The 55439-nt window shown below is 32.6% G+C and overlaps 2 protein-coding genes and 4 long non-coding RNA genes across 6 annotated transcripts; all 6 read right to left on the reverse strand.

Moving 5' to 3' along the window:
• Positions 1-1289: 1289 nt before the first annotated feature.
• On the reverse strand, positions 1290-3954 carry LOC123910185. Its single transcript, XM_045961264.1, has one exon. It carries the CDS (start codon positions 2869-2871, stop codon positions 1678-1680), a length of 1194 nt encoding a protein of 397 aa, XP_045817220.1. The 5' UTR covers positions 2872-3954; the 3' UTR covers positions 1290-1677.
• Positions 3955-7362: 3408 nt separating this feature from the next.
• LOC123907149 lies at positions 7363-8691 on the reverse strand. The gene is made up of 2 exons (XR_006809168.1): positions 8547-8691; positions 7363-7596 (listed from the first exon to the last, which is right to left on the reverse strand). It is a non-coding gene; the product is annotated as an uncharacterized LOC123907149 (long non-coding RNA).
• A 7549-nt stretch (positions 8692-16240) lies between these two features.
• LOC123907147 lies at positions 16241-17420 on the reverse strand. The gene is made up of 2 exons (XR_006809166.1): positions 17234-17420; positions 16241-16482 (listed from the first exon to the last, which is right to left on the reverse strand). It is a non-coding gene; the product is annotated as an uncharacterized LOC123907147 (long non-coding RNA).
• Positions 17421-21471: 4051 nt separating this feature from the next.
• LOC123907148 lies at positions 21472-22751 on the reverse strand. The gene is made up of 2 exons (XR_006809167.1): positions 22441-22751; positions 21472-21694 (listed from the first exon to the last, which is right to left on the reverse strand). It is a non-coding gene; the product is annotated as an uncharacterized LOC123907148 (long non-coding RNA).
• Positions 22752-37063: 14312 nt separating this feature from the next.
• LOC123907146 lies at positions 37064-38464 on the reverse strand. Its single transcript, XR_006809165.1, has 2 exons — positions 38278-38464; positions 37064-37305 (listed from the first exon to the last, which is right to left on the reverse strand). It is a non-coding gene; the product is annotated as an uncharacterized LOC123907146 (long non-coding RNA).
• Positions 38465-51097: 12633 nt separating this feature from the next.
• On the reverse strand, positions 51098-52104 carry LOC123908979. The gene is made up of 5 exons (XM_045959738.1): positions 52058-52104; positions 51866-51970; positions 51430-51499; positions 51235-51330; positions 51098-51163 (listed from the first exon to the last, which is right to left on the reverse strand). Exons 1-5 carry the CDS (start codon positions 52102-52104, stop codon positions 51098-51100), a joined length of 384 nt encoding a protein of 127 aa, XP_045815694.1.
• Positions 52105-55439: the final 3335 nt, after the last annotated feature.

Here is a 55439-nt window from a genome sequence, read left to right on the forward strand (position 1 = left end):
TGTTTTCATTGGCTATAATTAGCATTATTCTTCAATTAATTTTAAATACAGAAAAGTGTAACAAAACTACAATTAAGCTAAATACTAAATTCTATTAAACCTATAACCGAGCCTAAAGAGTAAAGAATTGAAGAACCTCTATTAAAAAAGAATTAAATCAAGCGGTTGATTTTTTTTTTCTTTCACCACTAGTTTAATCTGATTCGGGGTTTGACATCGAGTGAGTTTAACTTCCTACCGATCGCAGCTACGAATATCGAACTGTGATCCTCTCTATCAAATTTAATGTCAATCACCATTATTGACAAATAAGTTTGAACGTCAAAGAATAAGCAACACAATGACAAAGAAATTTGCAATTAAAATTCAAAGGGTTGAAGATTGAAAGGAAAAAAATATTGAATTGTAAAAGTGTAATAAACTTGAGTTCAAACCTCAAGACCGCAAACAAAATCTCTAACTAGTGGATTGATCAAGAGCTTTACCCTTGCATAGAGGATTAGAGCACAAAGAAGTAAAAATATGACAAAAGGTCATCCCAAAGGCTCTAAAAATATGTATTTATATTAACCTAACATAGGCTAGAAGTACCAGACTGAAATCTGAACTAAAATGGGCTTAAATAATGTCTAACAGCCCAATATTAACTAATGACATGATTAAATTAACTAAAATCCAGAGTCAACTCAGTAGCTTCCGTAATCAGCAAATTTGACCAACATAACATCTGAACTGGGCTTCGGGACTAAAATGAAAGTTGTAGTTCTTCTGCCTAGCTTTCCAAGGATTACTCACACGACTCAATCCGATAAACACAACCCAAATTATGGCTTGCAGAATGAACAAAAGTTAATATGCAAATAATTCCAAAAATTAATTAATAAAATATATTAGAGCTCAATTATGACCTCAAGTTTAAAAACACGTTAAAATGCTAATATTAAGCTAGAAAAACTTTCAATATGCCAAAGTATAAAACCCAAAAATATGTGCTGATATGCACTGGGGTTCTTATCGAGAGTTACAATCAATAGTCGTTATCCATATATTCCTAATATCTTTCATAAATTAACATGCAGTAGATCTTAGTTTTATATACATGCTCATATGATTATTTGATTTTCAAACTAAAACATGATTATAATTTTGATCTTCCTATTGAACATATCTTACATCTGATCAAATTTAAATTAATTTCAACATTTATTTAGTTTATAAAATTAAGATCAAAGATGATACTTGTTATTTCGATATATAAAAACTATAGTTACATTACATCGATTCAAATATTCAAAGATAAATTGACTATTTGCGACATTTATTTAGTAAGTCTATTATTTATGATGTATTTACATATTACTACCATCCTAAGATATTTTCTTACTCATAGTACACATATGTACAATTTGGCACGCCGGCCTAACACTAATAAAGACCTAAAAACATCATATAAATACGGACATGGATGTTATGCAGTCAAAGAATGCAGCAATCATACACATTAATCAATCTCAAACATTGATTTGAGATCGATTCGCTCATATTACATCTTCACTAAAATATTACGAAATGATCTCCGCTTTTAAATTAAAATCAGATGGCCACAATCAACTACTACGACACACAGTTACAACGTGTAATCCAAATCCGTAAACTACCTCCAATAAGAGTGTTGGATCATTGCAAAGTAAGTCCAGATGAGAAACTTATTCCAGCCAAATTCCAACCCTTCATTTTAGAATCAGGAAGTGGCATCCAATTCCAACGTTTCCATTTAGTATCAAAAGAAAGCCATAACATATCCCAAAAACCATCACAATTAGACACTAAGGCAGCCCTAATAATCCCATTTTTCTCCTCTAAACAACCCATCATTACTCCATAAGGCTTCTCAATTACACCAATCACTTCATTAGGAACACTAGACACAAATTCCCATTTTCTTCCATCTAAACTCAACCCCCACAATTCAACTCCTTTTAACACCCTCACACTTCTCCCATTCTCACCATTCGATTTCACAATCATCATATACCCATCACCGTACACGTGTAACCTATCAATCAAGTTACCCCAGTTAAATCCAACGGTTAAATTCAATCCCTCAACAGAATCAAATCTTGGCCGTAGAACAATAGGTGTGTTAGTGTCACAATCAGGCGTTGAAACAGCAACTAAAACACTCTCTCTTGGTCCATGAACAACACTGAGAAACACGTGTAAACCTCCACGTGGCAAAACACTTTCTTGAGCTTCCCTTGACTTCCACGTGTCAGTCACTGAATCATAAACAAACAAAACGGGTCGGTTTCCGACAAACTCCGCAAACATGAAACGAAAATGACCCGACCCGGATGATGAGTTATCGTCAGTTTCAGTTACAAGTTTCATTCCTGATCTCCTCCACGAGGAAGTGCCACGTGGACCTAACGGAGAAGGAGGAATCTTTTTAACGGTAACGGAGACTAAATTAACGGCGACAACTTCACGAACGTTGTTGGAAGCAAAAAGAAACACGTTGGCTGACGCGGCGAGGAAGTAAAGATCTTCGCCGTGAAAGTCAACGGGTTTAAGAAGATCCGCTATGGGGATCTTGAACCACCGATCGGAGCTCCGATCGGTGAAAGCATGAAGAACAGCGTCACGGAGCCAACGTTTTTTGTAGACAAAGAGCCATGTGGTGGAATTTGAAAGTGAGTTACACTGACGAATGAAACTATGGTCGGAAATTAAGGTTGAGAAAGATTTGTTGAGAATTTTCAAACGAACGATTTCGGGTAAAACAAGGGAAAGGAAAATGTTTTGGATTAGTTCTTGTGGGAGGAGACAAAGACCAATAGCGTTTGAGGTTGTATTTCTGTGATCACCCATGTAAGAATGAGAAAGAAAAAACAAAGTTATTTTTGTTCTTAGTGAAGTGTTTGTGTTTGTGAGTTGTGAGTGAGAAAGTTATAGGATTTGAGTTTGAGTTTCAGGTAGGAGTAGTGGGATTAATTTGTTGGTAAAATTTGTTTATTTATATTAAAAAGTCATTGTCTAGTTGTGGTTGGCTTTTGACTCATGAGTTTTGTTTTTTATTCGGATATGTTCGGCAAGCAATTGAAAATGCCTTGAAAACTAATTTAAAAGTGTGATGAATTTTTTGCAACAGTTTTAACCCTATTGCATGTTTAACAAATTGAATTCAGAAATTTAGTTGGTTTAGTGGTAATTCACGATAAGTTTGATAGGAAAAATCACAGTTCGATCCCCATAACTGCAATCGGGAAGGACTGAAATTACTTATTGTAATTACTGACTTTCAAATTAAATTAAGCGATTCATTGGATAGAATTTTGGTGGTGAAAAAAACAAAAACTTAATTAAGTTAAGAGAAATTTGTGTTATTTTTTTCCAAGTAATTTAGTGGCTAAAAATTTCATCTTTAACATCTCTAACCATATATTTATAATGCAATATTCGATCAAATGAAGTAAGCTCCCGAGACAAAATTTGTGTTATTTTATCTATAACTCTTATCGAAATGGGTACTATTAATTTTTTATTGATTTGAAAGTGACCTTAAGATTTGATTTAATAGAGAATACGTTATTGGTGGATATAGAGGACAAATGACCCACAAGGATTCTTAAACAACAGACAAGATCGGCGTCACGGGGCGGTGTTATTGGTGGCCATTGGATTTAATTAAAAAGGGTGAAATCTTATGTTTAGTTCAAAAGTTGATGATGGCTCATGGATGTGGTTGATATGCGTGAGCTTAAAATTGTTTGAAAGGGTATTAACCAATTATGAATAAGAAAAAAGGTTTCTTATATCAATTTCAGTCATTCAGTGGGTTGATTCACATAGAGTTTTGCTTTGATTTTAAACGCGATCTATACATAAGTGGATTGTTAGAGTGAATTTTTCTTAATCGAACTTTCAGTCAGATATCGAGTTAAAAAAAAAAGGAAAAAGGGTAAGAAAACTAGTATGTACACATAGCGATATTTTAATTTTCTTTTTTCATAAAAGAGGTGCGAAGTCCTAATTAAAGAATTATATAGTTATATCATAGATATCCCCATCAAATCAGTAAAATTTAAAGAAGTAAGTCGACGTGAATAAAGCTCATAAATAACCCTTATACGGTTATTGATAAGTGGTGCACCACTTGATCAACTTGTACATAATAGAAGCAACCCACTATATATTAGCAAAAATATGTCCACGAATTAGTTTCACGGTAAACATGACAAACTTTCACCTCCCAAGCTATGATTAGTAAATTTTGAATCTCCCGAACAAGTATAATTTTAGAATTTTTTTATTTGATTTTTTAATGTGTTTTGAATCAGTGTTTGATCTACTAAAATATCCCAGACTGAATATGACAATATTATGTTATGTGATGAATAATTTGCAAGTAGGCATGGCAACAGAACCCGTACCTGCGGGTACCCGCCCGAACCCACCCCGAGTTTGACGGGGAAAAATCGATTTGACTGGGTTTGGGTTCGGGTTTGAGTTTTCCCTGATTTCAAAATATGGGGATGGGGCGGGTAACGGAGATATTGGTACCCACCCCGAACCCGTCCCCGAACCCGCCCGTTTATATAAAATTATTATAATATTACCCCTATTTATTTATTTATAATGTGACAGATCATATAATTTATCTACTTGAGTTAGGATTTTTAAAGAACAATGGTTCTTAGTTATTTGTTTTTTTAGCAATTTCAGTGAACAATGATGTAGAACATTCTTGGTTATGTGGTTGTTTTGACGGTATTTTGGAATATTGGTTTGTACCGGTACTATTTTATGGTTTTGATAATTTTGGTTTGATATTTTGGAATATCATTTCATTTGTATGTTTAATGCATTGAAATTTTGGTTTGTACTTTATTATTTGAATTTTTTTGTATTGTATGTATGTTAGTGTTCGGGAAAATTTTGGGTTCGGGTAAGGTTCAGCAGGGCAGGGCAAGGTTCGGGGATACCCGAACCCATTTGGGTATACCCGAACCCATTTGGGACGGGGATTGGGTTCAATTTTTCATCCCCGTCGGGTAATGGGCGGGGAACGGGTATTTATCAATGATTCGGGTATGGGGAACGGGGAAGGTAAAAACCGTACCCGCGGGTACCCATTGCCATGCCTATTTGCAAGTATACAAATAGCCGTAAAGTAGTATAAAAATCGTCCTTTCCACAGGGATTGTTATAATTCAAAAACTAATTGAATTCATATTTAAACATATAAATTTCAATGTAAAAATGGGGGGAAATTTGTTGATTCAAATTTCGATCACAAGAATTGGAAATAACTTAAGATTAAAATCAATAGGAGAACATCGATTGATCCTTTTGATTCATCTAATTACTACTTCTCTTGGTAATTTCATGTATAATAACGAATTTATACTCAATTTAGTTTCACGATTAGATTAAATCAAAAATAATTATGCCCAATGTCTTGGTAACATAATCCTCTCCCTTGATCATCGATCCCTAATGTCTTAGGTAATCTATGATCAATTGAGGTTTACAACCTTTAATAAAGGAATCTCAATTAACGATCCAAAATGTCTTAAGTGAAAGTTAATTGATCAATCGTTTCTAGATCGATCATTCATTCTTATCGTCATAGTAAAACAAATAATTGAAAACATTACACAATTGATTGATTCTGTGGAAAACTAATTCGATTGCGGTCATTTTGGTACCAGTTTGGTGAACTAAGGATCTAAATGGAATTATGTGCGAAGTTTTGAAGTTGTGACTCGAAAGCAGATTTTGTGTAGAATTTTGGGGGCATACCTTCACTAAAACGGTAATTAATCTCTCCTTGTAACTCCAAATTTAGTGGGGTTTGATTCTGTGGAAAGATAACTCGATTACGATAATTTCGGTATACGTTTGGTGAATTATTGATCCAAATTGACTTGTGTGAGAAGCTTTTAAGTTGTGACTCGAAAGCAGAATTTTAGGGGGGCAAAATCCAAAAAATTATAAAACAGGGGGGTAAAACTCCGTGCAGTGTTTTAAAAACCGAACCGGTCGTCGAACCGGCGAGGACACTGGGTCACTGGTTCTTTGGTCGAACCACTAAGTCACTGGTCGAACCGCATGATAAACCGGATTAAATCGGATTAAACCAGTGGAATAAACCGGTCTCTATATAGTTATTGAACCGGTATATATATATATATATAGACTATAGTTATATTATATGCTAAAAATAAATATACAAGAAAAGATGCTTTAGAAAATGTTTCTTGTCTAAAAAACGTATTATTAAAGTTATTAAATACACAAAAAAACATAGAAAAAAAAACACACACACAAATAGCAATTGGGCCACATGATAAGAGTTGGAAAAGCACACAAATAGCAACTGGGCCACATGAAAAAGCCCAAAATAAACTAAATAAGAGTTGGAAAACCTAAATACAATCCAACAATTGTTCTTTCTTTCTGCCGCCGCTGCCGTATCTTATTGCGCTTCCTTCCTTTTTCCTTCTGTTTTCTTTCTTTCTTTTTTTTTGCCTGCATCTTCTCACCAACCTTACTTTTCTCTACTTTCTTTGTCATGTGTTTTCTTCTTCTCTTTGGTGAGTGCAAAGGTAAAGTTTCAGGGGATTCAAAGTGTAAAATATACAAAATATATGCATAATTCAACTTTCTAATTTTTGCTTCTTCTGTGTTATGAACTATGCTTATGCATGCTGTATGTGTGTTTTTTTTTTTAATATTAATAATAACAAAACGATTTGATGACAAAAAAAAATTAACAAAATGACGTCCTTTTGGGCTAAAAAACAAAAAAAGAAAACGCGTGCAATCCAACCGGCGGTTTGAGTAAACCGCCGGTTCACCGGTTTTTCCGGTTTTTTCCGGTTCTTGCCGGTCCAACAACATGGACGATCCAACGTATGAACCAGACCGGACAGGCTCCGGTTCCCGGTTCGACCGGTTCAACCGGCCGGTCCGGTCCGGTTTTTAAAACACTGACTCCGTGTTTTAAAATAGGGGGGTAAAATTCCGATTTAATCAAAACAGGAGGGGTAAAACTACATTTAAGCAAAAAAAAAAGAATATTAATTTCTTAAATGATGGGTTGAAATTATTTTAACATAAAATAGAGATTTAAAGTTAATTTTTATCACAAAAATATTTAATTTTACTAAAATGGACCAAAGTATATATTTTAACCCAAGAGAGGAGAAAAATGTTATTCAAACTTCTTTGAAAAGACGGGAATATATAATTTACTAAAATAAATATAAGTGAGACAAATCATAAAAGCAAAAACATAATCTTTTGGTAAATTACGGGTATCATCCGTGGGCAACTGCGGAAACTAATCCATCGAGATAGCAGCAACATAATTTTATTTTTATTTTAATTAAATTTTACTGCTTTATACATAAGTATACATTCACAAGCCACTAATTTTGTGCAATGTACCTGGGACCTTCTCATAACATTCACAAACTCCAAATCCCTCAGATCCGGTCACATGAAATGGAAACCCACAGGCTCGAATTTCACCATCATCAAAACACTGAATATATCGACAATCCTCGTTAGTTCGGCACATGAGGAACACTATTAAGAATTAAGGAACTTTATCAAAATGAGGGTTAAACAATTTGAATAAGAAAATTTAAAGGTAAAAATTATTAGCAATCGTTATACATATATCAAAGTTAGACAACAATCATTTAAAATTTCAATTTATATAAATAAAGATTACAGTTAAACAAGTTTTTAAACCGTATAAATATTCTTAAAATTTATTTTTTGTCTATATAAACAATTTCAGCAAGTTGATTTTGTCTCCTAAATATTTTATTTCATAACTTTTAATTCTTATTTTTAAGTCAACTCATGTATACTTTCATATTTTTTAATGAGTTTTAATTTATATTTATGTTTATAATAATATAAAAAATATCTCCCACAATAATTTAGAATTTATTAAATTTGATGAATTAAATATGATTTTTTTAAGAGCCAAAAAGTTAAAAATTCATATTTAATTCATCCATTGTGTTGTAAAAAACTAAATTTTGAAGAGAGAGATTTTTATATTATTATAAATATAAATATAAAAACTAATTAAAACTTATGAAATATTGATCGGGAAATTAAAGTTTTGTCAAAGAGGTTTATACAATGTACTAAACATGAATGCCGAAAATAATAAAAATTTCAAGTAATATAGATGAGTTGACAATCCACTAAGTTAGGTAATATGCATGAGGTCATAAGTTCGATTATTGCTTACTCCATTGTAAACCCAAAACTATATATAGATGAGTTGACTTAAAAGTAGAGATGAAAAATGGTACGGAAGATATTTGAGAACTAAAACTTGCTGAAATTTTTTATTGGAACTAAAAACAAAATTTGACATATTTGTAGGAACAAAAAATTTATTTAACCCTATAAATTAATATAAAAATATCATATGATATTAAATTTTGTATAAAAATACCGGTATATCAAACTAATTTTTCAAAGCGAATTTAAAAACGATAATAAAAATTACTTACCGCTATTTTCTATAGAAATTAATATGGAAAAAAAGATAACCGCATAAATAAACATATAAACTTTAACCATATTTTTACTTTTATGAATCTAGAAATAAGAATCATTTGGTAGCTTTATAGTGTGAAAAAATTTCATGCTTGTTAATTTGAAACTATTCTTAAAATCATAATTATTATTAAATTAATGTTTCTTAGATGTATGCATAAAATATGTTTGTCTCTTTAGCTCATTCAATTAATTACTTGACCTTACATTATATTTTTTTATATCTATTTTTATCCCTTCATAATAGAGAAGGGAAAATCTAAAAATCATGACAACAATATGACTTTTTTTTAGTATACATCCTAATGTAAGGATTTTACATATTTAAAAATAATATAGTGTCGGGCTTTGTTAGATTTTTCTTCTACATAAGATTCTAGGATTTGAAAATATAGTGTTTTAATATTCTATTTGTTCAAAAGCGTTATTACTTTGAGTCTATCTAAACTAGCAACAACAAATGACAAAAACACGAAACCAGATTGAAAGAACTCTTTTGCAGAAGTCTTTCTTTCCACCGATAACTATAAAAGATTGATTTAGAGAGGGTACATTTCCATCACAATATAATATAATTGAGTTACAAACCTATTAGTGGAAAACTTAACAGAAACGAGCCTCACAAACATTTGTCAGAGAATTTTACATTTGACACTAACTGTGAGGGCATAAATTCCGCCACAAAACTTTTTATATTGTTTGTGAATTTGTGATAAGATTTATTACACTTTACAAGTTACTTGATACATTAGCTATCCTTCCTAGTGCTTGTGTATCTTTACTTAGTGTACATCCTATATAGAGTAGTCTAGCTTATAGTTTGTTAGAAGTTTGTTAGCAGTTTGTTAGAACTACCTTCACGTATATAAAAGTGCTTGTAACTACTTTGCTTAATCAATCGATGAAAATTGCTTTCGAATCTTTCAATATGCTTCTTCTTCTTCAATCTTTCTCTGCGTTTTCGGTTATCTTAAACAACTTCATGATGGTATCAGAGCTCTTCTGAGCTCTGCTGCGCTTCGCTTTGCTTCTTATGGCTCGTGGTGGTCATAACAACACTGCCGGTGGTTCAACCACCGTTCTCGTCCAAGATCCATCGAACAATCCCGACGATGTTTACTACGTTCATCCTTCCGATGGTCCTACTTCCGTCGTGGTGAAACCTGTTCTCACTCACTCCAATTATCAAGCTTGGGCACGATCCAAGAAACGTGCTCTTGGAGGTAAGAATAAGCTTGATTTTGTTGATGGAACAATTGAAGTTCCTAGTGGATTTGATCCTAATTTCAAAGCATGGAATAGATGCAATATGTTGATTTATTCATGGATCATGAATTCTGTTGATGAATCAATTGCGCAAAGTATCGTTTTCCTTAATAATGCTATTGATGTTTGGAACGAGCTTAAGGAACGTTTTTCGCAAGGTGATTACATTCGAATTTCTGAATTACAATGTGAAATCTATAGCATGAAGTAAGATTCACGTTCTATTTCAGAATTTTTCACTGCTTTAAAGTCTCTTTGGGAAGAACTCGAATCATACTTTTCTACTCCTATATGCTCGTGTCCAATGCTTTGTATCTGTAACACTGGTATACGCAATGCTAAGCGTCAGAATGAAGTTACTCGATCTATTCGTTTTTTGACTGGTTTAAATGATAACTTTGATTCAGTGCGCGCTCAAATCTTGTTGATGAATCCTTTACCTGCCATTAATCGTATTTTTTCGATGATTATCCAACAAGAAAGGCACTATAATTCCAATCACTATGATGACTCGAAAGTGCTTGTGAATGCTAGTGACAGTCGAAAGCCACAAGGCCGTGGACGTGGCTATTCATCTGGTTCGAGCTCATCTTGCTCAGGCAATATGACGAGTATTAGTATCAAGTACGTATCAGAGAAATATTCAACAAGTATATTGATTATATCTTATTTTAAAAAATAATATTAATTGTCGATACTTCTCCGATACGATACTTCTCCGATACGTGTATCGAAAAGTATCGAACGAGTATCAGTATCAAGTACGTATCAGACACAATACTTTGCAATTTTTGGAATATCAGGGCTTCACAGCATACCATTAAATGGTCCCAAGAAACCGGTCTTGCACAATTCAGTGGGTGAGAGTGAGTCATAATTTACAACAACTCACGAGTCATGCTGCCACGTCAACAAAATGGATTGGTCATGTAATATTGTCTCTATACATATAAGCGGATATGACTCGTGATAACTTGCTTAAAATTCTTTCCGGTCTCAGAGTGATGAGGTGATAAATTCAAATCAATCAAAGTGAAAGATGGGGTAGGTGCAATTTTTGGTTTGTTGGATTTTGTGGTGAAATGTGACATGAAAGCTCTAGAACAATAGATTTTCATGAAAGCATTGTGCCATCTTTTGTTGTATGTGCTATTTTTGTTTGGTGCATTGAGAAGTGTCTCAATGTTGTTCATGTTTGTCAAGAAGGTCATTGACATGGTTTTCAAGAGCAAAAGTATAATTAACAACAATTTTGAAAAGGTGGTAAGGCCGAAGGGAATATATATAGTCACACAACACAAAATGCATATATGGAGAAGGTAGAGAATGAATTGAAGGATTGAAACTATTGACACAATAGGAACAATGCAATTTTGTATGTTAAACTAATCAATGTAAATAAGTGATGAATATATTGAATGATAAAAACTTTAGATTTTGCATATTGATGTTATATGATGCCAACATATTTATATATGAATCATGATGTAACGCGTTTGCTTAAAAAATGTTGAAGATGTATATATTCCTTAGCATTGAAGTAAATATATATGTGACTCATTTTCGTGATCAATTGAAAAGCTACCACTTCATAATATAGTTCATACTGTTTTCCGCATATATGATTAATTTAGCGTGTGTCGACGTCCATATTACAATATTGTTGTTTAAGGAATTGAGGAAGTTACTGGGAAATGGTGGGGGGATGCTTTAATTAATTTGGTGGGTTTGGCATTTGACAACACAGTCAGCAAGTAGGGATGGCAATAAAATCCATACTTGTGGGTACCCGCCTAAACCCAATCCGCTTTGATGGGAAAAACTCGAGTTGACTGAGTTTGGGTTCGGGTTTGGGTTTTCCCCGATTTCAAAAGATGGGTTTGGGGCGGGTATTGGGTACATTGATACCCACCCCAAACCCGTCCCCGAACTCGCCCCGCATATACTAAAATTATATTTTACCTATTTTACATTAGAAACCCTTCAACAATCTCTTAAATTATATTCATGTGTTTAAATTTATTTTTAATTTGAGTATTAAACAAACCATTTTCTCTATTTTTTCTTTATTTAAAAAAATATTGTTGAAACAAAATAATTTTGAACATTTAACTTTTTTTTTGATAAAAAAAATACTAAAATACAATTCAAATTCACGTGGAAAGATGCGTAACGGGGATATCCGAACTCCGACAGGGATACCCGATCCCCGTTGGTATGAGTTAGAGTTAAAACTCAGTCAAGATATTTAACCTAACAATTTTGACATTTTTTATTTTGGTTGAACAATTTCGACATTTTTATCAGTTGAACTAAGCCTTATGGACTTTTAATACTCAATTTTATCATATAATTTTAAATATAAATCAAATACATCTATACTTTATGACAATATATATATATATATATATATATATATATATATATATATATATATATATATATATATATATATATATATATATATATATATATATATATATATATATATATATATATATATATATATATATATATATAATATGCAGTGATCGAAGTTCAAATTCTAATACTCTCATTTATTTGATTTAAAAGATGAAATTTTAAATATATATATATATATATATATATATATATATAATATGCAGTGATCGAAGTTCAAATTCTAACACTACAAAAAAAAGTATCACTCGCGACGGATAACAGGCGGCAGTTCCTGCAAACCGTCGCCGCTATTTCCATTTGTGAGGATTACGGCCGTTTCTTCTAAACCGTCGTGGCTTATCTCATGGCGCGGAACAATCACTCTCATTCCCTTTTTTTTCCTTTCGGAACCCGCTTCTTTTTTTTCTCACTCACAAGTTCAGCCATCTTGTTCCATCTCATCGTTTTCACCCATTTCGTTTATCATACAATCACACTCAGATTCAAACTCGCGAGTTCAATCTTCTTCTTACCCTAATATATTCAATCTTCTTCTTACCCTAAGATATTCAATCTTCGTTCTTCATTCAGATTCAAACTCGCTTGTTCAACGAAAGCATCAGATTCTCCTCAAATTCTTCAATTAACGTTCAAAATCACTTTCAGGTTCAGTTTCTCACTCGTTATTGTTGAATAATTATTCCAATTTTTTCATCATATGGTAGATTAATAAATTGGGAATTAGGTATGTGTTTTGATCATTCCAATTAGGTATTCCAATTATTTATTCATGTGAGTATTTTGGTAGATTTATATGTTTTGATTGAGTATGAAGAATTAGGTTTTCAAACTTCTTATATGAACAGAGCTAATATGAACTCAAAACTTCTTACATGTTTTGATTTTACTATGATGAAATGATCAATATTAGATGTAATAGAAGAATACTATTTCCGTTTGATTATGTAGTTTTTCCAATTTTGTGTTTGATATGTTGTGTGTATAGGAAACAAGGATCGAAAATTTTGTGTTTGATATGTTGTGTGTATAGGAAACAAGGATCAATTTGCGGCAGTTTAAAACCGCCGCTAATCACTTCCAAAACCGTCGCTAATTAACAATTTTCTTGTAGTATAATACTCTCATTTATTTGATTTAAAAGATGAAATTTTAAACAATTAATTATTTAAAAGAAAAAAGTATATTATTAACTTTACTTAGTTAGTATTTGGGCTAAAACTACTATATACCTCCTTTCCAATGGTAGAAAAAAAAAATTGCAAAAGTTCTTTTCTGCACAAAACCAATATAACTAGCGAGTAGAACAGATAACTTAATTCTCTCTATATTTTTATTTGTTTTCTTTTTTTAATTATTTATTTACTTTTATAAGTTACCAAATCATCATCAATTCACTTCTCAAACAACAACAAACTTCAAACAAAACTAATTTCTTTCTATTAGTTTATTTTTAATTATTTCTTTTAAAAGATAAAAGACCCTATTACCACTTCACAACACAATCCTTACGTAGTATGAATGTATGGGGAAAGAGCCCTTACCTTAGACGCTTTTCTTCCAAGCACAATACTATAGCCTAAAATTGCAGCAACACGCACGATATCACTCGCTCCAAAATTCGTTTCGGCGATCTAACGGTTAAAATAAAGAGTCACATGCATGAACCCAGTGTCCAAACTCGAACGCCATCTGCCAGTGAGCCAAGGTGTTGTCGCAGTTACCAATTTATCTATAAATTGACGTGTGTGTGATGCTAGAAACAAGGAGACTATATTTTGGCAAGGCATGGCATGGCTTAAAGTGTTTATGACATATTTCTTAGGAAATAGGTAGGCCATCAAAATGAATATGTAGTTTACCTGATATCATTCAGGATCTTAATTTTGGCAACACATTTTGAAATGATTTTGGTGTAAAGGAGAAAATGAATAAAGGTTAATACACTCCCCATAACTCAGACTAAAAACGGTGGATTATAAAGAATGGCATATGCATATATGGCTCATAAATAGCAATTAATTGATTCCCCACCATGAATTTCTTAGTATTTGCACAATTATTAGGTTTCTATAACATGGTTCACGTTCACTATTAATCAGGAAGTTGAGGTGGCCGGGTAGTTTGCTAAACTGATGATAATGGCTAATTAATTTTCCTTTAAGTGAATAAGAATGAAATAAAAGTTATGGAGGGAGTGAGCTGGACGTGTTGATTAATAGAGGGGAGGTTTCAACTTTGTGTTCAATGCTCTCATCAATTCTTCAATCAACATTCAATAATAGGATTCTCTTTTTTTTTCTTAATGCAATTTATCACTCAAAATTCACAATATTACTAAATTAACTAGCTAAATTAGTTATGAAATAAATAATCAAAATAAGACAAAAATATGATTGTACGGATAAGTTGTTCAATACAAATAAATAATTTAAGAAAATTGCTAAAAGAATTTATTCCAAAATTTTGGGGCGTTACAGAGTCGATTTTAAAAGAAAAGCCTTGCAGCACAGTCGAAATCGAACAATAGAATTTGTTTGAGTTTTGCAATTGAGAAGAGAAGTTTTTGTGCAATTGAGAAGAGAGAAGTTTTGCAAATTGGGTGTTCTGTTTTTTTTTTTTTAAGTGACATCTTCCTCTATTTTTTTTTCCTAATTATAAGATAACAAAAAAAGCTGATGTGGCAGCTGAGTCACTCACGTGACTTGCCACATCAGCGTTGACTTGGTCAAAATTTACATTTTGCAAAAGGAAGTAAACATAGGGGGTCAGAACTGCTATTTTGAAACATAGTGGTCTAAAATTGCCTTTTTCTGAATTTTTTTTTTTTGAAAACTTGGTATCCGGCCTTAGGACCGACTAATCCAAGAGGACCAAAATTGCAATTTTCTGAAACTTAGGAGGCCAAAAGTGCAATTTAGCCTAAAATCAATGAGAATCTGGGGTATTACAATTAAAGGCAAAGAAAAATGCACTTATTTTGATTTAAATATTTGATGGTTTCATCAATCTACTTGTGATCAGAATCCTCTCCTATACGATCTTTCTACTTCCATATGTGCAACAATATTTTCTACTTCCCCCCATCTCTCTCTCTCTCTCTCTCTCTCTCTCTCTCTCTCTCTCTCTCTCTCTCTCTCTCTCTCTCTCTCTCTCTCTCTCTCTCTCTCTCTCTCTCTCTCTCTCTCTCTCTCTCTCTCTTGTAGATTATACTACATTAATTTATAACTTAATTACATATTTGGTCCCTTATGTTTTTCATTGGTTCCCGATCATTGGATTTGGCACATGATAAATAACAGGAGGCATAGGTATGCGCCGGAGATGATCCAATACGGTTCTGGTGCTTTTTGGTGGGGTTGGCCCCTCTTGAAATTATGGCTACTCTCTGTAGGCACTTCCTAAAATTATTTTTTGGTTTTTTTAAAATTTGATTGGTTGTTCTGCGAAATTTTTTTTGATTTGCTGCTATTCAAAATCTTCCTCAACATGTAACCAAAAAAATTATAGGAGGAGATCAGGAATGAAACTTGAAGCTGAAACTGATGATAACTCATTATCCGGAATAAAGTTACAATATTTTCCCTTCTCTCTTATACAAAATATATTGAATAAAGTTACAATATTTCGCTTCTTTGATAAGAGCTTGAATTTCATTTTTCCCCTTATATTAAAATCTACATTGTCCTGTGAGCTTAACTCAGTTGGTAGGACATTGCATTATATATGCACGGGGCCAGAGTTAAAAAAAAAAGAATATTAATTTCTTAAATGATGGCTTGAAATTATTTTAACATAAAATAGTGATTTAAAGTTAACTGTTTTCACAAAAATATTTAATTTTACTAAAATGAACCAAAGTGTATATTTTACCACAAGAGAAGAGAAAAATGTTATTCAAAATTCTTTCAAGAGAGGGAAGTATAATGTACTAAAATAAATATAAGTGTGAAACAAATCATAAGAGCATGCAACAACATAATTTCCTTTTTATTTTAATTAACTTTTGTTTCTTCATTATACATAAATATACATTCACAAGCCACTAATTTTGTCCAATACTTGTGATCTTCCCAATACATCCACAAACCCCAGATTCGGGCTTTATAAATGTGGGTGCCGGAATCCAAAACGCGCAGACTGGTTTAGTGTCAGCTTCAATACACACATGATCTCGACAATCCTCATGATTTTGGCACCCAACTAATAAGAATTAAGGAACGTTATCATAATGGGGGTGAAACAATTTGAATAAGAAAATTTAAAGGTAAAAATTATTAGGAATCTTTATACAAATATCAAATTTAGACAAACATTATTTAAAATTTTAATTTATTTTGATAAAAATTAGGGTTAAACAAGTTTTTGAACCGTATAAATATTCTCAAATTTTATTTTTAGTCTATATAAAAAATTTCAACAAGTTAATTTGGTCTCCCAAATATTTTATTTGATAACTTTTGATTCCTATTTTTAAGTCAACTTATGTATACTTCGATATTTTTGAATAAATTTTTCTATTTTTGTTTATAATAATATAAAAATCTCTTTCACAATGATTTAGAATTTTTTAAATTAGGTGAATTAAATATGATTTTTCTATGCGCAAAAATCTTAGAAATTCATATCTAATTCATCCATTATGTTGTAAAAAACTAAATCTTGGAGGGAGAGATTAAAATTTTTTGTTGGAACTAAGAAAACATTTGACGTATTTATATGGATAAAATATTTATTTAACCCTATATATTAATATAAAAACATGATATCAAATTTACTGAAATTTTTTGTTGGAACTAAGAAAACATTTGACGTATTTATAGGGATAAAATATTTATTTAACCCTATAAATTAATATAAAAACATGATATTAAATTTTGTATAGAAATACCAGTATACTATATCAAACTAAAGTTTGAAAGCAAATGTAAAAGCGATGATAAAAATTACTTACGGGTATTTGCTATAGAAATAAATATGGAAAAGAAGAAAATCATAGTATAAATAAACATATAAACTTTAACCATATTTTTTCTTTTATGTATCTAGAAATAGGAATCATTTGTTAGCTTTATAGCGTGAAAAAAAGTTCATGCTTGTTAATATGAAACTATTATTAAATTAATGTTTCTTAGATGTATGTATAAAATATGTTTGTCTCTTTAGCTCATTCAATTAATTACTTGATCTTTCATTATATTTTTTTTATTTCTTTTTTATCCCTTCATAATAGTGAAGGGAAACTCTAAAAATAAATTTAATATGGTTGAATCATTACAAAATTTTTTTTTGAGTATCCATCCTAATCTTAATGCAAGGTTTTCGTACGGGTGCATTTGTACGGGTCTATTGAATTTTATTCGATATTTGAGTTTGTCACTATATCAAAGTAGAAAATTTATTTAAAATTAAATATTTAAAAATTTGTTATATAATATTGTTAAAATATAAGTGGAAATAAAAAAAAAAGTCGAATTATTGTGTTTATTATTTCTTGTAAACTCATTTATTCAATTTTTTATGTTTCAATAACAAATAATGATCCCGTGTTAATTATTGTTAATCTTTTGATTCACAATAAAGAACGGAACAAACAAAACAGAATTGGACAAGTAAGTTACAACGCCACTTTTTGTTCTTCACCTTGTTTGATAATCGCTTTACAGCACAAGACAAAATGTGCAAAATTACTATAATATCCTCTATATTGTGTAATGTTTCATTGGAATAATATTAAAAATAAATATATCAAATTTCCAAACTGTTAAGTTTTTTGCTATTTATCAAAAAGCTATTATGATATTATGAAATTAAAAAAATGTTATATAATTTCTTTTAATGCATAAATAAAATTATAATTATAATTATATAATAAATCTGAATATATTATTGTGCAACCCAGAAAATGTCAAAACTAAAATTTAAATTCAAAACAAGTGACAAACTAGGACATGGATTATTATTGAAAAGCATACCAAAACAAACAATTACTAAGTAGGAAGTACTAACCAAAAAGCATGGTTTCGTTTTAAAAAAAAAGGTTATAATTTTATAAAAATATTTTGTGCGGCTGGTGGCATTGAAAAACTGATAATTATCAAGGCAATATTGTCCTACATTGTCCAGTGGGTAACAAGTTTCAGATCAAACGGCGGACAAATTTTGTTATCGTGTCCAGTCCTTCATTATTTAGCAAATCAAACTCATTCTTAAAGTTTTTCTAGACAATTTTTTATGTTTCAATGACAATTTTTTTATGTTTCATTGACAAATAATATGATCCCATGTTAATTATTGTGTTAATTATTTTTTGTAAACTTATTTACTAGGCAACTATGAATTAATCATCTATTTGTAGAGTTTTATTTTTGTCACTCTACTGATTCTGGGACGCGTCCTACGAAATTATCAATATACCCCTGTCCGCTACTTAAGTAACAGACACCCTACCTTTATAACGTCATCTACTTACTGAGATCTTTGAATTCAACGGTTAGATTGAAAAAATATAATGTCAATATCGAGTTATTAAGCGGAGTAAGTCAATGAAGACTTAGATATTAATTTCTGAAAATACAAATTTAAGTACAAGACTAATGGGAATCAAATCAAGTATAAATCCTCATATTAGGCAGCAAACTGTACCTACAAAATGAACAAAACCAAATTTGAAATCAGACTAGATTAAAAAAAAAAATTATTCGTCACTGGCCTTATTCAATCTAATAATGAATTTACAGTAACATACAATAGTGCAAATTAAGTTGCCGCAAATTATGCATTAAGCAAGTAATCTAGCCCTGACCATGAATATGGAAATTAAATAAACCATCCTTTAAAAGCTTTTATATAAAAGCAAGCAGGATAAATTTCTTTATATACAAAATCAATTCTTTATATAACAAAGAATGATCTGACTTTGCAATCATTTTGATCCAGAAAGAGAAAAATTTGTTGAACGCCAAAATACAAGTTCGATCGAAATAAAAGAAAATATAATTCATCATCAACAAGGTGTATACACAAACCACAAATAATCTCAATAAATCAAACATGAAGACGTATTCTGATACCACTTGTTGGAATCTCAATAATAAATAGGCTTAAATGCAGTTTTGGTCCGCCAAGTTTCCTAATTGCTCTATTTTGGTCCCCTAGTTTCAATTGCTTGATTTTAGTCTATCACTTTTACCCCATTTTGCAATTTATGGCCCCTCTTGACTATTTTGACCAATATTATGCTGACATAGATATTATATACACGTGTTTTAATTTAATTGGTCAAAACAAATGTGTATTATTTATTTTAAAAATGAAAAATAAATTGGAAGCCGAATAAACAAGGTCATGTGCGGGTTTTTTTGCTGAAAACTAGGATACATGGGTTATCCCTTACAGCACACAAAAAGGCTCCTAGCACAAGCACAACAATAATGAGCCAAAAACAAGCCAGCAAAACAGGGAAAAACAGCATAACAAGTAATTGATAAACAGAACTTGATCTCTTCATTGATAAAAATTGAACATTACATAGACCCAATTTTACTTAACCATCCACTACAATTTCTTCACTAATAACTACAATTGCTTAACTCCTAAGTATAAAAAGAAACCATAAAATCAGTGCAACAATAGTTAGAACCACAATGACTTGAACCAACAATAAAATCAGTACATTTATGGGTTCTCTATTGTCCAGGCAGTACACAGAGGTGAAAGAACACTACAATTTTCATGTCACACGTGCTATTAAAAGTGCGAGACGAATTGACACAACTCTTCGACATTCTGCTACACGACCTTCAAACAATACACACGAAGAAAAATTAAATTTAGGGTTCAAACTATACCCACGAAATTGAAGGCAACGAGTTAAACATGGAAGAAGCCAGTTAAAATTGATCGATTTGAGAGGTGAAGAAGAAGAATATGATAATCTGAGATGGGATGAGAAGAAGAAGAAAGTTGAATCTCTAAGATTTGATATGTTGAAGTAATTGGGAGAGACAACAATGCGTTTCTACAAAATAAAAATAATACTCACATGACCTTCGCTTCCAATTTATTTTTTAATTTTTAAATAAATAATACACATTTATTTTGACCAATTAAATTAAGACACGTGTATATAATATCCATGTCAGCATAATTTTGGTCAAAATAGTCAAGAAGGGCCACAAATTGCAAAATAGGGTAAAAGTGAGGGACTAAAATCAAGCAATTGAAACTAGGGGAACAAAATAGAGCAATTAGGAAATTTGGGGGACCAAACCTGGATCAATAATCTGTCTAATAACTAATTTTACAGAAATCTACTTATGACCTTCAAATTCAACATCGTCTACCAAACACATTGTAACTCCAAATTTGAGGAAATTTAAATGACAACAAGGGTAATTTCGTTAGTTTTCCGGACATGTAAATACAATTAAAAAATGACCTACATGGTGAGAGACATGATAAAAATACTAGTAGTAGTTCCATACAATAATTAATTTGGACAGACCTTCACTAAAATGATAATTAATCTTTCTCCGTAACTCCAAATTTAGTGGAGTTTGATTCTGTGAAAACTAACTCGATTGCGGTCATTTCGGTATCAGTTTGGTGAATTAAGGATCTAAATGGAATTCTGTGCGATGTTTTGAAGTTGTGACTCGAAAGCAGATTTTGTGTAGAATTTTGGGGGCATACCTTCACTAAAACGGTAATTAATGTCTCTTTATAACTCCAAATTTAGTGGGGTTTGATTCTGTGGAAAGATAACCTGATTATGGTAATTTAGGTATACATTTGGTGAATTATTGATCCAAATTGACTTGTGTGAGAAGCTTTTAAGTTGTGACTCGAAAGCAGAATTTTAGGTGGGGCAAAATTCCGATTTAATCAAAACAGGAGGGGTAAAACTGAATTTAAGCAAAAAAAAGAATATTAATTTCTTAAATGATGGCTTGAAATTATTTTAACATAAAATAGAGATTTAAAGTTAATTTTTATCACAAAAATATTTAATTTTACTAAAATGGACCAAAGTATATATTTTAATACAAGAGAGGAGAAAAATGTTATTCAAACTTCTTTGAAAACACGGGAGTATATAATTTACTAAAATAAATATAAGTGTGACAAATCATAAGAGCAACAACATAATAATTTGGTAAATTACAGGTATCATCCGTGCGTAACTGCGGAAATTAAATTTTACTGCTTTATACATAAGTATACATTCACAAGCCACTAATTTTGTGCAATGTACTTGGGACCTTCTCATAACATCCACAAATTCCAAATCCCTCAGATCCGGTCACATGAAATGGAAACCCACAGGCTGGAATTTCACCACTAATTTCACCACTAATTTCATCAATACACGGAAGATATCGACAATCATCGTTAGTTCGGCACATGAAGAACACTATTAAGAATTAAGGAACTTTATCAAAATGAGGGTGAAACAATTTGAATAAGAAAATTTAAAGGTAAAAAATATTAGAAATCCTTATACATATATGAAAGTTAGACAACAATCATTTAAAATTTCAATTTATATTAATAAAGATTACAGTTAAACAAGTTTTTAAACCGTATAAATATTCTTAAAATTTATTTTTAGTCTATATAAACAATTTCAGCAAGTTGATTTTGTCTCCTAAATATTTTATTTCATAACTTTTAATTCTTATTTTTAAGTCAATATTATTATAAATATAAATATAAAAACTCATTAAAACTTATAAAATATTGATTGGGAAATTAAAGTTTTGTCAAAGAGGTTTATACAATGTACTAAACATGAATGCCGAAAATAATAAAAATTTCAAGTAATATAGATGAGTTGACAATCCACTAGGTTAGGTAATATGCATGAGGTCCTAAGTTCGATTATTACTTACTCCATTGTAAACCCAAAACTTTATATAGATGAGTTGACTTAAAAGTAGAGATGAAAAATGGTACAGAAGATATTTGAGAACTAAAACTTGTTGAAATTTTTTATTGGAACTAAAAACAAAATTTGACATATTTATAGGGACAAAAAATTTATTTAACCCTATAAATTAATATAAAAATATCATATGATATTAAATTTTGTATAAAAATACCGGTATATCAAACTAAATTTTCAAAGCGAATTTAAAAACGATAGTAAAAATTACTTACAGCTATTTGCTATAGAAATTAATATGGAAAAAAAGATAACCATAGCATAAATAAACATATAAACTTTAACCATATTTTTACTTTTATGAATCTAGAAATAAGAATCATTTGGTAGCTTTATAGTGTGAAAAAACTTCATGCTTGTTAATTTGAAACTATTCTTAAAATCATAATTATTATTAAATTAATGTTTCTTAGATGTATGCATAAAATATGTTTGTCTCTTTAGCTCATTCAATTAATTACTTGACCTTACATTATATTTTTTTATATCTATTTTTATCCCTTCATAATAGAGAAGGGAAAATCTAAAAATCATGACAAAAATATGACCTTTTTTAGTATACATCCTAATGTAAGGTTTTTACATGGGTGTATTGGATTGAGATTTCAAAAGACTATTTTGACAAAAAAAATCTTGAGGATTTTAAAAGACTTTGTGAGATTGTATTGATTTTGTGAGACTTTTTTGAAAGACTTTTACAATCAAAATTCTTAACACAAGAATTCGTGAGATTTTATAACACAGACTCTTGAGATTTCGAGGTACTATATAGACTTTTAAGATTTTAATGACTCAATAAATTCGATACAAATTTCTTCTAAATAATGAATCAATCAATAATTAAGAATCAATGAAAATGAATTATTCCTTAAAAAAATCAATGAATCAAACAAAACAAAAAAGGAAAAAAAAACTATGAATGATAAAAAAAAAACAGCGATGATGAAATTGCAAAAAGAAGGTTGTATCGAATTATTAGAAATTGCAATATACCAAAATCAACGAATCAATATACGATGAAAAAAACAACGAAGACTTTTCTTTTTTATGAGAAATTCGTATAAAATTATTCTTTTGGTTGCAAAAAGTTGCAAATTATGTTACAGAAATTTTCCACAAGCATAGATTGAGATGAACCATATATAGTTTGGTTGTTTATTCTTGCGTATGGATGTAGACGATGACGGATTTTAAACTGGAATCATATATAATAGCCATTCAACAAGACGGTTGAAAAGTATAGGAGGTTGTAAAAGAAAGAAGGTGAACTCCAATTTTGTGGGCAGAAAAAAGTCTATAGAAGAAAAGAAAAGTCTTGAGGGTTTGAGTGGGATTGTAGGATGACAAAAGTATTTATATTCTCAACAAAAAAGTCTTTCAAAATCCATTTCACAAAAAAATCCATCAAAATCGGTAGACTTTTGAATACCGAGAGACTTTTTAAAAGTCATAAGAAATCTCAATTGAATACCTACTGATTTCGTTGCCCTGAAAAAAAAATCTTAATTGTCTTAATTGAATACCACAAGATTTATTTATATTTTATAAAAGTCTTGATTGAATATCACAAGATTCTTTTTCCACAAAAAAGTCTTTTAAAATCCTTTGAAATCTCAATAGGGAAAAATATAGTGTCGTGCTTTGTTAGATTTTTCTTCTACATAAGGTTCTGGGATTTGAAAATATAGTGTTTTAATATTCTATTTGTTCAAAAGCGTTACTTTGAGAGTCTATCTAAACCAGATTGAAAGAACACTTTTGCAGAAGTCTTTCTTTCCACCGACAACTCTAAAAGATTGATTTAGAGAAAACTTAATAGAAACGAGAGCCTCACAAACATTTGTCAGAGAATTTTACATTTGACACTAATTGTGAGGGCATAAATTCCGCCACAAAACTTTTTATATTGTTTGTGAATTTGTGATAAGATTTATTACACTTTACAAGTTACTTGATACATTATTAGTTATCCTTCCTAGTGCTTGTGTATCTTTACTTAGTGTACACCTTATATAGAGTAGTCTAGCTTCTAGTTTGTTAGAAGTTTGTTAGCAGTTTGTTAGAACTACCTTCACGTATATAAAGGTGCTTGTAACTACTTTGCTTAATCAATCGATGAAAATTGCTTTCGAAGCTTTCAATATGTTTTTTCTTCTTCAATCTTTCTCTGCGTTTTCGGTTATCTTAAACAACTTCATGATGGTATCAGAGCTCTTCTGAGCTCTGCTGCGCATCGCTTTGCTTCTTATGGCTCGTGGTGGTCATAACAACACTACCGGTGGTTCAACCACCGTTCTCGTCCAAGATCCATCGAACAATCCCGACGATGTTTACTACGTTCATCCTTCCGATGGTCCTACTTCCGTCGTGGTGAAACCTGTTCTCACTCACTCCAATTATCAAGCTTGGGCGCGATACATGAAACGTGCTCTTGGAGGTAAGAATAAGCTTAATTTTGTTGATGGAACAATTGAAGTTCCTAGTGAATTTGATCCTAATTTCAAAGCATGGAATAGATGCAATATGTTGATTCATTCAAGGATCATGAATTTTGTTGATGAATCAATTGCGCAAAGTATCGTTTTCCTTGATAATGCTATTGATGTTTGGAACGAGCTTAAGGAACGTTTTTCGCAAGGTGATTACATTCGAATTTCTGAATTACAATGTGAAATCTATAGCATGAAGCAAGATTCACGCTCTGTTTCAGAATTTTTCACTGCTTTAAAGTCTCTATGGGAAGAACTCCAATCATACATTCCTACTCCTATATACTCATGTCCAATGCGTTGTATCTGTAACACTGGTATACGCAATGCTAAGCATCAACATGAAGTTACTCGATCTATTCATTTTTTGACTGGTTTAAATGATAACTTCGATTCAGTGCGGGCTCAAATCTTGTTGATGAATCCTTTACCTGCCATTAGTCGTATTTTTTCGATGATTATCCAACAAGAAAGGCACTATAATTCCAATCACTACGATGACTCGAAAGTGCTTGTGAATGCTAGTGACAGTCGAAAGCCACAAGGTCGTGGACGTGGCTATTCATCTGGTTCGAGCTCACCTGGCTCAGGCAATAGGACGAGTATTAGTATCAAGTACGTATCAGAGAAATATCCAACAAGTATATTGATTATATCTTATTTTAAAAAATAATATTAATTGTCGATACTTCTCCGATACGATACTTCTCCGATACGTGTATCGGAAAGTATCGGACGAGTATCAATATCAAGTACGTATCAGACACAATACTTTGCAATTTTTAGAATATCGAGGCTTCACAGCATACCATTAAATGGTCCCAAGAAACCGGTCTTGCATAATTCAGTGGGTGAGAGTGAGTCATAATTCACAACAACTCACGAGTCATGCTGCCACGTCAACAAAATGGATTGGTCATGTAATATTGTCTCTATACATATAGGCAGATATGACTCGTGATAACTTGCTTAATATTCTTTCCGGTCTCATATATAAGCAAAAATAAATAAAATTGAAGGTCTAAAATATAAGCAAAGGCAACTATAATTATTATGTTTATTATCAATATTCCAATTTTACCCTTAGTTTCACTTTTATCAATAATAAAGTAATTTAATTTAAAACAAAAATTAAGGGTATAATTGAAAATGACATACTTTATCTAATCATTTACTCCACTTTCTTAAAGGATGTACATTTTTGTTTTCTTGCTTATATTCAACACTAGAGGAGTATTGTCTAAATTATTTACCATTTATACCATCATCAAAATGACCACAACAAACAGGACCCGAATTTCCTACCGTATGATTTTAATGTAGTTTCAAGCAGTAACATATCACAACCATCTATTTCAGATAAGACGGTTTTGATTTAACACACAGTTTTATATATTTAAAAAATCTCATCCACATGTTTTTGATCGTACATTTTGATCCAAAACTGTGTGAAAACATTACCTGTTTGGACAGCATCAAATTATGTTCCCAACAAACACGGCTTTCTCCCTCACAAGATAAGCAGCCTTGCAATCGATATTGCATCAAAGGGGCTTATAAAAAAAAAAAAAAATATTGCATCAAAGGGTGTGTTTATGTTTTATATATATGCTTGCATTTCCGTGACTTTAGTTTATGGATCGGCTTAAGATTCTATCTTTTGTTTTGGAACTCTTGTATTCATGTACTTGCGTGTGTATTTGAACTTTTTATGTGTTGTAACTTTAATGTGTCCAGTATCAATTATCTACGACCCGGTTATATTCTAGACTATGTAATGTGGGGTGTTATAGTTATTGTTTAATTGTTGATGACTAAATTTGTTACATTTCAACAATAAAAAGGGATAGCTTTTTTCCAACAATTATTATCCACAATTCTTTTTTTTTTTTTTAAAAAAAATAAAGTTTTTTATTGTAAAACGAACAAGTCACAAAATGGTCAAATGCTTCTTCAACAAATTAATAAAAGTTTTTAACGTAGAACTAACAAGGCACAATATGCTAAAATCGTTCTCTAAGAAAATGACGAGTTTTGTGTATGTGAAATTGAGTTTTACACTTGTACTAACCCTACTTATTTGATGGTTTCTCTCCCGACCTCCCTCATTTCTTTTCTATCTCTTGAATTTTCGTTTTTGTCTTTGGGGTATTTCGGTTTATACGAATCGAACTTTTTTGTCATGCTAAAAAATTTCAGTTTATATAAACCGAAATATTGTGTTCCAAATTTTTTTTTCAGCTTTCCTGCATAAATTCTGCATAAGACCCTCAACTTCCACAATTTATTTGAAATATTAAACGATGTCCGATTTGAGTAAACGACCACTCGTTGGAATGCTTAGGGTGTAAAGAATACAAATATAATTTTTGTTTTGAGGGTTAACTATCCAATTGGTTCAGTTTGACCAAATAATGGGTACTGGTACAGAAACAGAGCATAAACTTTTCTTAAACTTGTAGGTAGATTTTCTCATAGTATACTTAATGAAATTTAACAATTCCGGTGTCAATCTTGTATTATATTTTGTCTTATTTACACTTGATTAAAAATCATTAGCATACGACTTATATTCAGAGAGTTATGATAAATTTACCACAGGTATCTCTACAACATTTTGCAGAAACTTTTCTCAAACTTGTAGGTAGCTTTTCTCATACTATACTTAATGAAATTTAACAATTCCGGTGTTAATATTGTATTAAATTTTGTCTTCTTTACACTGGATTAAATATAATTAGCATACGACCTATATTTAGAGAAATATCCTAAATTTACCACAGGTAGCTCTACAACATTTTATAGAAACACTTTTCTCAAACTTGTAGGTAAATTTTCTCATATTATACTTAATGAAATTTAATAATTACGGTGTCAATCTTATAGTAAAGTTTGTCTTCTTTACACTGGATTAAAAATCATTAGCATACGACCTATATTCAGAGAGATATGCTAAATTTACCACAGGTAGCTCTAATCGAATTTTCACATAAATTTTCCTTCTTTTTGGGGGGTATATGTTATTTCGGTTTATATAAACCGAATTTTTTTTCCATGTTTAAAAACTTCAGTTTATATAAATCGAAGTTTGTTGGCAAAATTTTTTCATACCGCAAGGGGCAAAATGAGATTTTTGGGGGGTAGAAAAGAAATGAGGGGGGTCAGGAGAGAAAAGTTCTACTTATTTTAGTAGAATGGAATTTGTTAGGCCCAAAACCATATTTTTTCTAACCCTAAATCCATACATGATTGTCTCTTTGGATGTTTTCTCTCCCGACCTCCCGTGATTCTTTTATACCCCCCAATAATCGAATTTCCCTTGCAAAAAACTTCGGTTCGCAAAAACCGAATTTTTTCTAGTGCAAATTCAGAGTAAATTTCGGTTTTTATAAACCAAAATTTGTTTTCAAGGCAAAAATAAACTTCGGTTTCTACAAACCGAAGTTTTTTGCAAAGGCAAAATTGGAAATTCAGAGGGTATAAAAGAAACATGGGAGGTCGGGAGAGAAAACATGGTCTCTTTGTTATTCCCCATTCCTTCTTCAACTTTTTTTTTTGAATGGCAAATAAATCCATTCTTCAACTTTATTTATGTTGCTTTTGCTCACCGTTTTGTTTCTTTCTTTTTTTCGATGGATTCTTCTCCTTGTTACACTTTTTTTTTTTTCTTTTATTTTTCTGAGTATTCTTAAATTTATGTTGTGCTTTTCACAATGACTACTCTTTTCTTCTACTAGGAGCTTCATAAGCAAACTAGGTTTTCGATTTGAATTTATTTAATCCATTTTAAATTAGATTTTTGATTTCGACATCAGCCCATGATATTCTTGATTTGATACCTTAATCAAACCAATTGTGCGTTCAATTTTTAGTCGAACCAATTTATTGTCCTGACCAGGTCTGATATTTATATCATTGGATGAAGATCTAAATTAACACATATTTACTACAAGAAAACAACCATTTAGCGATTGCCTTTGGCCGTCACAAAGTCCAAAAAAAGTCACTAAATGCACAGGGACGGAATCAGAAAAAATAGTTGCGGGTGACGAAAAGATAGTATGTGCCAAACAACATCGATCAACAATAACTAACTTTTACTATTAAAATAATTCAATAATTAATTTATGAGTTACGTATAATATTGTCGACGAACCGTTGGTAGAAACCAAATTTGATATCTACGGGAACAATTCTTTATCAGATTTAATTAACTTACCTCGCGATCAAACTCATAAGAAATTCCTTCTTCTAAAGATTAGAAGAATAGTATAAAATTAAAAATTCGAACAAATTAATTATTACTATACAACAATGGCCAATGTAAACTTTTCCTTTTATAAAAAAAAAAAAAAAAAACAGAGTAAAACAAGATACTAGGAAGTCGGTTATTATTTATCATTGCCATGATTTATCTTTGATGCAAATGTCATTTGTTAATTAGTGGATCCATTATAAAATATATATTATATGCCATTAGTTAGAAAGGTGTGATGAATTGTTCTTTTTTTTTTTTTTGACAGTTGTGATGAATTGTTCTATACAGTGGGGAACACTTATTATCTTAGATAAGATAAGATTAACAGGGGCGGATATCATGTACATATACAAAGAAGCTGATGTGATTCCTGAACTTATCGACGGCCAGGACCGTCGCAAACTAATGGGCTATGGCCCTTTATCTTGTAGTGATTGCAGACTAATGGGCTAGAAGTTTGTTTTATTTTTTTTAAAACTCAACGGTACCACTCCATACCCTAAAAAAAAAAGTACCACTCCATACATATCTACATTGAGTAAAGAGAATCCATTAGTTTATATTTCATGTATTTTGGAATATATGTTAATTAATAAAATCTATTTAATAATAGTTATAAATTCACTCACTTCGTATCACGTATTGCAAACTTTCTCTATCGTGGATTACTATTCATCCAATGCTCTACTTCTCTATCATGTCACCGTTATTCATCAACTTATATAATTTTCTCTTTCAAAATCACTTCTCTCACTTTGTTCCACACATAACCTAATTAAAAGTTGAGTAGAATGTCAATAATAAAAAAAAAACTACCACGAGAAGACATATAATATTATAAAGCATTCTTGAAGAATACTAATGCAATTAAAGGAAAGTATCAAGACTATGAAAGAAGATGATGAATAATGAAGAAAAAGAGAATGGGGCAAGAGATCAAGTCACCGGTGTCTTAATAATTTTCGTGGTGTTCTTATAAGATTAATTGATAGACATTCAAAGTAGTACTGCTCTTTTGTGTTTTCTAGCTTCTTTGTTTGGCATAGTCTTTAATTTACGATTTTGATATTATGCGCATGACCACTTGTTTTTTTTAGTACTTGGTTTTATTACGGTCTAAAAGACTTGTGATTTGTATTTTAATTATTTTTTTATAGATGTATTTTGATTCTTTGTATTTGTATTTTAATTTTTTTATAAATATAATTCGCTGATTAAAAAAAAATGAACGAAAAACATAACTTATAAATAATATCCAAAAAAATTAAAAATTAAGCGATTGATGCTAATTATTTAATAAAAAATAACAAAAATATCTAATTTTGCTGTTGAGGTATAAAAGTTATAACAACAATTTATATTGTTGAAAAAAATAACTTATTGCAGCGACTTTAGTTGTTGACAAAAATAGATTTTTGCAGCGACTTTAGTTGTTGACAAAATTACATTTTGCAGCGACAATAGTCATAATAAGACAACAATAATTGTTGTTGCAAAAATAGTAGTTATGGCAGTGACATTAATTGTCCTTGCAAAACTTTTCGCAACGGCACTTTTGTGAACGACATGCAACGATAATTTTTTTGCTGCGAAAAAATATATTTCACAGCAACTTTGTATTTTTCTTAACAACATTTGTCGCTGTCAATTTTTTTTTCTTGTAGTGATTTTGATTTTAATAAAAACTGGTTATGTTGTTTTGATTCATTTGATAATGCTTATGCCAGATAATTGTGATCAAGAATAATGGGCTTTGGACACTGATTCGGATTTGTGTAGACCAAGGTGTAGGCCCAACTCTATGATCTATGATAGGTGGTACTAGGGTCTTGACCGGCTAAAGCCCAACACACACCAAGACCCATCTAAATCGGATAAAGGGGAAGAGCTTCACACGTCTTAACGTGCTCGTATCAGAGGACAATACAAGTGTTATCTGTGAAAAATCCTCTACACAAGGGGACCCCACTATATTGTAAACCCTAAAAATTATCATACTATATATATATATATATATATATATAGTATGACATTATGCGCCTCTATTTACACTCTTTTAAACCTCATTCAAATACTGACTTGAGTGTTAGAATGCTAACATTTGTGCAGGTACCTTTTCCCCCATCAAAAACAAAGATATCTCCAGTATCTTCTATAATGCGCCGTAGCAATGGCAAGAACAAAAGGGGATGGTGAGTGGCAATGCATGAGTAGCAACTAGGATGGAGGGTGAAGGATGGCTTAAGATGAGTTCGACGGTGTGGATGAAATTGCCGGTAGTGATTAGAAGAGTTGCAAAGAGTGTGACCGATGATCTGTAATTGTAGATTTTCAGGTAGGCGTCCGTCGATAAAAGTTGGGTTAGGAAGACATTTATTCTTTTATTGCTTTTAGTGTTTGGAGTCGCTCTGTTAGGATGGTCATGAGGGAACTCTAAATTTTCATTCTAGTTGTAGATTTTCAATCGAGACTTTGTTATTTAAGAATTGAGGATATTTATGGTGTATTAATTTTAAATTCTGCCGTAACATGTTTTTTTATATAGTTAGTAATTAGTTGAGTTAAGCTTGAGTAACACTCTTTTTAAAATAAAATAACCAACGATTTTAATAACCATTCAAGTGTAATTATTTTCCATATATTACTTGATAAAATCGTACTAATAACAAACGATTATACAAATAAAATCAATGGGAATGTGGGGTATTACAATTGATGGCAAAGAAAAATGCACTTATTTTGATTTAAATATTTGACGGTTTAATAAATCTTCCTGTTTAGGATTGATGTTTCACTTGGGATCCGAATCCTCTTCTATACGAGCTTTCTTCTGCCATATGTGCAAGACTAATTTAAACGATTGAGTTTATATTTTCGACTTCCCTTCCCGTGTAATTATCTTCCATATATTACTTGATAAAATCATACTAATTACCAACGATTATACAAATAAAATCAAGGCTAAATTGCACTTTTGGCCCCCTAAGTTTCAGAAAGTTGCGATTTTGGACCCCTATGTTTCAAAATAGCAGTTTTGACCCCCTATGTTTACTCCCTTTTGCGAATGTCAATTTTGACCAAGTCAACGCTGATGTGGCAAGTCACTAGAGTGACTCAGTTGCCACATCAACTTGTTTTTGTCATCTTATAATTTTTTTAAAAAAAAGAGAGGAAAATTGCAAGTGAAAAAAAAAATAGAACACCCAAATTCCAAAACCTTTCTCAATCGCAAATTGCCTTACGCTTATAAACTAGCAACTAACAAGGTTGAAAACGAGAAGAGGACAAACCAACACAAGTCTTTTCAGTGTGCTTTGTCCTCACTCACACACTTTCCGGGAAACTTCCTAGAAGGTCACCCATCCAAAGACTAATCCAAGTCATGCACGCTTAACTGTGGAGTTCTTATCGAATGAGCTACCGAAAAGAAGATGCATCTTGTTAGTATAGGTAGTACCCATCAATCCTTATAAGCCTTCCTTCCATCATGCAATTTGAAACTTGCACAGCCTCAGGATCCCTCTCATTCCGATGTGATTCGTTTTTTTCCTAGAAGCTACCAGGAGCCGCTAATTGTCATGCCTCATGCACTGACAACCACTCCCCGCCTTCGTCAGACATGGGCGTTACATGCCCACCAGCTTCTGCTTGGTTCGTCCCCGAACAACATTGTACTGGGAGAGGTCTGCTCTAATACCATTGGTAACATCTCAAACAGCTTTCAGGATAACCGACTGACCCCACAAACCAACACAAGTCTTTTCATGGATGCATATCAAAGTACTTTTCATTTCTTTGCTAGCAGTTTCTTCGGAAGTTTACCTAGGGGAGTCTGTAACATCCCGAATTTTAACTTAGAAAATTTTTTAGGAAAAAAAAATATTTAATTTACAAAATAATTAAAATAAAATAGATTTCTCAACGGACTATTCGTTACATAAAGTTTTCAATTTATAAAAACCCATTTTTTTCCCCGCACACACTTCAAGTAACATATCAACATCACACATCATCTTTAGTACCTACAACAATAATCATGTAAGGGTCAATTTCCTTATCCAAATTGAATCATACTCACCATAAGAAAAATGTCATAAAATAATAACAAAACACTTCACCAATCAAAAGATTTTCAAAAAATATATATATAATTATTTATTTCCAAAAAGTAAGCGGATAACTCGTCATCAATCATATAAAGAAACACACTATTGGAACATAAAGGAGTAACATCAACACACGATAAGAAAACACACCCAATAGGTAAAGCACAACTTCATCAATTCAAGTACAACACAACTTCAATAAATAAAATGCATGCAATGCACCTATACTCGCTAAATGCATGTGGTACCAATAGCAACGTCATTTCCAGTTTTACATCATGGAGGATAAACGTCATATTATTTTCAACTTCATTGAACAACACCAATAGAAACATCATTGAGCAACATCATTTATACAACTTCAATAGGCAACGTCATTGAACACATGAATGAATGCATGTCATGTTATAATAAGCAACGTCAATAGGCAACATCATTTAACAACTTCATCATCATTATAACAACATCAATAATCAACGGCTTAGTCACAAAACAAGCATCAATAATCAACGGTTTAAGGACAACAACTTATAAACAACGACTTATAACACCAACGGCAACACGACAAACGACAACACAACAACCACCATAGCAATCAACGGTAACAACGGCATAATCACTCACCTTGTAAGCATCAACTCAATTTAATTTGATTCACGTATGTTAATTCAAAATCAAATATTTTTAGTATAGTCCTTTTCTGCACAAAACCAATATAACTAGCGAGTAGAACAGATAACTTAATCCTCTCTATACTTTTATTTGTTTTCTCTTTTTAATTATTTATTTACTTTTATAAGTTACCAAATCATCATCAATTCACTTCTCAAACAACAACAAACTTCAAACAAAACTAATTTCTTTCTATTAGTTTATTTTTAATTATTTCTTTTAAAAGATAAAAGGCCCTATTACCACTTCACAACACAATCCTTACGTAGTATGAATATATGGGGAATGAGCCCTTACCTTAGACGCTTTCCTTCCAAGCACAATACTATAGCCTAAAATTGCAGCTACACGCACGATATCACTTGCTCCAAAATTCGTTTCGGCGATCTAACGGTTAAAAATAAAGAGTCACATGCATGAACCCAGTGTCCAAACTCGAACGCCATCTGCCGGTGAGCCAAGGTGTTGTCGCAGTTACCAATTTATCTATAAATTGACGTGTGTGTGATGCTAGAAACAAGGAGACTATATTTTGGCAAGGCATGGCATGGCTTAAAGTGTTTATGACATTTCTTAGGAAATAGGTAGGCCATCAAAATGAATATGTAGTTTACCTGATATCATTCAGGATCATAATTTTGGCAACACATTTTGAAATGATATTTTGGTGTAAATAGGGATGACAATTTAACTCATACCCAGAGGGTACCCGCAAAAATTACCCACAACGGGTAGGGTAAAAACCCGCATTTTGGGTACGAGTATGGGTAATTACCCGCAAAATTGAATGGGTATGGGTGCGGGTACGGGTACCTTAGTACCCACCCCGCCCCATACCCGCATAATATATATTTATTTATTTATTTTATTTATATTAATATATTATAATATATGTAAATCAATTTAAAACAATACAACTTTACTAAACTATTATATATTTTTAATAAAGATGTTTATTTAAAACATAATATAAAAATAATGTGAATATTTAACATAAATATGAACTTTAACGTATGGTTAGTAATAATTTTGTTTATAATTTCCATTGGTCAATATTAAAATCTTTAAAAAAAATTTAATTCTATTAAAATTATATGATATTTTATAATTGATCAATTTATTTTTTGTAAAAATGCGGGTAATGGGTATGGGTACCTAGGTACCCATAGGGTATGGGGACGGGGGCAAAAGTTGTTACCCACGCGGGTATGGGGATGGGTACGGATATTTTTTCAATCCGCGGGTATGGGGATGGGTACTATAGTACCCTACCCATACCCTACCCAATGTCATCCCCAGGTGTAAAGGAGAAAATGAATAAAGGTTAATACACTCCCCCTAACTCAGACTAAAAACGGTGGATTATAAAGGATGGCATATGCATATATGGCTCATAAATAGCAATTGATTCCCCACCATGAATTTCTTAGTATTTGCACAATTATTAGGTTTCTATAACATGGTTCACGTTCACTATTAATCAGGAAGTTGAGTTGGCCGAGTAGTTTGCTAAAATGATGATAATGGCTAATTAATTTTCCTTTAAGTGAATAAGAATGAAATAAAAGTTATGGAGGGAGTGAGCTGGACGTGTTGATTAATAGAGGGGAGGTTTCAACTTTGTGTTCAATGCTCTCATCAATTCTTCAATCAACATTCAATAATAGGATTCTTTTTTTTCTTTTTTTTTCTTAATGCAATTTATCACTCAAAATTCACAATATTACTAAATTAACTAGCTAAAGTAGTTATGAAATAAATAATCAAAATAAGACAAAAATATGATTGTACGGATAAGTTGTGCAATACAAATAAACAATTTAAGAAAATTACTAAAATAATTTATTCCAAAATTTTGGGGCATTACATAGTCGATTTTAAAAGAAAAGCCTTGCAGCATAGTCGAAATCGAAAAATAGAATTTGTTTGAGTTTTGCAATTGAAAAGAGAAGTTTTTGTGCAATTGAGAAGAGAGAAGTTTTGCAAATTGGGTGTTCTGTTTTTTTTTTTTTAAGTGACATCTTCCTCTATTTTTTTTTTTTCTAATTATAAGATAACAAAAAAAGCTGATGTGGCAGCTGAGTCACTCACGTGACTTGCCACATCAGCGTTGACTTGGTCAAAATTTACATTTTGCAAAAGGAAGTAAATATAGGGGGTCAGAACTGCTATTTTGAAACATAGTGGTCTAAAATTGCCTTTTACTGAATTTTTTTTTTTTTTGAAAACTTGGTATCCGGCCTTAGGACCGACTAATTCAAGGGGACCAAAATTGCAATTTTCTGAAACTTAGGGGGCCAAAAGTGCAATTTAGTCTAAAATCAATGAGAATCTGGGGTATTACAATTAAAGGCAAAGAAAAATGCACTTATTTTGATTTAAATATTTGATGGTTTAATCAATCTACTTGTGATCAGAATCCTCTCCTATACGAGCTTTCTACTTCCATATGTGCAACAATATTTTCTACTTCCCCCCATCTCTCTCTCTCTCTCTCTCTCTCTCTCTCTCTCTCTCTCTCTCTCTCTCTCTCTCTCTCTCTCTCTCTCTCTCTCTCTCTCTCCCTCTCTCTCTCTCTCTTGTAGATTATACTTCATTAATTAATAACTTAATTACATATTTGGTCCCTTATGTTTTTCTCATTGGTTCCCGATCATTGGATTTGGCACATGATAAATAACAGGAGGCATAGGTATGCGCCGGAGATGATCCAATATGGTTCTGGTGCTTTTTGGTGGGGTTGGCCCCTCTTGAAATTATGGCTACTCTCTGTAAGCACTTCCTAAAATTATTTTTTGGTTTTTTTAAAATTTGATTGGATGTTCTGTCAAAAAAAATTTGATTTGCTGTTATTCAATCTTCCCCAACATGTAACCAAAAAAATTATAGGAGGAGATCAGGAATGAAACTTGTAACTGAAACTGATGATAACTCATTATCCGAAATAAAGTTACAATATTTCCCCTTCTCTCTTATACAAAATATATTGAATAAAGTTACAATATTTCGCTTCTTCGATAGGAGCTTGAATTTCATTTTTCCCCTTATATTAAAATCTACATTGTCCTGTGAGCGTAACTCAGTTGGTAGGACATTGGATTATATATGCACGGGGCCAGAGTTAAAAAAAAAAGAATATTAATTTCTTAAATGATAGCTTGAAATTATTTTAACATAAAATAGTGATTTAAAGTTAACTGTTATCACAAAAATATTTAATTTTACTAAAATGAACCAAAGTGTATATTTTCAAAATTCTTTCAAGAGAGGGAAGTATAATGTACTAAAATAAATATAAGTGTCAAACAAATCATAAGAGCATGCAACAACATAATTTCCTTTTTATTTTAATTAACTTTTGTTGCTTCTTTATACATAAATATACATTCACAAGCCACTAATTTTGTCCAATACTTGTGATCTTCCCAATACATCCACAAACCCCAGATTCGGGCTTTATAAATGTGGGCGCCGGAATCCAAAACGCGCAGACTGGTTTAGTGTCAGCTTCAATACACACATGATCTCGACAATCCTCATGATTTTGGCACCCAACTAATAAGAATTAAGGAACGTTATCATAATGGGGGTGAAACAATTTGAATAAGAAAATTTAAAGGTAAAAATTATTATGAATCTTTATACAAATATCAAATTTAGACAAACATTATTTAAAATTTTAATTTATTTTGATAAAAATTAGGGTTAAACAAGTTTTTGAACCGTATAAATATTCTCAAATTTTATTTTTAGTCTATATAAAAAATTTCAACAAGTTAATTTGGTCTCCCAAATATTTTATTTGATAACTTTTGATTCCTATTTTTAAGTCAACTTATGTATACTTCGATATTTTTGAATAAATTTTTCTATTTTTGTTTATAATAATATAAAAATCTCTTTCACAATAATTTAGAATTTTTTAAATTAGGTGAATTAAATATGATTTTTCTATGCGCAAAAATCTTAGAAATTCATATCTAATTCATCCATTATGTTGTAAAAAACTAAATCTTGGAGGGAGAGATGTTTATATTATTATAAATATAAATATAAAAACTCATTAAAACTTATAAAAGATTGATAGGGAATTTATATTTTTGTCAGAGAGGTTTATATAATGTACTAACCATGAATGCATAAAATAATAAAAATTTCAAGTAATATACATGAGTTGAGAATCCACTAGGTTTGATCTATAGTGGTAAAAGATTTGAATAGTATGCATATAAAGTTCTAAGTTTGATTCTTACGGATCACTCCATTGTAAACGAAAAACTATATATAGATTAGTTGACTTAAAAGTAGGGACGTAAAATTGTACGAAAGAGATTTGAGGATTAAAATTTACTGAAATTTTTTGTTGGAACTAAGAAAAAATTTGACGTATTTATAGGGATAAAATATTTATTTAACCCTATAAATTAATATAAAAACATGATATTAAATTTTGTATAGAAATACCAGTATACTATATCAAACTAAAGTTTGAAAGCAAATGTAAAAGCGATGATAAAAATTACTTACGGGTATTTGCTATAGAAATAAATATGGAAAAGAAGAAAATCATAGTATAAATAAACATATAAACTTTAACCATATTTTTTCTTTTATGTATCTAGAAATAGGAATCATTTGTTAGCTTTATAGCGTGAAAAAAAGTTCATGCTTGTTAATATGAAACTATTATTAAATTAATGTTTCTTAGATGTATGTATAAAATATGTTTGTCTCTTTAGCTCATTCAATTAATTACTTGATCTTTCATTATATTTTTTTTATTTCTTTTTTATCCCTTCATAATAGTGAAGGGAAACTCTAAAAATAAATTTAATAAGGTTGAATCATTACAACAATCTTTTTTGAGTATCCATCCTAATCTTAATGCAAGGTTTTCGTACGGGTACATTTGTACGGGTCTATTGAATTTTATTCGATATTTGAGTTTGTCACTATATCAAAGTAGAAAATTTATTTAAATTTAAATATTTAAAAATTTGTTATATAATATTGTTAAAATATAAGTGGAAATAAAAAAAATAAGTCGAATTATTGTGTTTATTATTTCTTGTAAACTTATTTATTCAATTTTTTATGTTTCAATAACAAATAATGATCCCGTGTTAATTATTGTTAATCTTTTGATTCACAATAAAGAACGGAACAAACAAAACAGAACTGGACAAGTAATTAAGTTACAACGCCACTTTTTGTTCTTCACCTTGTTTGATAATCGCTTTACAGCACAAGACAAAATGTGCAAAATTACTATAATATCCTCTATATTGTGTAATGTTTCATTGGAATAATATTAAAAATAAATATATCAAATTTCCAAATTGTCAAGTTTTTTTGCTATTTATCAAAAAGCTATTATGATATTATGAAATTAAAAATATGTTATATAATTTCTTTTAATGCATAAATAAAATTATAATTATAATTATATATTAAATCTGAATATATTATTGTGCAACCCAGAAAATGTCAAAACTAAAATTTAAATTCAAAACAAGTGACAAACTAGAACATGGATTCCATGCAGTCAGGGGCTGGTGAATTCATGCAGTCAGTTTATTATCTACCATTTGATCAATATATCAAAATGAATTTATTAAATCTAAGGGCTGTGATTCACCTGCAGTCACTTTTTGACTGCAGAGAACCCATATCCGACGAACTATTATTGAAAAGCATAGCAAAACAAACAATTACTAAGTAGGAAGTACTAACCAAAAAGCATGGTTTCGTTTAAAAAAAAAAGGTTATAATTTTATAAAAATATTTTGTGCGGCTGGTGGCATTGAAAAACTGATAATTATCAAGGCAATATTGTCCTACATTGTCCAGCGGACAAAAACTTGTCCTCCACTTCGGTGGGTAACAAGTTTCAGATCAAACGGCGGACAAATTTTGTTGTCGTGTTCAGTCCTTCATTATTTAGCAAATCAAACGCATTCTTAAAGTTTTCCTAGACAATTTTTTATGTTTCAATGACAAATAATGATCCCGTGATAATTATTGTGTTAATTATTTCTTGTAAACTTATTTACTAGGCAACTATGAATTAATCATTTGTTTGTAGAGTTTTATTTTTGTCACTCTCCTGATTCTGGGACGCGTCCTACGAAATTACCAATATACCCCTGTCCGCTACTTAAGTAACAGACACCCTACCTTTATAACGTCATCTACTTACTGAGATCTTTGAATTCAACGGTTAGATTGAAAAAATATAATGCCGATATCGAGTTATTAAGCGGTGTAAGTCAATGGAGACTTAAATATTTCTCAAAATACAACTTTAAGTACAAGACTAATGGGAATCAAATCAAGTATAAATCCTCATATTAGGCAGCAAACTGTACCTACAAAATGAACAAAACCAAATTTGAAATCAGACTAGATTAAAAAAAAAAAAATTATTCGTCACTGGCCTTATTCAATCTAATAATGAATTGACAGTAACATACAATAGTGCATATTAAGTTGCCGCAAATTATGAATAAAGCAAGTAATCTAGCGCTGACCATGAATTAGCATTTTAATTTTTTTTTTATCACTTAATCAATTAAGGCCCGTTATTGATAAATAGCTAATATAATTATATACGCAAAGATATTTGTCCACGACACTTAATATTATTGGAATATCATAAAGTATTCCAACATCAATTTCTTCTTACTGTCTAAAGTCTTTAGCATTGTCTTGCAATGTCTAACGACATATTGTGCTCTTCCTTTTATACATAGGTGATGGTATTGTTGCATAAGGAGTCCGTAGCATTCGTGTAGATGGGAATGATGCTCTGGCCATATATAGTGTTCAATTGCATATTCACATTCAACGAGTAATGTTCAATTGCATATACACATTCTACTATAGCTAATGAAATTGTTCCTTGCAGGAATGGAACTAAGTGGAAGTAAAACTTATTCAAATGATCGACCACTAATTTTCCGCGAGGTACACATTTTTCCTTAATTTGAGTGACTCATATAGTTACTGAAACCAAGCTAGGTACGTAGTAACTATTTATTTTAATTCTCCATTATGGAAACCAAATTGACAGTTTGGTCATTAACTTAGTTGTTTTTGTTTTTTCTTTGACAGAAACAATAAAAAGATTATAGAATATAGAAAGAATGTATGCATAGTAAAAAAATAAAATAAAAAATAAAAACAATAAAAAGATTATATATGAATCTATGCATTAAAATAGAAAGAAAAAAAAAACAATAAAAAGATTATAGAATATAAAAAGAAAAAAATAAATATGCAAAGTCAATAAAATAAAATAAATAAATATGCATAAAAATAGAAACATATAAAACAAGTGCTCTATTTCAAGGTTCAAAACAATCACACACTCACGATGCTCTCTCTAAACACAGGTTCTCACTAGTGGAAAAAACGCGTTTTAAGTCGGTTAAAATTGACTTTTTAAGTCGGTTCCGCGTCTGACTTAAGAAAAGCCGACATAAGAAGTATTGACGTCTTAAGTCGTATTTCGAACTGACTTAAAAAATACTTCTTAGGTCTGTTAGAATCCACCTCTTAAGTCGTATTTGACCTGACTTAAAAAGTACTTCTTAGGTCTGTTAGAATCCACTTCTTAAGTCAGAGAAGTACCTGACTTAAAAAGTACATCTTAGGTCTGTTAGAATCTACCTCTTAAGTCGTATTTGACCTGACTTAAAAAGTACTTCTTAGGTCTGTTAGAATCCACTTCTTAAGTCAGATAAGTACCTGACTTAAAAAGTACATCTTAGGTCTGTTAGAATCCACTTCTTAAGACGGTTCCGAGCCTGACCTAATAATTACAGTCATAAGATGTATGGACTTCTTAAGTCCGATTTTGTACCCGACTTAAGAAGTTCTTTATTAAGTCGGATATAATCAACCGACCTAAAAACTTGATTTTTTTTTTTTACGTTGGATTTTTTTTCTACGCATGCTTTTTTTCTTGTGGTTTTTTTTTTTAACCAGTTTTTTTTTTGTAATGACACTTTTATTTGGATGGCACATATATACTTAAACTAATAGCATACACTGCTTGCAAAATATATAATAATAATAATAAAATCATAGAAGAAAATATTGTCATATAAAATTAAAACATCATTGTAATTAAAATAGGTACATTGCGCTTTGCACTAAAATGCAAACTCAACAGATATAACACTAGTCTTATAAAAAAAGCATAAACAAGAGTAACTACTTGGGTGAAACAACAACGTACTTATCAAAATACAATCAAAAGTAGGAACCTTAATGACTATAGCCAACATATAACACAGAATTGCACCCTAATTCATATCATTGTCCGCACTTACTTCAATATGTTCCAATATCATGTTTCCACAGTGTAACACCCTAACCCATACTACCCTTAAAAACGTAATTTTAAAAACTTTTCATCAAGTGTAAAGGCAGAGTGCCACGCGGTAATTAAAACACAAGCATACACACAGAGCGTCATGAAATTTAACATGAAAAGCAACAGCGGATTCAATCAAACCAAGCATGCATATATATATACATATATATATACATAAGCCATATTCATCCCTAAGGATGTCACTTATACAAGTACTAGCATATCAAAAAGGTAACACCGATATACGATGAAATCCAAGCGTAAGCCCCGACTCGATGTTACATTACCAGAGCATTTACTATTTACAAACTCTAGCCAAAAGCTAGCACTAAAAGGAGAAATCTATGCTAAGTCTCCTCACCAAAAGGTACTTCAACACCAAGCTAAAACAGCAGTCTAATCGTCGGCACAATCCTCAGCCTGAATATCTGAACCCCCAAAGGTCCAGCAAATAACACAAAGCAGAGAGTTAGAAAACATAATCGCATATCATACGAGTATAAGAAAGGTCTTACACTTTCGAACTACATCATACATATTCTAACTCACGCCAAAACATCGCACTAAACAATTATCAATTAATAAAGTTCAACACAATTCAACCAAATAATGTCACATACCATTTATCAAATATATGCGCATTTACCCTAAGGTATCTAATGCCAATTAATTCACTGTCATGCCATCCCTAGACATAACTAAATACATGTGGTACCAAGGTGTCTCACCAACGGTGGACCAAGAACAGTTTTATATCTTGCTGGATATGTCGGAACTTACCGAACCATCTTATCTCCCTTGGATAAGCCAACACAGTTTTATATCCTGTTGGATAGCAACTCCGGACTCATGGATTCATCTAATCCGATCCTCGGCTTCATTATGGACACATAATCCATTTTCGTTATTGGAACCCAAGTTTCCAATGTTCACATACAATCATGAATGCATGTATGCATACACATATCAACCATATGATATTCTCTAGCTCGAAGCTACTCTTTTATGAATGCGGGAACACAATCCTAATACATTCACTTAACATTACAATTTAATGCCAAAACATCACATTGCTCATTTTAAGCTACAACTTATTGCATACACGTTTATCAATCATATAACGATTAACAATAAGCATTAACAGTATCAACATGTATCAACAATCATGTAAGGATACTCTTAAACCATGTTACAAGTGCCTAATCACACTTACAAACATCAACAAAAATTGTTGTCACAGAGGCCTTCGCTAAGCGAAGCCTCAGCGAGACATGGCGAACCTCACCAGGAAGTCACCTGCTCATGGCGAGCATTGGCGAGCTTCAGCGAACTATTCGCTGAGCGAAGGCTTAGCGAGCCTACGCGAACCTCACCAGGAAGTCACCTGCTCATGGCGAGCATTGGCGAGCTTCAGCGAACATGTTCGCTACAGCGAACTCCTGGTCGCTTAGCGAACTATACCAGAAAAATATCTATTCTTGAGTTTCAATAAGGCGGTTTAACATTGAATCAACTCAAAAATTCATTCAAACATGTTATAAATTCTTATAAACAGCTATTTCAAGCATATATGGTATCAAGGAACATTAATCATCCCTTCCAAACATCCAAATACCTCAAACAATCAAAATCATGCCAATTTCTTGGGTTTTAAGCAACTTTCATAAACTTTTTCAACATGATCCAAACACATGCATATTTTTCATGAAATCAAGCTAGTGATTAACACATACAAAGTGATGATGACGAACATCACACTCACATACAAAAGCTTAATCAAAAGTCTAAAAGAAATTGAGTGGGAGAGTTCGGGAATGGAGACATAGACAATCTCCCCTCTCCTTGCCACTCAAGAATCATGAATTCTAATCTCTTACCTTAAGCAAAGATGATGATCCAAGCCTTTCCTCTCCTCTCTTGCTCGTGATTCTCCTAGCCAAAACCCTAGCTTAGCTTTGCTCTTGCTCTTACTCACTCAAAACTCAAAGAAATGAATTGTGATATTATTCATGTGTTTGACTTGCTACTTATACTACTTTCCATTGTCATGAACCAAGCCCAAATGGCTTAGGCCCATTGCCTCTCACGCCCATTAAGCCCAAAACAAAGGTTCTCGCGTCTAATAACTTACGCTCGGCTAAATAATTATTCGCCGCTCACTAAAATAATAAAAGCCAATTAATAAATAAAATAACATTTAATAAAATATACGAATACGAAAAATGGGTCGTTACAATCCTACCCCCCTTAAAAGAATTTCGCCCTCGAAATTACCTAGAAACAGATCGGGATACGAATCTCTCATCTTGCCTTCCAGCTCCCACGTTGCATTCTCTCCAGCCGGTCCTCCCCACACGACTTTCACGGATGCAATCTCTTTGTTTCTCAACCTCTTCACTTCTCTTCCTTCGATTCTCAAAGGCACAGTCTCGATGGTCAAGTCATCCCTCACTTGAACATCGTCCGATTCAATCACGTGTGTCGGATTAGACACATATTTGCGCAACTGTGATACATGGAAAACATCGTGCAAATTCGCCAATGATGGCGGTAATGCAATCCTATACGCAACTTTCCCAACTCGCTTCAAGATCTCAAACGGTCCAATAAACCTCGATGTCAACTTCCTTGACTTCAACGCACGTCCTACTCCAGTAGTCGATGTAACTCGTAGGAATACATGATCCCCTTCTTGGAATTCAATGTCCTTCCTCCTCTTATCATGATAACTCTTCTGTCGACTCTGAGACGCTTTCATCTTCTCACGAATCATCCGAATCTTCTCTGTTGTTTCTTGTACAATCTCTGGTCCAAGAATTGCACTTTCTCCAGTTTCATACCAACACAGAGGTGTCCTACACCTTCTCCCATACAAAGCCTCAAACGGTGCCATTCCGATACTAGAATGGTAACTGTTGTTGTATGTAAACTCTACCAACGGCAAACAAGAATCCCAATTCACGTTTTGCTCCAAAACACAAGCCATCAACAAATCCTCTAAGGATTGTATCGTCCTCTCCGACTGACCATCTGTCTGAGGATGATAAGCTGAACTCAACCTCAACTTCGTTCCTAAAGCTTCTTGCAAGCTTTCCCAAAATCTGGAAGTAAATCTCGGATCTCTATCCGAAATAATACTTGTTGGAATACCATGTAGCTTCACAATCTGCTCCACATAAATCTCGGCCAACTTAGGCACCAAAGTACCTTTCCTGATAGCAATGAAGTGAGCACACTTCGTCAGACGATCTACCACTACCCAAATCACCTCGTTACCTTTCTTGGTCCTCGGTAAACCTCCCACAAAATCCATTGCAATGCTATCCCATTTCCATTCTGGTATAAACATTGGTTGCAACAAACCAAACGGCTTCTGATGTTCAATCTTCGATTTCTGACAAGTTAAGCAGGAATAAACAAATTCAGAAATTTGCCTCTTCATTCCCGGCCACCAAAATAACTTCCTCAAATCCTGATACATCTTGGTTACTCCAGGATGAATACTCAAACCACTTCTGTGACCTTCTTCCATGATCATTCTTTTCAATTCGGGTACATCCGGTACACAAACTCTTCCTTGAAATCTCATGACTCCACTTTCGTCAATCTTGATATTGGTCTCCTTGCCTTCATTGATGAGTACCATCTTCTCCATCAATTTCTTATCCGATTTCTGACGTTCTTTAATATCTTCAAGAAAAGGATTCGTCAATCTTAACATTCCAAGCTTCACACTTGAAGAAGTAACCTCACACACAAGACTCAAGTCTCGGAATTCTTCAATCAACTCTAACTCTCTCACCATCAATGATGACATATGCAAAGTTTTCCTACTTAATGCATCGGCCACCACATTGGCTTTTCCGGGGTGATAACTCAATTCAAAATCGTAGTCCTTTAAGAATTCGAGCCATCTTCGTTGCCGCATATTCAACTCCTTCTAGTCGAATAAGTATTTCAGACTCTTGTGATCACTAAACACTTCAAACCTCGATCCATACAAGTAGTGTCTCCACACTTTCAAAGCAAACACCACTGCGGCTAACTCCAAATCATGCGTTGGATAGTTCCTCTCGTGAACCTTCAGTTGCCTTGAAGCATATGCTACCACATTACCCCCTCTTGCATAAGCACTCCACCAAGTCCTAACTTCGAAGCATCGCAATACACGACGAACGACTCTTTGGCATCGGGTAAAATCAACACGGGTGCAGTAGTCAATCTTCTCTTGAGCTCTTGGAAGCTCTTCTCACAATTACCATCCCAAACAAACGCTTGATCTTTCCTCGTCAACTTGGTTAACGGTAAAGCCAACTTCGAAAAACCTTCGATGAATCTTCTATAATAACCGGCTAAACCAAGGAAACTTCTAATCTCTGAAACAGATTCCGGCGTTCCCCACTGTGACACAGCGTCAACCTTCGCAGGATCTACCGCGATTCCTCCACTTGAAATTATATGCCCTAGGAAACTCACCTCTTTCATCCAAAATTCACACTTCGACAACTTGGCATACAACTTCTTCTCCTTCAAGACTTGCAAAACAATCCTCAAGTGCTCTTCGTGCTCTTCCTCGGATTTTGAGTAAATCAAAATGTCGTCGATGAACACCACCACGAATCTATCCAAAAATGAATGGAAAATTCGGTTCATATACTCCATGAAAACTCCGGGTGCATTGGTCACACCAAACGGCATAACTGAATACTCGTAGTGCCCATACCTCGTCCTGAATGCAGTCTTAGGTATGTCTTCCGTCTTCACTCTAATCTGATGGTATCCAGATCTCAAATCGATCTTACTAAACACGCAAGCTCCAACTAGTTGATCCATCAAATCATCTATCCTCGGAAGTGGATATTTATTCTTGATCGTCACTTTGTTCAACTGACGATAGTCTATACATAATCTCATGCTTCCATCTTTCTTCTTTACAAGCAATACCGGCGCTCCCCATGGCGAAACACTCGGCCGAACAAACCTCTTCTCAAGCAGCTCTTCAAGTTGCTTCTTCAACTCATTCAACTCTGACGCTGACATTCGATACGGCGCCATTGATATCGGACTAGTTCCAGGTACTAGGTCGATAGAAAACTCTACCTCTCGCTTTGGAGGCACGTCAGATATATCATCCGGAAACACATCTGGGAATTCACAAACGATCGGTAACTCTTCTATCTTAACTCCTCCTTCGAGTTTCAATGATGCAAACATCATGAACATCTCGGCATGTTCTTTCAACGCTTCCGATACTTCCTTCCCGCTCATCAAATGCAAGTTCTCCTCCGGCTTCGGAAAAACAACGGCCTTCTCACGACAGTTGATATGAATTCGGTTGAAGATTAACCAATTCATACCAAAAATTACATCCATACCACTAAGTGGAATACACACTAAATCCATACCAAAGTGCCTATCAAAAATGGTTACGGGGCAATTACGACATACTTGTCGGGTAATCACTGAACCATTAGCAGGAGTTTCTATTTCCATCCTACCCGTCATATCCGTTAAAGGAATACTAAGACGCTTCGCACAATCCAAAGAAATAAAAGAATGCGTCGCTCCCGTATCTATAATCGCAATTAAAGGAGTGTCATAGATGAAACACGTACCTCTAATGAGATTGTCCTCAAGGCTAGCATCCTCTCCACTCAAAGCAAACACCTTGCCCATCACCTTCTTGGGCTTCTTACAAGTCGGACTCTTGTGGCCTTCTTCACCACAATTGAAACACACCACTTTTACTCTGCAAGCTTCGGTCTTGTGGCCCAGTTTTCCACAATTCTTACACCTATCTCCCTTCTTCGGGCAATCATAAGACATATGACCCCGTTCTCCACAGTTGTAACAATTCCCATTCACCGGCTTCTTACCACCACTTGTATTCCCTTTACCGCGGTTGTCATAAGGTTTTCCGCGCTCTTGCCCTTTCCCTTTTCGGTCGTTCACAGCTTTGTAGTAGTTCACCTTTGCCCTACCATCTTCATCACAGATCTTACTCTTGTTCACAAGGGTCGCAAAATCCCTTATCTGTGAAAATTCAATCATATGCTTAATGTCTGGACGTAAGCCACTCTCGAATTTCACGCACTTGTCGTTCTCCGCTTCCAAAGTGTTGTAATGCGGACTAAACGCACACAAAGTCTCAAACTTGACGGCATAGTCAGCTACCGTCATATTTCCCTGTTTCAACTCCATGAATTCCACCACTTTCTTGTTCTTCACATCAACAGGAAAATACTTAACCAAAAATTCTCTTTTAAACATTGCCCATGGTATAGCCATACCACCGGGTCCTAGCCTCAACTTGGCGTTCTTCCACCGCACGTTCGCTTCCTCGCGCAACACATATGTTCCAAGGGTTGTCTTCCCTTCCTCGGAACAATCCATTGCTTCAAAAATTATTTCAAGTTCCTCCAGCCACTTGTGAGCTCCATCCGGGTTGTAACCTCCGGTAAATGTTGGCGGTTTCTGCTTCATGAACCGTTCCAACCTCATCTCTACCTCTCTTCCAGGTTGATGATCTCTAACCACTATGTTGGTGAGTGCGGCCAAAGCCTCCGCAATCTGGGCATTCGTTCTCGCAGCAGCCATGATTCCTGAACGAATCACAACTAGACGTTAGAAGTACTAACAGTGTTCCCTACACATGCTCATACGGGGAAAAGAAAAGTCCTAATTGGTTCACACGAACCGACCTGCTCTGATACCACTATTGTAACACCCTAACCCATACTACCCTTAAAAACGTAATTTTAAAAACTTTTCAACAAGTGTAAAGGCAGAGTGCCACGCGGTAATTAAAACACAAGCATACACACAGAGCGTCATGAAATTTAACATGAAAAGCAACAGCGGATTCAATCAAACCAAGCATGCATATATATATACATATATATATACATAAGCCATATTCATCCCTAAAGATGTCACTTATACAAGTACTAGCATATCAAAAAGGTAACACCGATATACGATGAAATCCAAGCGTAAGCCCCGACTCGATGTTACATTACCAGAGCATTTACTATTTACAAACTCTAGCCAAAAGCTAGCACTAAAAGGAGAAATCTATGCTAAGTCTCCTCACCAAAAGGTACTTCAACACCAAGCTAAAACAGCAGTCTAATCGTCGGCACAATCCTCAGCCTGAATATCTGAACCCCCAAAGGTCCAGCAAATAACACAAAGCAGAGAGTTAGAAAACATAATCGCATATCATACGAGTATAAGAAAGGTCTTACACTTTCGAACTACATCATACATATTCTAACTCACGCCAAAACATCGCACTAAACAATTATCAATTAATAAAGTTCAACACAATTCAACCAAATAATGTCACATACCATTTATCAAATATATGCGCATTTACCCTAAGGTATCTAATGCCAATTAATTCACTGTCATGCCATCCCTAGACATAACTAAATGCATGTGGTACCAAGGTGTCTCACCAACGGTGGACCAAGAACAGTTTTATATCTTGCTGGATATGTCGGAACTTACCGAACCATCTTATCTCCCTTGGATAAGCCAACACAGTTTTATATCCTGTTGGATAGCAACTCCGGACTCATGGATACATCTAATCCGATCCTCAGCTTCATTATGGACACATAATCCATTTTCGTTATTGGAACCCAAGTTTCCAATGTTCACATACAATCATGAATGCATGTATGCATACACATATCAACCATATGATATTCTCTAGCTCGAAGCTACTCTTTTATGAATGCGGGAACACAATCCTAACACATTCACTTAACATTACAATTTAATGCCAAAACATCACATTGCTCATTTTAAGCTACAACTTATTGCATACACGTTTATCAATCATATAACGATTAACAATAAGCATTAACAGTATCAACATGTATCAACAATCATGTAAGGATACTCTTAAACCATGTTACAAGTGCCTAATCACACTTACAAACATCAACAAAAATTGCTGTCATAGAGGCCTTCGCTAAGCGAAGCCTCAGCGAGACATGGCGAACCTCACGAGGAAGTCACCTGCTCATGGCGAGCGTTGGCGAGCTTCAGCGAACTATTCGCTGAGCGAAGGCTTAGCGAGCCTACGCGAACCTCACCAGGAAGTCACCTGCTCATGGCGAGCATTGGCGAGCTTCAGCGAACATGTTCGCTACAGCGAACTCCTGGTCGCTTAGCGAACTATACCAGAAAAATATCTGTTCTTGAGTTTCAATAAGGCGGTTTAACATTGAATCAACTCAAAAATTCATTCAAACATGTTATAAATTCTTATAAACAACTATTTCAAGCATATATGGTATCAAGGAACATTAATCATCCCTTCCAAACATCCAAATACCTCAAACAATCAAAATCATGCCAATTTCTTGGGTTTTAAGCAACTTTCATAAACTTTTTCAACATGATCCAAACACATGCATATTTTTCATGAAATCAAGCTAGTGATTAACACATAGAAAGTGATGATGACGAACATCACACTCACATACAAAAGCTTAATCAAAAGTCTAAAAGAAATTGAGTGGGAGAGTTCGGGAATGGAGACATAGACAATCTCCCCTCTCCTTGCCGCTCAAGAATCATGAATTCTAATCTCTTACCTTAAGCAAAGATGATGATCCAAGCCTTTCCTCTCCTCTCTTGCTCGTGATTCTCCTAGCCAAAACCCTAGCTTAGCTTAGCTTTGCTCTTGCTCTTACTCACTCAAAACTCAAAGAAATGAATTGTGATACTATTCATGTGTTTGACTTGCTACTTATACTACTTTCCATTGTCATGAACCAAGCCCAAATGGCTTAGGCCCATTGCCTCTCACGCCCATTAAGCCCAAAACAAAGGTTCTCGCGTCTAATAACTTACGCTCGGCTAAATAATTATTCTCCGCTCACTAAAATAATAAAAGCCAATTAATAAATAAAATAACATTTAATAAAATATACGAATACGAAAAATGGGTCGTTACACACAGCGTTCTTGAACATTTTTAACTTCATCTTTTTGAAATGGCTTTGAATCCCGAAATATCTGAATAAATAAAAGTTGACATAACATTAAATTATTATATCAACATAAAAAATATAGTCCTAATTACTTACCTGTGTCCATGAACAAACAATAGTAGCAGATATAATGTTCAACATGTGAATCATGATGTAATAGCCACACTCATAACTAGCTTGTTGCTTTTGACTCTAAAATATAATACGATCAAATGTGAATGTCGACTAGTCAGTAATTATTATTCAAAAACTGTTATATATTTTCATTTAAATAGAAAGTTAACAACTTACGGTGGGAAAGAACCATTCTACTTTCTTTTGCTTTCTCGCACGTTGTAACTTATTATAAGCTCCCAAAGCTCTACAAAAAATTTTAGAGTCAGCAAAATATATTATTAATAGATATCCAAATGCACAAGTAATGCTCATGGACTAAAAGGTACAAAACCAGAACTGCAAACACAGTACATGGCAATAATAACAAATCCTAAACTAACAGACACAAAGCCTACATCCATGGACTAAAAACATCTACAAACAATGACAATCCCTAAACCAAAATAAATCAAATTGCCTAGGCAACAAGAGGAAATACAATAAACTAACAGAAGAAAAACAAATGCAGGCTTCCTCACTCATAGATTTGTAGCATTAAGAAATATTCGTTAGATTTGTATAATAAAACATATCACATAGTTTATGTACGGTATATAATTTGAATACTTACGTTTCAACTATGTCACAGATTTTTTTATCCGGCTTCTTTCCCAATGAACATAGAAAGACTACTTTAAGCTTCGTAGGATTAATAATGAGCAATTGCCAATGATGACTACAAGGGCAACATACAATTTAATGTGTTAAATTAATTTATATCAATTATAAGTGATTTGACTTTATCAAGAAAAAAAATTCTTACTTGTTTAAATAAGGAGCAATGCAACATTCTTTTTTATCATCACACATCTTCTTTTGTATGTAGGACTGAGTGAATTGCGGATCAATAAATCCATAAACGTTATTGTTGCCCAATTCCATACAACGACGATGAAGATATCTACAACATATTAAAAGTTATTTACATTATAAATGAAATTAAGTTAATCATAAATTAATAAATTTAAAAATAAAATATACTTACATAAGCCACACTTGTAAAATACTGATCCCTAATTCTGTTGTACCCATACCCAAGTCTACAATATCTTCCCTTGGGAGCTCAATAAAGGCATTTGTCCCACCGAATTCAACATTAAACTTCAAAGTTTGATCTATATACATTGCCTTTACCCCTAATTTTTGACAGATAGGTTCCGACTTTTTCGGTGGAGCATCATATTATCTTCTTGCAAGTACACATGAATAGTAAAATGATAAGAAGACCAACTGTTATCTTCTGCCCTTCATGGATATCCTGAGGCCCACGCAACAAAACAAGCAAGCATGCTTCTTTGATCTAGGCCAAGTATCAGTATTTTTCTGGAGAACGTTCTTGGATCGAACAACTTTTTCTGCACATTCTTTGATGATCCAATCTAGTTGTCTCTAGTTGTTGGTAGTGATTCAAAAAAAGCTTCTACCGTGCTTGTTCGTGGAGAACAAGTTTATACAGCTCATGGCTACTCATACTCACGCTCCTTAATGACGTCATCATTCTGAGAACGTTCTTAGAAGCATCATTCTCTCTCATCAAACATTATTTGATCTGATTTTTTAAAGAACAAACAGCTAGTTTCTTTCTCCACATCAGCTCTACTTGGAGGCCACGAAACTCAGAGCAAACTACATCTATAAATAGCACACCTGGGTGCTTTGAAGATTCAAGAGTTTCACTACAACTATCAAGATTTACAGTTGTCTTTTTCGAACAAGTTATCAAGCTCTTCCACTCTCACTCCCAGCTCTCTAAATCATACACTTGGATCTGTACACTACTGAGTGAACTGAGTGTTTTCGTTCTAAGCTTCTCAACTTGATTGAGTTTTATTTGTAAGCTTGTGATCCAAAAAACTCTTTTGTAAAAGAAAGGATTGGCTCAAATCAATACGTAGTTATTGATTCAGTGACACCTTTATTCTGTAGGACTAAGGTAGTTATTAAGCTTGTAGGGCTTAAGGTTTATTGATCTTGGTTTAGATAAAAGAGGTTTGTAATTTGAGATTACTAGTATCTCGAGATTATAGTGAATATACTCATGGAGCGTGAGAACTGGACGTAACCCATACTATTCGGGGTGAACCAGTATAATTTTTGTGTGTTGATTCTCTCTTTCCTTATCTTTTATTTGAGCAAACACTAAGCACACAATTCACTTTGAATTGGTTTTAATGCTAACTAGATTCTTCTGTTGAGTTGCAATTTTTATAAGGAAAATTTTAATAGGATCACAATTCAAGCCCCCCTTTATTGTGAAAAACTTTGCTACTTCAATTGGCATCAGAGCTCTGCCTCTAAGGTTGAGCATCTAACAAGTGCTAGAGGAAACGATTCAGGAATGAAGTAATGGAAAAGTATATAAATGAAGGAGGATCCTTAACTAGACCACCTTTATTTGAAGGACATGATTAATACTACTGGAAGGATAAAATGGAGTTGTTCCTTAGATCACATGACAACAACATGTGGCATAAAATTTAAGTTGGAGAATATGTTTCACCACCAGCGAAAGATTCAACAACTCCAAGAACTTCAGATCAATGGACCACACAAGAATCTGTCGGGTACTTTTAAATACTAGAGCAAAACTATTTATAAAATTTGCTTTGAACAGGGAAGAACATGATAGAATAATGGAATGCAAAACTGCAAAAAGAAATGTGGGAAACTCTTCAAAATCATCATGAAGGATCAAGTCGTGTGAAAGAAACAAGGATTGATATAGGTGTTAGAAAATGAAAGAAGATGAAACCATAGAACAAATGTATGGAAGATTCACAATCATTATCAATGAACTCAACTCCATTGGGAAAACCTACACTGCACATGAAAGAGTAAGAAAGATTCTAAGGAGCTTATCAAAAGATTGGAGGCATTGTAATAGCTATTACTGAAGCAAAGAATCTCTCTCAACTCAAATTAGAAGACTTGATTGGATTTCTGAAAGCTCTTGAAACAATTATTCAAGAAGATAAACCTACAAAGAAAAAGATGATTGCTCTAGAGTCACAAGTGATGGAACACTCTCAGAACAATCTGACTACAGATAATGACAGTTTACTTCAAGAAGATGATGAGGAAGAATTTGCACTCATCTCAAAAAGAATTCAAAGATTAATGGTGAGAAGAAATCAGATAAGGAACTCATCACAAAGTAGAAGAAACACTAAAAGTGAAAGTGACTTAGGCAAGGTTCAATGTTATGGATGCAATCAATTTGGACATTACAAAAATGAATGTCCAAAGTTATGGCAAAAACCTCCATTCAAAAATAAATCTATGATGGCTACCTGAGATGAATTAGATGAAGCATGAAGAACAACAATATGCAAAAATGTGCCTCAAAACACACTCAGACTCTCAAGAGGTATCACTCGAACCTTGTGCTTCATGCCTAAAAACTGAGCATTTATTTAATAACCTTTTATATGACTCACAATTTATAACTCAACAAAATGACAAGCTTAGAGATGATGTCACTAAAATAACTCAAGAGAGAGATGAATACAAAGCTGAAAATATTATTTTAAAAGAGGTTATTTCAAATATGCAAAAAAGAGTAAATTATATTCTCCTCTTTTAAAAGATGCTACCTTCCAACTTATGTTAAAATTTACATTCTCCTCAAAATATCAATGTCATAAATTATGTAACTATACAAAATAAAATATTTGAATAAATTACTAAAGCCAATTTTAGAAAGTACTTTAAATTAAATTCATTTTCATATTTTCTATTCATTTTCATATTCGTTGAATTCCTATAAAATATAAAATCTACATTTACCCCTTTAATAAACAATTCATTTTAATATAATCAAACTTGTAATACATATGTTTTCAAATTTTCTATTCACATCATTAACATATAATTTTGAACGATTGATGTCATAAATTATGAAACTATACAAAATAAAATATTTGAATAAATTACTAAAGCCAATTTTAAAAAATACTTTAAATTAAATTTTATATTCCAAGATCCTATAAGTAATGATAATTTTTTTTTAAAAAAAAGGCTTAAATGCAGTTTTGCCCCCTGTTTTGATTAAATCGAAATTTTACCCCCCTATTTTAAAACGCGGACTTTTACCCCCCTGTTTTATAATTTTTTTGATTATGCCCCCCTTAAAATTCTGCTTTCGA

Source organism: Trifolium pratense, linkage group LG2 (assembly GCF_020283565.1).
Source record: "Trifolium pratense cultivar HEN17-A07 linkage group LG2, ARS_RC_1.1, whole genome shotgun sequence".
NCBI classification, from domain to species: domain Eukaryota; kingdom Viridiplantae; phylum Streptophyta; class Magnoliopsida; order Fabales; family Fabaceae; genus Trifolium; species Trifolium pratense.

Bases quoted from the DNA above. Each gene is read 5' to 3' on its own strand.
- LOC123908979 (XM_045959738.1), bottom strand. From the start codon at position 52,104: ATGTGTGATGATAAAAAAGAATGTTGCATTGCTCCTTATTTAAACAA. The intron at 51,500-51,865 runs GTAAGTATTCAA...AATTTTTTGTAG, and splicing joins ATCTGTGACATAGTTGAAAC to AGCTTTGGGAGCTTATAATA. The intron at 51,164-51,234 runs GTAAGTAATTAG...TTATTTATTCAG, and splicing joins TTGTTTGTTCATGGACACAG to ATATTTCGGGATTCAAAGCC.
- LOC123910185 (XM_045961264.1), bottom strand. From the start codon at position 2,871: ATGGGTGATCACAGAAATACAACCTCAAACGCTATTGGTCTTTGTCTC.